Source organism: Rhinoderma darwinii, chromosome 9 (genome assembly GCF_050947455.1).
Source record: "Rhinoderma darwinii isolate aRhiDar2 chromosome 9, aRhiDar2.hap1, whole genome shotgun sequence".
NCBI lineage: Eukaryota > Metazoa > Chordata > Amphibia > Anura > Rhinodermatidae > Rhinoderma > Rhinoderma darwinii.
Window position 1 is genome coordinate 107,151,793 of NC_134695.1, and position 72,089 is coordinate 107,223,881.

The 72,089-nt window shown below is 43.7% G+C and overlaps 1 protein-coding gene across 1 annotated transcript; it reads left to right on the forward strand.

The window, feature by feature from the left end:
* Positions 1-12,305: 12,305 nt before the first annotated feature.
* On the forward strand, positions 12,306-47,003 carry LOC142661315 (solute carrier family 22 member 6-A-like). The gene is made up of 4 exons (XM_075838746.1): positions 12,306-12,439; positions 13,522-13,630; positions 41,539-41,742; positions 46,823-47,003. The coding sequence occupies exons 3-4, from the start codon at positions 41,549-41,551 to the stop codon at positions 46,887-46,889; spliced, it is 261 nt and encodes an 86-aa protein (XP_075694861.1). The 5' UTR covers positions 12,306-12,439; positions 13,522-13,630; positions 41,539-41,548; the 3' UTR covers positions 46,890-47,003.
* The last annotated feature ends 25,086 nt before the right edge of the window (positions 47,004-72,089 follow it).

Genomic DNA, 72,089 nt, shown 5'->3' on the forward strand with positions numbered 1-72,089 from the left:
ACATGGGTGGCTTCTGGCCAGACGGCGGCCGACAGGGTCCGAACGTGCTCAGCTGACACGAAGGGGATACCAAATTGCAAGACAACAGGAGCGGCTGCTCCTTCGAGGTGGAGTCATTTACCGCCGGCTCTGGATGGCGAGAGAGCAACGAGTCGTGTGGCAATTGGTGTTGCCGATCAAAGAAGTAGAGTCAGTCTGCCGGACCCTACATGAGGTCGGAGGACACTTCTGCGCTGTAAAAACGGAGGCCCTGGTCCGAGGTTATTTCTACAGCCCACAACTGAGTGAGACGGTGGAGCGGATATGCAGGACATGCGCCAACTGTGCTATCCACAAAGGACCAGTGCAGACTACCGTGCCGCAGGCCATACACACGGGGGAACCCTTTGAACTGTTAACAATGGATTTCCTTACCGTCCATGAAGTGACCTCCGGACACAAATACGCATTGGTGTGTGTAGATAATTTCTCCAAATATGCGATCGTCATCCCCACCAGGGACCAGACAGCACCCACCACAGCCAAACTAATATGGACTCACGTTATACGGCCCTATGGGTGTCCACAGAGACTGTTAACTGACCAGGGTCCAAACTTCGAATCACAGCTGATTCAAGAGCTGTGTGTGCTACACGGCATACGGAAGTCGCGAACGACGCCCTATCACCCTCAGGGCAACGGGGCGTGTGAACGCTTTAACCGGACTCTGTTGGGGATGCTGAGAACTTTGGGCGACGATCACCAAGAGCGGTGGCCTAATTATGTGGAGGACGTAGTATGGGCATATAATAATATCGTACACAGTACTACTGGATACACTCCTTATCAGCTCATGTTTGGCCGAATGGGACGCCTACCAATAGCCTTACTCATGGAGCAACCTGAAGCAAATTGTGTGCGAACCCCATCTCAGTGGATAGTGGAGCACCAGCGCAGGATTCAGCGAGCTCGAGATCGAGTACAAGCAGCAAGGAGACATGAACAACCCTCGATAACGGCCGAACCCAGCCGGCCCATAGAACCATTCCACCCTGGGGACAGGGTATTGGTCCGCAACAAACAAGCGCAACGAGCCAGTAAGTTGGAACCACGTTGGGAGCGAGTGCCCTATGTCGATATCCGAAGAGCGAGTCCACAACTCTCAGTGTACGAAGTACAGCGAGAAGACGGAAACGGCAGGGTACGGAAACTACACCGAAACTTGCTGAGACCCTGTTCGTTTCCAGCTGAGCAGATGAGGGAACTGACACTGGCTACGGCACCTGACACTACACCCGCTGAACCTAGTGGCGACTGGTGGGTAGTGGTCCCGGTCGCAGATGTCCCATCCTCACCAACAGTTGAAGGGGACCAAGAAGAAGGGACGGTACGTTACCCCCGTCGGGAGAACAGAGGGACCTTACCGTCCCGTTACAGGGATTTTGACTGTAGTGCCGGGGACTGCACTATTTCCTCAAGGGAGATGTGTAATGGGGGTACCAGCCTCCTGCACCCTCATGACATGATAGGGGTCGCAGCCCCCTCGCCTCCCGCGGAGGTTATAAGGGTTCCGGTCCCCACCATCTCCATGAGCCTTAGGTGTCCATTTGTGCTCTCAGCCCCTTCTGGGCCTCGTGTTTTCCCCCGTTTGTGTGACGTCAGGCCGCTTGCAGCAAAGGTAAGGGTGGTATGCCGCGTGGTAGTGAGTAGCTCTCGCTCTGACCCGCGGAGGTGCACGCAGTAATATATCCGCCAGACTCACGCCGTAGCCAAAGGGCGAGGGGCATAGCTTCCACCTTTGGGGATTCCGCAGTGTGAGTGGTAGCACCACAGTGATCCGCGGAGACGGCCCATTTCCTTCTTGAGACCCGCCGGGCCGGGTCAGTGAGCGCCAGGCGCAGCCACCCAAGAGCGGGTGGGACTCCCACGAGGGCGAGTGCCTCAGCTACTGAGAGACTTGATTTGAATACTGTATTGTTGTTATTTGGCCTGTTTGAAATTGTGATTTTCAGTAAACCGTTGATTTGAAAAGAACTGAGTAGTGTTGTGGTGTCCACGTTTAGTCTTACCTAACACATAGTATCTCCAAAACAGATATACAGAAGAGAAAATTTAGCAGTATATATCATGATATAGTATTAATGTTTTCGCTTTCATTCTCTTTTAACAGCAAGCTGAAAAGCAGTGTAGTTTGCTTGTATGCAAATGCAGGTTCTGACACGAATTGACCGCAAACTTTTGAACACAGCTTAACCCTAATCAATAATCACAATTCCCTAAACTTGCATTAACTAATACTGATTTTTTTTTATAGCTGAACTAATTAGAAACTATTGTCTGTGGCGAACGTCCGTGAATAAAAATTTATTTTCTGACTGACGGAAGTAATTTCCATTCCTTCAGAAATGTATTAGACATTCCTCTCTACTGATAATCCTTATAGATATTACTGTAGCGTATAACAGGTATGGCTAAAGTATCGGAAAGCAAATTTTATGGACAGTGTAAAATTGACAAACTTTATTGATGTTTTTGTGTGCTGCAAGTGTTTAGTGTGACTTATTTAAAGTCATGATCTGGACGCTGGTAGACGTCTTGGTCATGGAGTCAATAAACGGCCTAACAATTTGCAGAGTAGTGATTAGATTAGGAAAAAAGATTAGCTACTGCTCATCTTCTCACCCCTTTTCTGAAAAAAAAAGTCAAATATGTGACAATAAGCAAGTATGCAAGGAAAGTTCATGTTACCCCCCCTGGAGACATCTATAGCCATAAGGGACAGGAGGAGGATAACAGCTTCCCCTCATCTCCCTGAAAATTGCCAGCAAGTCCCGCACTTCTCCTACTCCGCATGGACTGAAGTGAGAGCTGCAAGTATATTTAGCTCTTACTTCAACTCATACTACACTGTAGCTAGAGCTGCGATCCAGGGCTCATATGAAAGCTAAGAATCTGCAACCTAACCTGTTAGAGCCGTTAGTAGTGTCACGATCCATGGGTATGTGAACCCACTAGGCCGCTCTGCCGTAGCAGAGAGGCAGCTGACCAACTCACACACTACGCACAAAGTCTATGGTAGGAGTGTAGCACACGGGTACCTGGGATAGTCCGGATGGCAGCAAGAGCTCTGGCATAGATGGGGCTGGAGGTGGTGGGTTGCGCCAGACGTGACAGATGGTATCCAGAAGGACAGGCGACAGCCGAAATGGAGAATTCCAGCAGGCAAGGTACGGCTCAGGTACTACACAGGCTCGGAACAAGGCACAGCACGGGATACAGGATATAGGAGGCAGGACAAGGGAACACTGGGAGCATGAAAACACTAAGGGACCGTTGGCAATACAGACATAGGAAAATGACAGCAACGCTCAGGCAGGGAATGGAGGGGCAGAGACCTTCTAATAGTCCAGGATGGGCAGTGGTTGATTAGGGAATATTAAACATGTGCGCGCTGGCCCTCTAAGGCCAGGACCACACGCACCTTACCAGTGGGAGCAGGACCAGCCGGCTGTGAGTGCTGGCATCTCCTAGGAAGGAGATGCCAGCAGGAAGACAACAAACTGTGGTCGCGGGCATCGCCAGGTAAGGAGCGGCGGCAGTCCGTGACCACAGCCGTGACAGTACACCCCCTTATGCCCCCTCTTCTTAAGTTCGGAGCATAAGAGGAAGTTCCTTATGAGGGTAGGAGCATTGAGGTTCTCTTCTGGCTTCCAGGACCTTTAGTTAGGACCAAACCCTTTCCAGTTCACTAGGTTCTTCCTCCTATTCTCTTATAGTCCAGAATCTCTTTTACCTCAAACACCTCAGACGACCCGCCGGGAGCAACTGCAGACCTAGGAGCTTTACTGAAGCAGTTCAGGACCACAGGCTTAAGGAGGGACACGTGGAATGAGTTGGGGAGTCTGAGAGTGGGAGGCAACCAAAGTTTATAGGATACAGTGTTAATCCGTTGCAGAACTTCGAAAGGACCGAGGAATCTGGGAGCGAATTTGTGGGAGGGCATCTTGAGACTAACGTTTTGTGAGGATAGCCAGACCTTGACTCCAGGAGAGAACTGAGGAGGAACTTTTCTCCTTTTATCAGCATGCTTTTTCATGCGGTCCACTGCATTGAGAATCGCAGACTTAGTCTACTGCCAGATGTGACTAAACGTCTGAAAAGAAGAATTGGCTGCAGGGACCTGAGTCATGGCTGGCACAGGAAGAGGAACTCGACGAAGCTGGCTGTACACGATGTAGATGGAAGACAAGGCAGTAGACTCACTTGTGTGATTATTGTACTAGAACTCCGCCCATGGCAGAAGTTGCACCCAATTGTCGTGTTGGGCAGAAACGAAATGGCGGAGATAGTTCTCCAAAATTTTATTGCTCCTTTCCACTTGACCATTGGACTATAGGTGATAGGCAGAGGAGAAGTCCAGATTTACATCTAACACGTTGCACAGGGTTCTCCAGAACTTGGATGTAAACTTTACTCTCCGGTCCAAGACAATATGCAAGGCAAGACCATGCAGGCGTAAGATGTGTAGAATAAACAAATTTGCCAGGCGAGGGGCAGACGGAAGGCCAGTCAGTGGAACGAAATGTGCCATCTTTGAGGAACGATCCACAACTACCCAGATTGTAGTGCATCCAGCAGATGAAGAAAGGTTAGGGATGAAGTCCATCGCAATATGCTGCCAAGGAGCATCACGGACAGGTAGGGGTAGTAGCAGACCAGCAGGTTTGGAGCGGGTAGATTTGTTTGAGGCACAATTCGTACAAGAAGAGACATAGTCCGCAACATCACCAGGCAGAGTGGGCCACCAATAGTGACGAGCTATCAAATCCTGTGTCTTCCGGACACCAGAGTGCCCAGCTAGTTTATAGAATTTTCTTCCTGTCAGCAAGACGTACAAAAGTCTTTCCAGGTGGAATGTCTCTGATTTGCAGGGGGTTAGCAGCAATAATCCTAGGAGGATCTATGATGTATTGAGGGATCTCCTCAAAGTCATTGGTTTCGAAAGAGCGAGACAGGGCATGTGCCTTTCCATTCTTGTCTGCAGGACGGAAGTGAAGAAAAAACTGAAATTGGGCAAAGAACAACGACCATCTGGCCTGGCATGGATATAACCGTTCAGCCAACTGTAGGTATGTGAGGTTCCTGTGGTCTGTATACATGATAATCGGATGACTAACACCCTCCAGCAAGTGTCTCCACTTCTCTAAGGCCAACTTGACGGCCAGCAATGCCCGATCCCTGATAGAATAGTTGCGTTCAGCTGGTAACAATAATTTTGAGAAGAAGCCACAAGCCGCCAACTTGCCTTTGGAATTCTTTTGGCACAGTAGTGCTCCCACACCTACGGAAGAGGCGTCCACCTCCAGAAAAAATTGCCAAGAAGCATCAGGGTAATGGAGAACAGATGCTGAGGTAAAAGCGCTCTTGAGCTCAGTAAACGCTGATTCTGCCTCCGGAGTCCAGACCTTGGTGTTCACCCCCTTTTTGGTGAGGGCCGAGATTGGGGCTGTCAGAGATGAAAAGTTTGGGATAAACTGCGGATAGAAGTTTGCAAATCCCAGAAGGCATTGTATGGAACGAAGACCCTGAGGTCGTGGCCACTCTAAGACGGATCTCACCTTCTCTGGATCCATCCTGAGACCACTGTCAGACACGATGTAGCCCAGGAAGGGCAAAGAGTCCCTCCTAATACCCATTTGTCGAGTTTAGCATATAGATGGTTCTCCCTTAACCGCAAGCGGACTTGGCGAACGTGCTTCCGATGTGTCAACAAATCAGGTGAGTAAATCAGGATGTTATCCAGATAGACCACCACACAGACATACAGTAGGTCTCGGAAAATGGCATTCACAAATTCCTGGAACACAGCTGGGGCTTTAAATAGTCCAAAAGGCATCATGAGGTATTCATAATGGCTGTCTCGGGTGTTAAATGCCGTTTTCCACTCGGCACCCTTGCGGATACGGATCAAGTCATAAGCTCCGCATAGATCCAACTTTGTGAACACCTTGGCCCCACGAATTCTATCAAAAAGTCCAGAGATGAGTGGTAGGCGGTACTTATTCTTGACCGTAATTTGGTTACATCCCCAGTAGTTGATACATGGGCAAAGAGATCCGTCTTTTTTTTTCACGAAGAAGAATACGGCTCCTGCCGGGGAGGATGACTTCTGGATGAACCCTCTCTCGAGTTTCTCCTTAACATAAGCAGACATGGCTAGAGTCTCTGGCAGGGAGAGAGGATAAACTCTACCTCGAGGTGGTGAGGCATCAGGAAGTAATTCAACAGGGCAGTCATAGATGCGATAGGGGGCAACATCTCTGCCTCCTTCTTACTGAAGACGTCTACAAAACTGGCATATTGTGACTGTAGATTGGAGGCAGTGGAGGCAAAACAGGATGAACCTGTGGGAGGCAGCGGGCAAGGCATTTGAGGCACAATTGAAGGACCTCTACGGAACTCCAGTCGAGCACCGGAGCATGTAGGCAGAGCCAAGGCAGGCCCAGTAGGACAGGATTGATGGCTTTAGGCAGGACGAGGAAGGTGATCTGTTCAGAGTGAAGTACTCAAATTTGTAAGGTCAACGGTTTAGTGATGGACACAATAGGATTGGGCAAGAGTAGTCCATTTACAGAGGCACCAGCCAGTGGTTCCTCCAGAAGAACTGTGGGTAGATGTAGATGATCCACTAAATTCTTCTCTCTGAAATTTGCAGCTGCCCCAGAATCAAGATAGGGAGAGAAGTAATGTGATGTCTCTCCAGAGATGAGTGTTACAGGTATAGATAATTTTGTTGAGGTTTTGATGCTTGGCGTCCACCCCCCCCCCCCTAGAGTTGCCTCTCCAACTAACCCTAGGTGCTGGAGTTTCCTGGCTTCTGTGGACATTGGCACACAAAATAGCCCTTAAGGCCGCAATACAGGTATAAGCCAGAAGAGCATATGCACTGTTTCTCCCGCTCGGACAACTTGACTCTGTCTACCTGCATCGGTTCTTCAGGTAGCGCAAAAGGGAAGGCAATAGTGGTCTCTGGGCCGAGGGTGCCAGTCTGTGAAACCATCTCTCCTGCCAAACCTCCTGAGTGCATTCCTGAATCTTCATGTCGACCCGGGTGGCCAACAAGATGAGGGCATGCAAGGTAGTAGGAAGGTCGCGGGCTGCTAGCTCATCCTTGATGTGAGAGGACAATCCATGCCAAAAGGTCGCCACCAATGCCTCGTTGTCCCATGCCAACTCTGCTGCCAGGGTAAGAAAAGAGATGGCATTCTCTCCGACAGTGGAGCCTTCTTGCTTGAGGGTTAGCGGAGTGGCTGCGGCAGAAGATGTCACTGTCATAGCAAGTGAAACTGTGCATCCGGAACAAACAGGAGGAGTAACGGGCAGTGAAACGGCAGCAGTCTCTGGAGGAGGAACCGGGGGTGGAACAGGGAGTTGATCCAGTCGGACCATGATGGAGTTTACAGCCTCAAGGAGATGATCCTGACATGCCCATAAGTCATGCATATCCGTCTGTATACTCTGAACTGCGGTCTTAGGCTAGCCAGTGGGTTCTATGGCCTGAGCGTACTGTCACGATCCAGGAGTATGTGTACCCACTGGGCAGCTCCGCCGTAGCGGAGAGGCATCTGACCAACTCACAGTCTACGCACAAATTCTATGGTAGGAGTGTAGCACACGGGTACCTGGGATAGTCCGGATGGCGGCAAGGGCTCTGGCACAGATGGGGCTGGAGGCCATGGGCGTAGCTGGGGGGGCAGGTGGGCCAGCGCCACCCCCTCCTGCACCATAATTGTACCTGTGTCTATAGGACACAGGTACAATTAGAAGCAATGATAGGCCGGGTACGTTCCATGCCCGGCCATTCAGCGCCTTTCTACGAGGGAAGCGGCGCGATACTTTGTGCCGCTTGCATCGTTGAAAGGCGCTGATTGACAGGGAAAGTCATTCTGGAGACCTGTGCAGAAGAGAGCAGGTCTCTATTGCCGCCGGATGGCGCGGAAACGGGATTAAGGTGAGTTTTTATAGTTTGTTTTGTTATTGTAATAAAAAAGTGTGTCGCATTATCTACGGGGGTTGGCTTTATCTACAGGGGGCTTTATCTACAAGGGGCTCTATCTACAGGGAGGGGCTATAAACTGGGGTGGGCTATATGTGGAGCACTATATACAGGGATGGGCTATATCTACAGGGGGGGCTATATACAGGGGTGGGCTATCTGTGGAGCACTATATACAGGGGTGGGCTATATCTACAGGGGGGCTATATACAGGGGTGGGCTATCTGTGGAGCACTATACAGGGGTGGGCTATATGTGGAGCACTATATACAAGGGTGGGCTATATCTACAGGGGGGCTATATGAAGGGGGTAGGCTATCTGTGGAGCACTATAGGGGGAGCTATATGTGGGACACTATATACAGGGGTGGGCTATATGGGGGGCACTATCGACAGGGGGCTCTATGGGGGGCACTATCTATAGGGGGCTCTATGGCAGGCACTATCTACAGGGGGCACGGTGTGTGTGTGTGTGTGTGTGTGTGTGTGTGGGACACAGTGAATTGTGCTATTATAATTAGAGGTACAGTGTATGGTGCTATTATAATTAGAGGTGGAGTATATGGCGCAATTATATTTAGGGGCGTAGTGTGTAGTATAATGATAACTTTATCTTTGTTTATAGGTGTAGAAATGTTGGAAAAGTGAGAAGCTGAAGACATCTGAGCTGCAAACTGCAGAAATGGGTTGTTACCGGAAGAAGTCATCATAGAGGTCTAGACCGGATGGTGAAAAAGAACTAGAATCTGAGACGTCACTGGTGAGTCACTTAATGTAAATGTTTATTCTGCCTCTAATCAGTAATGTAGTCACTGAATGATCTGCAGCGAGATGATGGGTGGTATGATTATGATATGATTTCTTTTTTGTGAAACAGCAACTCTCCTTACCATTGTTCAGGCCATGCTGGGAACTGGCAAAACAATTTAGTGCAAACCTATATGGCAGGGGTTGCACTAAATTGAGCTGTATTTGTGCTGGTGTTGTACAGTATATATGTACTGAGCTTGGTTCTGGGGCTGTATTTATGTACTGAGCTCGATTCTGGTGTTGTGTATAGAACTACTATGTTTTTATGCTCGAGTTACATAAATAAAATGTGGAAAAGAAATGACACGTCATTGATTGGTAGAGAAAACAAACATGGCGAGGGGGAAGGAGATGTCTGGAAAGAGGTTGGGGGGGGGGCGCCAAACGGAATCTTTGTCCCGGGTGCTTGAGAACCTAACTACGCCTCTGCTGGAGGTGGTGGGTTGCGCCAACCCTGGCGGATGGTATCCAGAGGGACAGGCAACAGCCGACGTGGAGAATTCCAGCAGGCAAGGTACGGCTCAGGTACTACACAGGCTCGGAACAAGGCACAGCACAGGATATAGGAGGAAGGACAAAGGAACACTGGGAGCAGGAAAACACTAAGGGACCATTTGCAATACAGACATGGGAAAGCTACAATAACGCTCAGGCAGGGAATGGAAGGGCAGAGACCTTCTTATAGTCTAGGATGGGTTGATTATGGAACTTTAAACATGTGCGCGCGCTGGCCCTTTAAGGCCGGGAGCAAGATCGTCTTACCAGCGGGAGCAGGACCAGCTGGCCGCGAGTGCTGGCGTATACTAGGAGGGACACGCCGGCAGAAAGTCAATGGACTGTGGTTGCGGGCGTCGCCAGGTAAGGAATGGCGGTGGTCCGTGACCACGGCCGAGACAAGTAGCAAAGGATGTCCTAGGCTACTTAAGTTCTTTCCTGTCAGGACGTATGGCTTGTGTGCAGCTGCTCAACTAAGGAAACCCATTTCATGAAGCTCCCGACGCCTGTTTGTTGTTGTGCTGTCACCTCCAGATGCAGTAGAGAACTCTGTAGAGAGATGATACTGTAGATACATTTTTAAGCACCACGCACTTCAGCACTCAGCAGTCCAGTTCTCAGAGTTTGCGTGGACCTGCAACATGACCCCATTCACTTGACTGTGGCACCTTCGTTATGCTAATTGGCATGGCTCACAGGGAAGCTTCCACCAATCATGGTATGGTCTATTCTAGCGATATACCATGACATTATATTATGGGAATAATCTTTAAATGTTCAATAACTGTGTAGATAAGCCTAAGCCTCTAGGCAGCCCAGAGGTAAATGGGAAAAAATACATATGAATGACATAGGTAAACATTTTATAGCCATATATGACTTATGGTGTGCTTGATAGCCAGAGTCTAAGATGCTAGACAATCTGTGAATACACGTTGCTGTAAAACCAGTATTGGTGATGGTGCTCTATAAGCCATAACAGAGAGCTGCTACGAGGGACTCTTTCTCTGGAGGACCCATCTCATTTGTACATTACAAGAACAGCCCATTGATTGAGCCCTAATACAGTTGCACATTGCTTCCCGTGGCGAGAACAGCACATTATTAAGGGATTAATAATTAATAAATGACCATGGAAGACTTTGAGAGCAGATGATATGAAAATGACTTTAATAAGTATTATGTAACACACTGCCAGTGCAAATTTATGATCTACTGAAATAAGTTTATTTTAAAGGGTTTGTCCGGTTTCAGCAAATAAATTAAATTTTTTGGACAATTTTCCAACATAATTTTTGCATTAATTTCTCACAGTTTTCAAGATCTCTGCTTGTTATTATTCACTAGGAAACTTCATTGTTTAATTCCAGTGGATAAAATTCTGTCCATGGTCATGTGATGGACACACAGGTGCACGGCTCGTTACAATTAAAGTATGTGTATCAGAGCTGTGTCTTCTAATGTTCCCTGCACATGTGTGTCCATCACATGACCATGGACAGAATTGTATCCACTAAAGTAAACAGTGACTGTTCCTCCTGATAACAACAAGCAGAGATCTTAAAAACCGTGAAGAATTAATACTGAAAGTTTATTGGAAAATTAGGAAAATTGTATAACTGTTAATGATACAAAAAATAACAGTGATTTGCTGAAACCCGACAACCCTTTTAAGTGTGAATAAGAAAATCCTACAAATACTGTTTTGCACAGTCTATATTAATAACAGTCATCTGTAGAAAAAGAGTAAAAGATCTGTATCTCACTACACACAATACTTATTTTTATTTTCTTCTCCAGATGTTGACTCATGAGACTGAGAAAAACTCAACGAAAGCGTCTTCCAAACCAACACCATTTGACCTTTTTCGCACTCCGGCCATGCGAAAAGTGACCATTGGCCTCTCTATGTCATGGTGATAAATCTCATTCCTGTTATGCTGGTCAACACATTCTGTACAATACATGTTTTGCCCTTTATCTAAAGGGGGCCCATTAACTGTTGTTGCATTGGGGACATCTGCTGTCTGTATTCACTCATGATATCGGACATTTTCATTGTAAATAGATTGCCGTTTATCTATGCACCACAGCCAGATATGTGATCTAACATCTGTGTCACTGTTGCCTGAGTTCTGACAATACAGAGGAAACCAAAATAATTCTAAAGTAGCTTCGGGTGTGTACAGAGAAGAACACATTGTCTAACTTAAAATCGGTTTACAATTTGTTTGCAGAACTTACACAGTCATATTTTAAGAGTGTAGGGGGTGAATCCCTTACTTCTAAAGGGAACTTTAGTGTATACATTGTACATTTTTATACATGTCAGATTTATCTGATTTGTGCACTAGCACAAGCGTTGAGCCTGAGTCTGTGGGTTCTGGAGCGTGTTGCCGATGATGGGCAAGAGTCTCCCCGTGTGTGTAGTCGAGTGAGCTGTTGTGTGTGACGGGCAGGAGTACCTAACATGTGCCAGCAAATTAACAAGACAGTCGAAGGTCTAGTAGGCCTGAATTTGCCGGACCATCGGCTGCATCAGGGAGGAGTACCCTTGCCTCCGTCTGAGATTGTGAAAGCCAGCCAGCCAGCCATTAACTGCCAGACTGAGCCGTGTTGTACAAAGAAACGGCGCCTCTCTGTAAGAGAAGTGTTAATATTTCCTGCTGTGGCTGGGTGTGCTAACACTGCCCTAGTAAAGTTCTGTTGCCGCAAAATCTTCTGGTACACTTTCTATCTTCACCGCAACACCCCTGCAGGACTGTAAACCAGCAGGGACCAACTTTACAACACAATTCAACTCTGCAATGTTGTTGATAATGTTGATATTTTCCTTCAATGTCATTTACGCTGTTTCTTTCTCATCTCTGTTTTCTCTTCACAGGTTCTCAAGCAGCTTCTGCTTTTTTGCTCTTGCAATGGATATCCAGCGGTTTGGGTTCAGTTTACATCTTCTACAGGTGATTTTTGGCTGTACGGAGCTCCCCCTTAGAATCCTGAGTACAATTATTGCTGCTTACGTGGGAAGACGATTCACAGTTTCGCTTTTCCTTGTATTGTCCGGAGTGTTCATACTGTGCAGTTTGGCAATTCCCTCTGGTGGGTGTTGATCATTGCATGTAACTGTTATCATTCTGTTCTTGATTTTTATAATACGTTGATTTCTCTGGACATCTTTTTGGGGTTTACTGTGGCAAAAATAATGGTAAGGCTCCAGGACCATAAATGTTAAATTAAAAATAAAGAAACACTATTATGAATCGGTACCCTACACAACCGTTCCATCATTTTTATGGGGATTATCAGGCTGTTAAAAAGATCAAGTAGAAAAAAACTAACTAAAATATTAAATAATAAATATATTAAACTAACTGTATCCCAGGCATTATGTCATGTCCATGCAGCCACATGACATGATAATGGGACCAGATCATCCATAGTCTCTAGTCTGTATGCACAGAAGGGAGAAGGGCAACATTTCTAGGGGGGTATACTAGTAAATAACTAAGTAACTACATTGTTAAATAAATAAATAAATAAATTTAAAAAACTTATATTGATTGATTAATTAATTGATTGATTGATTTAATGAATGAATTAACATAAAAAGGAAGTTCCACCTTTCTTTTCTCCTGGTTATTGAATTTGGGCAGTGTTTAAAATGAAATATCTCAATTTCATACACTCAGTTTTATACACTTTTTATACACTTTTACTGGATTCTTGTACAAAATGACTGCAGTACAGGTTAGGTAGCACTAACACCACGCATTGCTTGCTAATTCATGTTTTGGTTTATGTCCTATAAACAAATAGGGTTGTCTCACTAGGACGTTCCCTTTCCATATACACTACTAGAGCGTTTGGAAGTCATAGAGAGGGGTTTTGAGGGGTCTCCTGCTCAGGACTCTATTGTAAAAGTGCGAATCCCACTGCTGGAAATCTTCAGATATCTATGCAGTACATTTGAGTACTATTTCATTTGAATAGGTGGCATACAACGCAATATTGTGGCTGCACAGGGCTTCCCGTGGCAATAAATATTTGCTAAATTTGAGGAGTTACTGCAGCCAGACTTGCAACGATCGGGTGATTCCCTGTGAATGGGGCTATCTATTAAGGAGGGGTTTTCCCGATGGGACATTTGTTGTATAATTATTTGTATTTATTATGTATTACAGATTTTAAACTGTTGCATTTGTCTGTCACTGTTCTGGCCAAGGGTTTTCTTGGGTCGTCTATTGTCTGCGCTTATCTTTATACTGGTGAACTTTTTCCAACTGTGCTCAGGTAAGCTGTACATGACAAATATATATATGTTTATTTCCAGCTCATACATCAAAACAAGATAATATTTTTTCCAGAAAAGTAAATCCCACAATGGCAGTGAAATAATACCACATATTTTCAGCTATTGAGATATACAGAAAAATGTAACTATCGTGTACTATTATTAAAATGGTTTATAGTGGTAAAACATATATGAAGAATGTGTTATGGCATCCTATAAAATGAGGGCAACTGTGCATCATAAGGCCAATTTCACACAGCAGTATTTAGGTCTGTATTTTGTATCAGTATTTGTAAGCCAAAACCAGAAGCGAGTCTAAACTGCAGAAGCGGTACGAATATTTCCATTATACTTCTCTGTGTAGGTTCCACTCCTAGTTTTGACTTACAAATACTGACGCAAAACACAGAACGGCTGTACCCATGATACAGGCATAGGGGGGGCCACATGACAGGAGAAATAGGAAGGGCAGGAGCCTAGGGAAACTGTTCTGAGGTCAGACGACGCTCTGGTTTGAGCACCAGTCTGACTGGAAGGAGCACACGGAGCAGTTGTGTTACTGTTCGCACCTACACACGGCCTCTCCCGCATCTCCTACCAGTCCCCCGGCATTGCTGATATTAATCAGTTACTCGAGCAGCTACGTTCCGTTGCCGGCGAGCAGGGTTCAGATTGACTTAGAGCCCAGCTCACCGGTCAGGTAAGCGGCCTGGCTGGGCCTAGTTTATCCATGCCCTCGGCTGCGGGTAGGCCCGGGGGAGAGGCGAGGGAGGGGGATACAGCTGGGGGGATCGCAGGACCGCGATCCCCAGGCATAGCGTCTGCAGCGTTCCAGGAGGAGGCGACCTCCGTCAAGATTGAGCTCTGATGCCACACCCAGAGTCCGGCACAGGGTAGGGAGCCCCTCCAGGAAAACTTTAGAACGGGGTTCTGGTCTCTCTCCTTCAGGACCCATACCCCGGTCTAGTATGAATCCCACTTCCTGTCCGCACTCAGCAGTGGTAGGGGAACTAGTCCCTATGAGGGGGGACGCAACCTGGCCCCAGTTCAGTGTCACCCGAATCTGTGGTGGGCCGACCTGGCAATGCTCCGGTCGAGCGGCCCACCTGTTCTCTTGATGGTGGTTCCAGGTCATCCCGCTGGCCACAGTCGGTGGTCGTGCCGGGCAACGGCGGTGGGCAGCGCTCCATAGGCTCGGCGGTGGAGAGACGATGGCCATTTCGGGCTCTGGCTCTGTTTCGGTTCCAACTCGGGCGGAGGGTGGCAGGAGCTGTCCTTTGGGTACAACTTCGGGATTCGTGATGCAAGGTCTGGGGACGATGATGAACTCTGTGATAGGCAACTGAATGATCCTGTTCTTCCGACTGGTGGGATCACAGCTCCTGCCAGCCTCGTGAGTTCTTATACTTTCCTTATTAAATTTCTGCTATTTTCAGGACCCCGGGTTTGGGGGGGTCCCTGGGTGGGGTAGTTAGGGAGTCTGCGGTCAGTAGTGCTGGGCGCGAGGATAGCGACAGTGTTTGCAAATTATTGGGCAGCATATGGGAGTTGCTGCCGCAGTGCGAGCACGCTGGCTTAGCAGGAGGGCCGTCGCCGATTGCTGCATGGGCGGAATTTGCAGGGCCGTCGTTGCCATCCGGGGGGATAGGTTAGTGGCGAGTGAATATATGGTGGGATTAAAAGGATATCGACTTATGACTAAGGGTGATGGCCCCAGTGTGTTTTGGCAGGGAGTTCTTTCCAGGGGGTCGGGGTTACAGGCCAATATGGACAGCATGGGGCAGGAGTACAGTCAGGAGGGACTGTGGGCAGGAAATCAGGCTTGTGTTGGCAATTCAATGAAGGGCAGTGTAAGTTTGGGGCAGGGTGTAAGTTCAAGCACTCCTGCTCTGCCTGTGGAGTTGCATCACACGGCTCATCCTGATCTTTTAAAAAGGGAAAGAGAAAAGGGGGCTGCTCAGATGGCCATGTGGTTGACTCCAGTGAAGCTGGAAGAGATGCTTCCCTATCTAAATAGGTTCCCTGATAAGGTGAAGGCGCGGCTATTAAAGTCAGGTTTTAGTGAAGATTTCCATATTCCTGCCCCTCCTCATGCTGTTCCTTTTTGGCTGCATAATTTAAAGTCCGACCGTGATTTCCCATCTTTGGTAACTGATAGGCTGGGGAAGGAAATGGGTCTTTTTTAGGATGGCGGGCCCATTTGCTCCCCCCTTTTTCCAACTTGGTAGTTTCCCCCCTTTGGGTAGTTCCCAAAAAAGAGCCAAATCAATTTAGGCTCATCTATCACTTGTCTCATTCGAGGGGGCCATCAGTTAATGATGGGATTGATCCAACACTCTGTTCCGTGGTGTATACTTTTTTTGACGCGGCAGTCGATTGGGTACAACGTTATGGGAAGGATGCACTTCTGGCGAAAACTGATGTGGAGTCTGCGTTTCGTTTACTTTCACTACATCCCGAGAGTATTCGTCTGTTGGGTTGTTATTGGAACAGGGCATATTTATGGATAGATGCCTTCCGATGGACTGCTCAATTTCATGCGCCCACTTTGAAGCCTTCAGTTAGTTCCCGGAATGGGTGATTTGTGAGGTGGCTGGTGTTGCCTTGCTCATTCATTACTTGGACGACTTCCCTTACGTTGGTCCGGCGGGGTCCCCTGTTTGCGTTAACCTTTTATTTACAGTGGAATGGGTGGCTAGACGATTCAGTGTTCCGTTGGCACCTGAAAAAACCAAAGGCCCCTGGTCAATTTGGTATTCCTGTGACTTACCATTGATTCTGAGCGAATGTCAGCTTCCCTAGGAGAAATTGGAAGATTTGAAAGTATGGGTGGGTAAGATGTGCAATTTGCGGAAGGTTACATTGTATGATCTGCAATCTCTCCTGGGAAAACTCAATTTTGCATGTCGGATTATGCCCAAGGAAAAGGTTTTTTTGTAGGCTCTTTGCGAGGGCAACGGCAGGAGAATGGATCCTCATCATTTTGTTTGCTTGTCACACGAATATCGTGATGATTTGGTCCGCGTTCCTATGTCAATACAATGGTCGGTCGCTTATCATGTCTCGGGTCGTGGAGAATTTTGACTGGAACTTACTCACGGTCGCGTCTGGGAGTATGGGTTTTGGGGCCTGGTGCAGGGGCCAGTGGTGTGCGGGTCAGTGGACACAGGCCTGGGTAGAGGAAGGTTTGGAGCTTAACCTTGCGTTGTTAGAATTGTTTCCTAATGTGGTGGCAGTGACAATATGGGAGGAACGGTTTAGAAATAAGAAGGTGCGTTTCCTTTGTGACAACATGGAGTGGCGATAGCAATTAATAATGTATCGGCGCCATCTCCTCCCGTTGTCTGTTTGTTGCGGCGTTTAGTCCTGCTTTGCCTGTGCTTAATGGTTGGGTTACTGCTGTTCACGTCCCAGGAGTTAACAACTCAATAGCTGATTCTCTTTCTTGCTTCCAGTGGGATCGGTTCCGGCTCTTGGCCCTGTAATTGGAGGCGATAGGTCTTGCCTGCCCCCCTTCTGTGTGGGATCTTGTCTGCGAAGTGCGAATCGACTGATCTGTTCTTCTTTGGGTCCCAGGATGTGGAGTGCTTACAAGGCTGCGTGGCATGAATGGCATAATTGGCTGAGTGTTTTGGACAGGGTGGATACGAACTGTGACAGGATGGTTGCTTTGCTGGCATTCTTGGGACATGTGTCGGCCGCGGATTGGTCTGTCACAAAGGTTAATCATTTTGTGGCGGCCCTGGCTTTCAGTTGCAAATTGCACAGCCCAGCTGGACATCACAAAAGATTTTCTGGTCGGCCAGGCCCTGAAGGGTTATAGGAGAAGGTAGGGAGTGCCTGATAGCCATCGCCCGGTGTCGTTTGCTTTGTTGGAGCAGTTGGAGTTGGCGGTGGATGTTGTTTGTACTTCGGGTATGAGGCCGTTTTGTTTCGACTGGCTTTTTCGTGACTTTTTTCTCTGTGCGCTTTGAGTAGGTGAGTTAGTGTCCCCTGGCTGATCGTGGCCAGGTGGTTTGAGGACGTGCTGTTGCTGGATGAGAGGGTGGAGATCTGGATACAGCGCTCCAAGAAGGATCAGAAGGGGAGGGGAAGACGGGTGGTGTTAGGGGTGGTACACTGTGAATTGATGTATTTAGTTCATTCCCTCGGGCCTTACCGTAGGGATAACATCAAAACAAGATAATATTTTTTCCACAAACGTAAATCCCACAATGGCAGTGAAATAATACCACATATTTTCAGCTATTGAGATATACAGAAATATTGAACTATTGTGTACTATTATTAAAATGGTTTACAGTGGTAAAACATATATGAAGAACGTGTTATGGCTTCCTATAGAATGAGGACAACTGTGCATCTTAAGGCCACTTTCACACAGCAGTATTTAGGTCTGTATTTTGTATCAGCATTTGTAAGCCAAAACCAGAAGCGAGTCTAAAATGCAGAAGCGGTACGAATCTTTCTATTATACTTCTCTGTGTAGGTTCCACTCCTAGTTTTTGTAACTGCTACGCTGCTTCCGCAACTTCCATTCACAGTATAGTACCTCTCCACACAGTATAATACTGCCATAGTGCCCCCATGCAGAATAATGCCCCTATAGTGCCTCCCCACACAATACAGTGCTTCCATAGCGGCCGCCACATAGAATAATGCCCCTATAGTGCCCCCCACTTAGTATATTGCTTCCATAGTGGGCCCTACACAGTATAATGACCCCTTAGGGGACCGCACACAGTATATTACCCCTATAGCTGCCCCCCCCACACAGTATAATGCCCTGGTCGTTGCCCCACACACAGTATAATGTCACATACAGTTTAATGCCCCATAGCTGCCTCCACACAGGATAATGACCCCATAGCTGCCCCCACACAGTATAATGCCCCACCGCTGTCTCATACAGTATAATGCCCTCATAGTGCCCCCCACATTGTATAATGCTCTATAGTGCTCCCACACAGAATAATGCCCCCATAGCTTACCCCCGCACAGTGTAATGACCCTATATCCTCCCCCACACAGTATAGTGTCCCCATAGCTGCCCCCATACAGTATAATGCCCCTATAGCTGCCCCTATACAGTATAATGCCCCTATAGCTGTAGCCATACAGTATAATACCCCTATAGCTGCCCCATACAGTATTATAGCCCCATAGCTGCTCCCATACAATATAATTGCCCTGTAGCTGACCTCATACATTATAATTCCCCCATACAGTATAATGCCTCATAGCTGCCCCATACAGTATAATGCCCCCATAGCTGCCCCATACAGTATAATGCCCCTTAGTCTCCCTCATACATTATAATGCACGCATAGCTGATTCTACACAGTATAAAATCCCCATATCCCTCATACAGTATTATGCCCCCATACAGTATATTGCCCCCATAGCTGCTTCATACAGTATAATGCCCCCATAGCTGCTCCCATACAGTATAATGCCCCATAGCTTCCCTCATACAGTATAATGCCCCTATGGCTGCCCCATACAGTATAATGCCACTATAGTTGCCCCATACAGTATTATAGCTCCCATAGCTGCTCCCATACAGTATAATTCCCCCATAGCTGCCCTTATAAAGTAAAATGCCCCCATAGAGTATAATGCCCCATATCTGCTCCCTTACAGTAGAATGCCCCCATAGCTTCTTCATACAGAATAATGCCCCCATCGCTGCTTCCATACAATATAATTCCCCTATAGCTGCCCCACACAGTATAATGCCCATATAGCTGCCCCCCATACTACATAGTATATTGCTCTGATAGTAAATAATATAAATAATATAAATACTCACCTATCCCCTGTTCCCACGATAAATGAAGGAGATTTCTCTGCTCCTCTGGTCTGTGCTATGAGTGGCTTGGTGCAGACTGCATTGTGCCTGTCTGTGCCGAGCCGCTAACACCCGACATCACACAGTGAGTGCTGGAGCAGGAAACTGACGGCTCTTTGCTCCAGCATTGGATTCAACTGTATCTGCATCCTGAGGACGCAGATACAGTTGAAACCAGGACATGATACCGCCCGCCCATGTGCCCCACCTTCTAAGTGGGTCCGGGGCCTTCGCCCCCCCCCTGCCACCCTGCTATCACCTAGTTATAATACCAGTAGGATTCAACATGATTTGTTGACTGCTTTTGCTTCCCTCATGCCATTCATCCTAAACAGGCTGAAATCGGTTTGCCTTTTCTACTGATAGGTAGGTCCCATTATAGAGGATGGGATTAATTGCACTATTTCTATTTTTGCAGATGACACCAAGCTATGTAATATAGTTCAGACTATGGAAGATGTTCGTGAATTGCAAGCTGATTTGAACACACTAAGCGTTTGGGCGTCCACTTGGCAAATGAAGTTTAATGTAGATAATTGAAAAGTTATGCACCTGAGTACGAACAACCTGCATGCATCATATGTCCTAGGGGGAGGTACACTGGGGGAGTTACTTGTTGAGAAGGATCTGGGTGTACTTGTAAATCATAAACTAAATAACAGCATCCAATGTCAATCAGCTGCTTCAAAGGCCAGCAAGATATTGTCGTGTATTAAAAGAGGCACAGAGATATAATATTACCACTTTACAAAGCATTAGTGAGGCCTCATCTAGAATATGCAGTTCAGTTCTGGGCTCCAGTTCATAGAAAGGATGCCCTGGAGTTGGAAAAAATACAAAGAAGAGCAACGAAGCTAATTAGGGGCATGGAGAATCTAAGTTATGAGGAAAGATTAAAATAATTCAACCTATTTATCCTTGAAAAAAGATGACTACGTGGGGACATGATTAATTTATATAAATATATTAATGACACATACAAAAAATATGGTGAAATCCTGTTCCATGTAAAACCCCCTCAAAAAACAAGGGGGCACTCCCTCCTTCTGGAAAAAAAAAGGTTCAACCTGCAATGTGAGCACGGCACGACAAAAATTACACTAGAGCAGTACTTGTAATAATCTCGAGAGGTCTGAGAATACCTCTACTCCCAATTTATGAACTAACGAAACCAGGGTTAAAAGATAACTGGGAAGAGGCTTTAAAGGAAAGGTGTCATGATTTTATTTTTATTATATTGCCTTTAATATAATGTAAACAAAATTTTTATTTATTTGTGTTGTCACTTTCTACTTTTTGATGTATTCATACTTTTACTTCTCTATGGGGGCTGCCATTTTTTTTTCATCTCTGTATGTGTCGATTAACGACACATACAGAGATGGAATACGGCAGCTACAATGCATAGGGCACAATGAACTGCAGCCATCCATTGCCTCTGCTATCTGGCTCTGTACTGCGCAGACGCAGGTCAGTCACACAGTAGAGAAGCCGGTTTGTAGGGAGATAGCAGGCGCCACTATGAAGACCAGCTATACTGCAGGTAAGGTGTGTGTCTCTGTCTGTCCCTCTCTCTTTCTCACAGACCCCCGCTCTCATGACCCCCGACGGGCCACCCATGCATTGCATTGCAGACTACAAGCTGACAAAAACGGCCCTTGTATTCTGCTGACGATACCTGCAGTGCAGCCGTGGAGTCTGTCATCCCCTGCCGGTTTATTATCAGTGCAGCCCCTGCTGATAACATATCGTGCTTGTTCTGATCTTCTAAGGGCCGTTGCTTCTTTGTGTTCCTTGTAAAATCCCTGCCAGTGTTGTATGTAGCAGTGCTGACTGTGTGTCAGTTGTAGTAGAGCTGAGTGTGTGTGTCTGTGTAGTAGAGTTGAGTGTGTGCATGTAGTAGTGCTGACTGTGTATGTATGTATGTAGCAGTGCAGACTGTGTGTGTGTGTCAGATGTAGGAGAGCTGAGTGTGTGTGTGTCTGTGTAGTAGAGCTGAGTGTGTATGTAGGAGTGCTGACTGTGTATGTATGTAGCAGTGCTGACTGTGTGTGTGTCAGATGTAGTAGAGCTGAGTGTGTGTCTGTGTAGTAGAGTTGAGTGTGTGTATGTAGCAGTGCTGACTGTGTATGTATGTAGCAGTGCTGACTGTGTGTGTGTGTCAGATGTAGTAGAGCTGAGTGTGTGTGTGTGTGTGTGTGTGTGTATGTGTATATGTGTGTGTGTGTGTCTGTGTAGTAGAGCTGAGTGTGTGTCTGTGTAGTTCTCTTCACTTCACTTTCATCATTCTCAGGGTATGTTCACACGCAGTGTTTTCAGCCGTTCTTTGGGCCGTAAATGTCCCGAAACACGGCTGAAAAATCAGAAGCAAAACGCCTACAAACATCTGCCCATTGGTTTCAATGGGAAATACGGCATTCTGTTCCAACGGGGCGTTTTTTTATGCGCCCGTTTTAAAAAAAAACAACGGCACGTAAAAAGACGCCAGCCAAAAAGAAGTGCATATCACTTCTTGGGACGTTTTTGGAGCTGTTTTTCATTGACTCTATAGAAAAACATCTCCAAAAACGGCTCTAAAAAACGTGAGTTTGATTAAAAAATGGCCGAAAGTCAGGAGCTGTTTTCCCTTTGTTTAGTAAGCGTGTGAACATACCCTTAGCCTTTTAGTGTGTCCTATAGCTTCTGCCAGCTGCAGAATCACACCCAAAATGGCAGCCGCAATTTGAAGACACCTTTTCCTGGCTTGTAGGAGGGGGGGGGTTGAGATTCTCACCCACATTTACGGCAGCTGAGAGTCAGGTTGCGTTGCCTTATTCACCTTGCTGTAATTCTGGGAAGTGCTCCCTCTGGTGGCCAACATAGGAAAGAATGTCAAATTATAATTAAATTTTTTATACTTTCCACCATGTGGAAGAAAAAAAATACAGCAAAAAACATAAAAATATGATAGAAATAAGTAACTTACTTAAAAAAAAAAGATTGATTCGCAACACATTCCCTTTAAAAAACTTTTCCAGAACTCTGATGAATATTCTAATTGAAGATGAAAGTTTTAAAGTTTTATCCTAGATAATAGACAAAAAGAGATTAATGAAACAGTGACAACTTTAGAGGAATACAAAAGTGATCCCAAGTTTGAAGAAAAATTTCAAAACACAATATCACAGATAGATAAAATCGAAAATAAAATTAAAGATAAAAAAAGACGTAAGTATATGAGAGACCAAAAAGATTATAAAATGGGACATATCTATGAATGGGGGAATAAATCAAGTAGACAAAATAAGAGACCAGAACCCAGGCCACCATCAAAACAGCCAAACATAAGCGAGTCAGACATTAGTGACTCCTCAGGGCCAGAAACTGACAAAGAAAGAGAAATTATTAATCCTAGTACTTCTCTACATCAATACAGTAGATCAATGATCGCCAATAATAGTCAATATCAACAGCATTTTTTTTTAAGGGATCGTATGAAGTGGGGCTACAGAGGAGGAAAAACGGGAAGGAAACATTACAGAGGGAGAGGCAGAATGAACAGATAGAAGCTGATCCACATACTAACAGGAGCACAAGCTAAAATTCTCTTCTAAATGAAATTTTTGCTTAACAACTAAATGAAATAAATTTGAAGTAATCAAGGATCTCCATCTCTTTGGACGAAAGCTAGTTTTTGAAATAATACATAACCAAAAAATAGATGATCAGGAGGTCAGGTCACCTCTGCCTACCGAAAAAGAAGAAGATATCATTAGAATCTTGGAAGAATTATTAGTAGAAAATGATAACCAGGATAATAATGATTTAACATTGTCCCCACGAGAAACTCAAAGGATAATTAATAGGTCACTATTGGAGACTGGTCTACAAGCCTATGACAAAAAACACAAATTTGACCCTGGGTAGTCAGCGGGTGCAATATATAGTCAGAGAAGGAATGCCTGCAGGCAAACAAAACCCTATTTCCTGACCACCCAATAGATAATAAGGATAAAGTTAGAGTTTACAACTTTTATTAAGCTACGTGTAGCAAGAACAAACTATACACATAAATTTTAAAAATTTCACTGCCACAGACCGAAGTCAGTTTAACAGCTGGAGATACCCAGCAGAGTATCTGAGAATTGCGGTGTATGCCGAGTGTCGGCAGACAGTCAGTGCAAGGGCACCAGTGCCTCTATTAGTATGTAGACAAAGATCCGACTGAGGCAGGGATTAAAAATCAATACAGCCCCCCCCGACATGTTTCGCTAACTAGTAGCGTCCTCAGGGGTACACGGGGCTAATGGCGGCGCCGCGAGAAAACTGCTCCTCTTATGGGAGTGTGGAATGACGAGAGGTGGGTGTGTGGATGACCGCCAATCCGGCGAAGCTAAACATCGGAAGCAACAGGGGAGAGCGAGCATCCAATAGGAGGCCAGGTAACAAGCAGCCCATAGCAGCCTGTGAACTGCGCAGTAGTATAGACAAAGTGCCGAGATAATTTAAAGACGGCACGCCTGCGCAGTAAAGCGGCTGAGGGACTTAGAGCGGGGCCGAACAGGGCGAGAGCATAGCAAGGCACAGAGGATCGGCGCATGCGCTGTGAGAGCAAGAACGGACTTAGTGCAATGAACAGCTGACAGCCACCATGAATCCCTCGTACCAAGCGTAGGGCTGAGAATATGTCTCACTTGACTGTGATTTGTATATGCACAGGTCTATACAGAGATCTAGTGCAATGCCACATAAAAGGCAAAGTGCCCAAGTGTCCCTCACAGTCCAGATATATAATATATACTCCCTTTAAGAAGGCCAACCGGTAGCAGCTGCTCATCCAAACAGCCACCTCAGGAGTAATCCTGAAAATTAGTAATGAACAATATAAGATGACAAGGAGTACGATAGCATTAACATCCATCTTCATTTATAAATTACAATAGAACAGAAAAAGAGAAAGAGCCGCCAAGCGCATGACATGTATAGTTAGGTCACGTAAGAACAGTGGATCAAAATAGATAAACATATATATAGAAATATATTCATACATAATCATACAGCCCCCTTGTCAGGAGGCCACAATGAAAAAATGGTACCGATAAAGTAGCCAAGAAACCAAGACAATAAAAGCAAATAAAGTACAATACAAATAAATCCATACAGAATCATAAAGGGAAATGCAGAGAAACTCACAGAAATGCACTAAATGTAAAACCCTCGTTAAGTCCCTGAGGGGTCATGGAACCGAGACGGTGAATCCACCGTGCCTCCTCCTGTAGAAGCCTACGGTCCAAATTACCTGCCCTGGGTCCCAACTTAAACTGTGCAATGCCCCAAAATTGGAGCAGCTTCGGATTATCAGGGTGATACCTATGCATATGTCTGGCAAGAGTGGTGTCTTCCTTAACCCCTTAAGGACGCAGCCTAGTTTGGGCCTTAAGGCTCAGAGCCCATTTTTCAAATCTGACATATTTCACTTTATGTGGTAATAACGTCGGAATGCTTAAACCTATCCAAGCGATTCTGAGATTGTTTTCTCGTGACACTTTGGGCTTCATGTTCGTGGTAAAATTTGGTCGATATATTCAGTCTTTATTTGTGAAAAATTGCAAAATTTAGAGAAAATTTACAAAAAATAGCATTTTTCAGAATTTAAATGCATCTGCTTGAAAAACAGACGGTTATACCACCCAAAATAGTTACTAGTTCACATTTCCCATATGTCTACTTTTGATTGGCATCGTTTTTTGAACATTCTTTTATTTTTCTTGGACGTTACAAGGCTTAGAACATAAACAGCAATTTCTCATATTCTTAAGAAAATTTCAAAAGCCTTTTTTTGAAGGTGCCAGTTCAGTTCTGAAGTGGATTTGAGGGGCCTATGTGTTAGAAACCCCCATAAAACACCCCATTTTAAAAACTAGACCCCTCAAAGTATTCAAAACAGCATATAGAAAGTTTTTTAACCCTTCAGGCATTTCACAGGAATTAAAGCAAAGTGGAAATTAAATTTGCAAATTTCATTTTTTCTGCTGAATTTCAATTTTATTCAATTTTTTTTTAGTAACAGAGAAGGTTTTACCAGAGAAACACTACTAAATATGTATTGTCCAGATTCTGCAGTTTTTAGAAATGTCCCACATGTGGCCCTACTGCGCTCGTGGACTAAAACACAAGCCCTAGAAGCAAAGAAGCACCTAGTGCATTTTGAGGCCTCTTTTTTATTAGAATATATTTTAGGCAGCATGCCAGGTTTGAAGAGGCGTTGAGGTATCAAAACAATGGAAACCCACCAGAAGTGACCCCATTTTGGAAATTACACCCCTCAAGGAATTCATTTATGGTTTTTGTTATCATTTTGACCGCACAGTTTTTTCACAGCACCTATTTGAATTGGGCTGTGAAATGAAAAAAATGATATTTTTTCCAATAAAATGTCATTTTTGATCAAATTTTCTTATTTTCACAGGGAACAACATACCCCATTTTGTTGCCCAATTTGTCCTTAGTGCGGCAATACCCCATTTGTGGTGATAAACTGCCGTTTGGGCCCATGGGAGGGCTCAGACGGAAAGGAGCGCTATGTGTTTGTTGGAGTCCAGATTTTGCTGGATTGGTTTTCGGGTGCCATGTTGCATTTGCAGAGCCCCAGAGGTATCAAAGCAATGGAAACCCACCAGAAGTGACCCCATTTTGGAAACTACACCCCTCAAGGAATTCATTTATGGTTTTTGTTATCATTTTGACCGCACAGTTTTTTCACAGCACCTATTTGAATTGGGCTGTGAAATGAAAAAAATGATATTTTTTCCAATAAGATGTCATTTTTGATCAAAATTTCTTATTTTCACAAGGAACAACATACCCCATTTTGTTGCCCAATTTGTCCTTAGTGCGGCAATACCCCATTTGTGGTGATAAACTGCCCTTTGGGCCCATGGGAGGGCTCAGAAGGAAAGGACCACCATTTGGCCTACTGGAGCTTTTCTGGTGCTAAGTCATGTGTGCAGAAGCCCCTGAGGTACCAGTACAGTTGAAACCCCCGAGAAGTGACCCCATTTTAAAAACTACACCCCTTAAGACATTCATCTAGAGGTGTAGTGAGCATTTTGACCCCACAGGTACTGTGTAAAAGATAATGCGCAGCAGATGGTGCAGTGTGAGATTTGCAATTTTATATATGTATATGCCATTTCAGTGTCCAATATAGTGTGCCCAGCATGCGCCACCGGAGATATACACCCCTTAAATTGTAATGTGGGTTCTCCTGGGTACGACAATACCCTACATGTGGCTGTTATCAGCTGCCTGGGCATACGGCAGGGCTCAGAAGGGAAAGATGAGGGGGGTAAGCTGTGCGGAGTGCATCAGGGTAAATTGAAAATCAAGGGATGTATGATACATTTTAAAACAATCTTTTATACAGAGCCCTGGTTTTTCGGGACACGTGTCACATTGGTATATTGTGTTCTTCCTTATCCCCCTCTTATAGCAGACTCTGCACCTCTTTTGACTCTTCCCCTTTCCACCGGTTTGGGGACCTTCTCCTGGAAAGTGTTGCCCTGGTACGATGCGCCCCCCCCTTCCTGGTCCCTAAAGATTAGATCTTGAAATTCCAGGAAAGTTCCCCTCTGGCCTGCACATCGACGTAGCACATACGCATTGTACAAAGCCATCTGTATGATGTGCCCGGCCAGCTTCTTATACCTCACCGCATGGCGCTGTAGGGCTTCAGGACTTGATTTGACAAGTCCATCCCTCCCATGTACCTATTGTAGTCCAGGATGCAGTCTGGTTTGGGGGTGGCCTTTCCTTCATATATCCTAAATCTGTAGGTATACCCTGATGCACTCTCGCAGCTTATACATCTTCACGCCATACCTTGCCCTCTTACCTGGCAGGTACTGGCGGAATTGAACCCTCCCTTTAAAATGTACCAGGGACTCATCAATAGAAAAACACTTCTCGGGGGTGTATGCTTGGGAAAACCGGGCACTGGAACGGTCTAATAGGGGTCTCCGTTTATACAAACGGTCAAAACTGGGGTCATCTCGGAGTGGGCACGGCTCATTATCAGTATAATGTAAGAAGCGAAGTATTGCCTCATTTATTTATTTTTTTAGGTTCCAGTTCATTTCTGAAGTTGCTTTGAGGGGCCCATATATTAGAAACCCCTATCAAACACCCCATTTTAGAAACTAGACCCCTCAAAGTATTCACAACAGCATTTAGAAAGTTTATGAACCCTTTAGGTGTTTCACAGAAATTTAGAGCAAAGTAGAGGTGACATTTACTCTTTTTATACCATTTTTTTTATAACACAAAAGGATTTATCAGAGAAACGCAACTCAATACTTATTGCCCAGATTCTGCAGTTTAGAGAAATATCCCACATGTGGCCCTCGGGCGGTAATGGACTGAAGCACCGGCCTCCGAAGCAAAGGAGCACCTAGCGGATTTTGAGCCCTCTTTTTTATTAGGCACCATGTCCGGTTTGAAGAGGTCTTGTGGTGCCAAAACATTGGAAACCCCCCAAAAGTGACCCCAATTTGGAAACTAGACCCCTTGAGGAATCCATTGTAGTTTTCATGGGGTGCATGCGGCTTTTTGATCAGTTTTTATTCCATTTTTAGGTGGCGTGGTGACTAATAAACAGCAATTCTACTATTGTTTTTGTATACTTTTTTTTTTACAGCGTTCACCGTGCGCTATAAATGATATATTAACTTTATTCGGCGGGGCGATACGATCACGGCGATACCAGATGTTTATAGTTTTTTTTTATGTCTTATGGCGTTTGCACAATAAAATACGTTTTGTAAACAATCATTCACTTTTTGTGTTACCTTATTCTAAGAGCCATAACGTTTTTATTTTTCAATCAATAAAGCCGTGCGAGGACTTATTTTTTGCGTAACGAACTGTATTTTCCATCAGTACCATTTTTAGGTACATGCGACTTTTTGATCTCTTTTTATTCCATTTTTTGGGAGGTGAAGTGACCAAACAATTGTGATTGTGGTACGGTTTATTAATATTTTTTTTTACGGCGTTCACCGTGCGGGATAAATAACAAAATAATTTTGTAGTTCAGGCCGTTACGGACGCGGCGATACCAATTATGTATAGTTTATTTGTTTGTTTATATATTTTTATTAATAATAAAGGCCTGATAAGGGAAAAAGTGGGACTTTTACTTTTATTACTTTTAAAACTTTTATTTTCTTATTTTTACACATCTTTTTTTAACTTTTTTTTTACTTTATTACTTTGTCCCACTAGGGGACATGAGGGCAGGAGGCCCTGATCGCTATTCTAATACACTGCACTACATGCGTAGTGCAGTGTATTAGAACTGTCAGCTACTCACTGACAGCAAGCATAGTGGGTCCTGACGTTGTCAGGACCCACTAGGCTTCCGTCTATGGCATAGCCGGACGCCATTGTTTGGTGTCCGGTTGCCATAGTCACCATCGCCGGCCGCTATCGCGTAGCAGGCCGGCGATGGCAGCTTAACCCCTAAAAAGCCGCGATCTCTATAGAACGCGGCTTTTAAGGGGTTAATCAGCGGGGACACAGCGATCGGTCCCCGCTGTAGGAGCTGTGACAGCTGCTGAACAAGACAGCAGCGTCACAGCTCCTGTATGTGTCGGGAGGACGGCCGAAACGGCCGTTACTCCCGAGACGTACTATTACGGCATGGAGCGCGAACGATACAGCTGCCATGACGTAATAGTACGTCAAGGAGCGGGAAGGGGTTAAGGTTGATGGTACTAAGATGTCTGGACACCCTTCTCCTCAATTCCTGCAGAGTTTTGCCCACATAAAGTTTAGGGCAAGGACATCTAGCCAGATAAACAACTCCACCACTCTGACAGTTGAGAAATTGTTTAATGTCATAGGACCTGCCGTCAAGAGGATTGGTAAAACTCTTAACTCTAGGCATCAGTGGGCAGAAGGAACACCTGCCACAGGGATGAAAACCCGTGACAGGTGATTTCAGCCAGGTGGATGGGGCCCGTGAGGGGGTTGATGAAAAATGGCTATGCACTAGAAGATCACGTAGATTTTTTCCCCTACGGTAGGTAATGGCGGGGTTGGCAGGGATTGCCTCTTTTAGGTCAGGGTCAGCAGTAAGAATAGACCAATGCTTCTTCAGTACTCCAACGACTTGGGAGGAGCAGACATCGAACGTGCCAATACAGCGGATGGCACCAGAAGTCGCTGACAGTGCAGACCTAGCGCCACCATCGGAAAGTAGGTCAGATCTAAGAGACGCCCTAGCCCTGGCATAAGCCCTATGTAACCACTTTTTCGGGTAACCTCTTACCAAAAATTTTTGGTAGAGACCATCACACTCCCTCTGAAAAGATAGCTCATCAGAGCAGTTTCGTCTGGCCCGCAGGTATTGGCCAATGGGTATCCCTCTTTTAAGGGCAGGAGGATGATGACTGTCCCAATGCAGAAAGCTATTGGTAGCTGTAGCTTTACAAAATATGTCAGTTTGGACACCACCACCAGGGTCCAGAGAGGTCTTAAGATCAAGGAAATTGATCATATGATCGTTAATTTCATAAGTAAATCTCATGCCAATGGAATTATTGTTGAGACATAGACATGAAGACATAATCCGAAGCTGCTCCAATTTTGGGGCATTGCACAGTTTAAGTTGGGACCCAGGGCAGGTAATTTGGACCGTAGGCTTCTACAGGAGGAGGCACGGTGGATTCACCGTCTCGGTTCCATGACCCCTCAGGGACTTAACGAGGGTTTTACATTTAGTGCATTTCTGTGAGTTTCTCTGCGTTTCCCTTTATGATTCTGTATGGATTTATTTGTATTGTACTTTATTTGCTTTTATTGTCTTGGTTTCTTGGCTACTTTATCGGTACCATTTTTTCATTGTGGCCTCCTGACAAGGGGGCTGTATGATTATGTATGAATATATTTCTATATATATGTTTATCTATTTTGATCCACTGTTCTTACGTGACCTAACTATACATGTCTGCGCTTGGCGGCTCTTTCTCTTTTTCTGTTCTATTGTAATTTATAAATGAAGATGGATGTTAATGCTATCGTACTCCTTGTCATCTTATATTGTTCATTACTAATTTTCAGGATTACTCCTGAGGTGGCTGTTTGGATGAGCAGCTGCTACCGGTTGGCCTTCTTAAAGGGAGTATATATTATATATCTGGACTGTGAGGGACACTTGGGCACTTTGCCTTTTATGTGGCATTGCACTAGATCTCTGTATAGACCTGTGCATATACAAATCACAGTCAAGTGAGACATATTCTCAGCCCTACGCTTGGTACGAGGGATTCATGGTGGCTGTCAGCTGTTCGTTGCACTAAGTCCGTTCTTGCTCTCACAGCGCATGCGCCGATCCTCTGTGCCTTGCTATGCTCTCGCCCTGTTCGGCCCCGCTCTAAGTCCCTCAGCCGCTTTACTGCGCAGGCGTGCCGTCTTTAAATTATCTCGGCACTTTGTCTATACTACTGCGCAGTTCACAGGCTGCTATGGGCTGCTTGTTACCTGGCCTCCTATTGGATGCTCGCTCTCCCCTGTTGCTTCCGATGTTTAGCTTCGCCGGATTGGCGGTCATCCACACACCCACCTCTCGTCATTCCACACTCCCATAAGAGGAGCAGTTTTCTCGCGGCGCCGCCATTAGCCCCGTGTACCCCTGAGGACGCTACTAGTTAGCGAAACATGTCGGGGGGGGCTGTATTGATTTTTAATCCCTGCCTCAGCTGGATCTTTGTCTACATACTAATAGAGGCACTGGTGCCCTTGCACTGACTGTCTGCCGACACTCGGCATACACCGCAATTCTCAGATACTCTGCTGGGTATCTCCAGCTGTTAAACTGACTTCGGTCTGTGGCAGTGAAATTTTTAAAATTTATGTGTATAGTTTGTTCTTGCTACACGTAGCTTAATAAAAGTTGTAAACTCTAACTTTATCCTTATTATCTATTGGGTGGTCAGGAAATAGGGTTTTGTTTGCCTGCAGGCATTCCTTCTCTGGTCTACAAGCCTCTCTCCTTAGTGAAGAAGAACAAGAAGTCATCGATACCTTGGAAGACTTGAGAGCAGAAAGTGATAATCAAGATCTTAATGAGAAGATACTGGTCACAACAAAAACTGAGAAGACAACAGTTTCAAAATTAAAGGCAAAATCTAAAACTTGTCCTCAAGTAAAAATCTTTTTGGATTTGGTAACAAAAGATATACTTGAATTACCATCAATATTCTAAGAGATAACATCAGTCAAGAAGAAAGAGAGGCCTTAAGGGAATTAAAGAACATGTATGATGTAATATTCAAACGCTCAGATAAGGGCGGTAACACAGTTATCTGGCCGAAAGATATGTAAGTAGCAGAGGCAAAGAGACAACTACATGATAAGTCATGTTACAAGTCCCTATGGGGAGACCCAACCAACCAATTCCTCAAGGAGTATGAAAAACTCATTGTGGATGGACTTAAATATGTTGCTATCACCAGAAATGAAGGAGCATATCTGACTGTCAGGCATCCAAGGACAGCCACATTTTACATGCTTCCTAAAGTACATAAAAACGTCACCTCACCACCGGGTAGACCAATTGTCTCTGGCCTTGGCTGCCTGACAGAAAAATTTAGCAAATACCATGTCTTTAACCTTCCATTGTATACTAGAGATACGATGCAAATATTGAAAGAACTAGAATGGGCGAATATAGACGATGATTACATTTTTGGTACTTGTGATGTAGAGAGTCTTTACACAAGTATTAAACATGACTCAGGATGTAAGGCTGTACAATCTTTTCTCTCACAAGATGCAGATCGAAGACCGAATAGAACCAGTTTTATTCTGAGAGCCTTATAATTCGTGCTTTCACTAAACTATTTTGTTTTACATTTTTTTCTCTAGACACAAGGCGCGACTATGTGTCCGGCTTGTGCACCCACCTATGCGAATCTGTTTTTGGGATGGTGGGAGCAACATATTGTATTTGCAGAGGAGTTTCAACAGTACCTTGAGTGCCTGACCATATGGAGGCGGTAGATTGATGATATCATCTTCATATGGAAAGGCTCTGAGAACAAGTTGCTTGAATTCTATGGAAAATGAAATGAAATCTCTATTAACATCAAGCTCACTATGAACTATAGCAAAAAGGAAATTCCATTTCTGGACATTAAGATCTTGGCTGACAGTAAAAACTAGATCCACACAGATATCTATAGAAAAGAGACAGCTACTAATAGCATTCTAGATGCTAGGAGTGCCCATCTCCAGAGTACTGTCTCCTGAAAGGAGAATTTCTACGCGCGGCTCAACTTTTGAACATTTTAAAGTTGGTGCATAAAAACGTCTTTTAGATCGCAACTATTCAGGTTGCATAATAAAAAGAGCGTATAACCAAGCACTGCGCACTGATCGTCAAAAGTCCTGACAGTTAAAGAAAAACACAGGACAACACAATTCGATTTATTACCACCTACCATGACCAGTGGAAAGAAATGAATCAAATCATTAATCGCCACTGGGGAATTTTATTGACAGATAAGATTCTGAAAAAGCATTTAAAGGAGAAAGCGTAATCTAGCTATAGAAAGGGCACTACTATTGGCAGTCAGATCGTTAGGAGTCATTTTTGTAAAGATGGTAACAGGAGAAGAAATAACTACGCAGGGTTTTTCCCATGCGGTCTTTGTACCGCCTGTAAACTACTGATAAAAAATTAATCCTTTGAGGAAAGCTCAGGGAAAACTTACCACATAAAAGAACATATCACATGTACCACAATAGGTGTGATTTACGTGTTACAGTGCTCATGCGGAATGTACTATATTGGTGAGAAAAGCCGGGAATTGAGAGTCGGAATACGAGAACACATGAATAACATTAAAAACTATGATAAAATGGTATTGGAATCAAAACGAAGTGGAAAAATATTCCAACCTTCTCCTGTTGCCAAACATTTCAAAGTGAAGCACAATTCGAATCTGAGAGATCTCAAAGGTTGGGCGATCTGTCACTTAATCAACCTATTGATTCTGAAGGGTAAAAATATTACTCTAGCCATACTTTATTTTAATTCGTATACTCTGCAATATTTTAGACATATTTAATAAAAGTTAATTTTTAGCGTTATACCAACTTTCCAAACCCCATTTCTCTTTCCCTTTACACTTTGTATCAATCCACCCGGTATAACAGCTTATACCAAAAGTAATTCAAGTATTACTAGCATATCTATCTCAGTTGAGCCTGAGCCTTTCGAAGCGTCGGTATGTTACAAAAGTGCACCCTTGTCTTTCCCTCTGGTCACGGATGAAAATGCAGAGGAGCATGTAGCAGCGTTTCTCAGTTGTTTTTTGGATAAAAGGATTTTTTGTTAAACATTCTCATTACTTTTGAGTCGCACCTCATATACAACCTCCACCAAATGAAAGTGCAATGAGGACAAGGCAATTGTACTATTTAGTCCATAAATCACTCTTAGATACAGTAATGCCTGCTAGTGATGATCCTGAATGAGATCATATAGATGTACTGCTAAATAATGTACATTCTCCTCTCATACACAAGAACAGCTTTTACTGTTAATGAAAGTCTGACCTGTCTTATTGTGGAAGGATTATAGCTTTACCATTAGGGCCATAAAACCTAGGTCCAGACTAAAATAATTTTTGATGCTTAGCAATATTTTAATATTTTAATGTAAAATTTTAATGTCAAATGTTTAACCCCTACATTGTTAGGCTATGTCTATATCTACGTTAGAGGCTCGATAAGAAGTCTCCGTCACAGATTCTGTAGTTTTTGCCGAACAAAAAATGCAGCACTATTTTGTCTGACAAAGCTATGGACACCATGATGGAAAACTAACGGAACTCATTAAAGTCATATTGTTCTGTCAGGCACTGTTGATCTCCGTCCTGCAACGTAACGTTCCGTTTTTCTAGTTATTCTATTCCTATGACGGAACAGAATAAAAGGCAAACCTAGCATAAATGTGAACATAACCTTACTGGATGCTCAACTTATTCCCAAAGGATTTCCTCTTACTTAAGACCAGTGGTATTAAACCAGCCGCATATAGTCAGTGTTTGCCCGCCGATGGGCTGCTCACAGTAACTTCCTGTCAGCAGAGTACAAAGTAGCGCAGGAGTACAGCGAGTTAAGTATTAATTTTTTGGCTAGAACGGTTATGGGGGCACTGTGGTTGGATTTTGTAGGGCAGTGTGGCTTGACCTTATGGTTGCAATAAATTCTTATATATAAGACAGTGCCCCATACTGTAATTTACAGGAATATTAGAAGTCACTGAGGAGTTTATTAGCCACAGGCCGAGTTCTTTAATACGGGTAAAAGAAGTCTGAGATTACTTCTAATATTCTTAATCATTTATAGTATGGGGTACGTTATTTCTTATAATAGACACCTCAGCTACTGCAAAACCTCTATTTGTAGAGTGAGGGGAGCTTCCTGACCCCCCTTAATTAATCCAAACACAGGTTCTACAGCATCTAAAGGGTGTATTATGATGTTCTGCAGTAGCTGTGGAACAGAATTACTGTATATAATACACACTGCAGCTGTAGAAGAAACTCTTATAAAGACAGAGGGCACACATGGAACTTCCTGCAAAAGCGATCTGTGACCGACTGCTTTATCAAGAATTGATAATAATACAAATATTATGTACAGAAATTTTATGGGCCAGTTTGTGGAAGACCCGACTAGAGGTGAAGCTCTGTTGGATCTGGTCATTTCTAATAATGCAGAGCTTGTTGGGAATGTCAATGTTCGTGAAAACCTCGGTAACAGTGATCACAATATAGTTATATTTTACTTACACTGTAAAAAACAAACACAGGCTGGGAGGGCAAAAACATTTAATTTTAAGAAAGCCAATTTCCCCAGGATGAGGGCTGTGATTCAGGAGATAGACTGGGAAGAACTAATGTCAAATAAAGGTACAAATGATAAGAGGGAGATCTTAAAATCTACTTTGTATAATTACAGTGAAAAATGTATACATATAGGTAAAAAGTATAAACGACTAAAATGAAACCCCACATAGCTTACACCTTCTGTAAAAAGTGCAATATATGACATAAAAAATGGCATTTGAAAAATACAAATCTGAGGGTACAGCTGTAGCCTTTGTAAAATATAAAGAGCATAATAAAATCCGTAAAAAAGTAATAAAATCAGCAAAAATACAAAATGAAAGGCAGGTGGCCAAGGATAGTAAAACAAATCCCCAAAAATTCATTACATACGTAAATGAAAAAAAGCCAAGGTCTAAACATGTAGGATCCCTGAATAGTGGTAATGGGGAGTTAGTCACAGGGGATCAAGAGAAGGCAGAGTTACTAAATGGGTTCTTTAGCTCTGTATATACAACAGAAGAGCAGCTGATGTAGCCAGTGCTGTTAATATATCGATTAATATAGTTAATTGGATGAATGTAGATATGGTCCAAGCTAAGTTAAATAAAATAAATGTGCACAAGGCCCCGGGACCAGATGGGTTACACCCTAGAATTCTTAACTCATTAATGACCGCCCACTGTCTTTTGGCGGCAGGCGGTGCAGGTCCCCAGCCTACAACGACGTCTTTTGGCGTCGCTGTAGGTCAGGCTGATGAGCGCTCGTTTGAGCGTTCATCCTCTAGGCAGGAGTTGTAACTAACAGCTCCTGATCCTAGAGAAGCCTCCTGAACACAGCTGGGGTCGGAAAACATTCGGACCCCAGCCTTTTAACCCTTTGATTGCCGTGGTCCATGACCGCGGCATAATCAAAGGGAATTTCCCTATTTGATCACATCACCGGGATTCCGGTGATGCGATCAAACACCAGGGAATACCTCTCCAGTCATCCCTGGGGACCTACAAAGGACCCCAGGGCTGTCTGTTCCATTTGCTTGCTGTTCGGGCATGTGCTGCCCTAACAGTAGCCTGTGTCATAGTGACACAGTGTAATGTAATAGCATACAGGAGTCATAAATAAAGTTATCCCTTAACCCCTTAGTGACCACTAATACGCCTTTTTACGTCGGTCACTAATGGGCTTTAGGCTAGGCTGACGCCTTTTCACGTCAGCCTAGTCTAAGTCCTGCACGGGTCTCCCGTGCAGGCAGGAGCCGGGGCTCTGCTGTCTGATGACAGCTGAGCTCCTGCTCCAACGCCCGCGATCGAAGTTTACTTCGATCGCGGCCGTTTAACCCGTTAAATGCCGCCGTCAATAGCGACCGCGGCATTTAACTTTGTTTACAGAGGGAGTGCGCTCCCTCTGTCACCCATCGGCGGCCCGCGAATGAAATCGCGGGTCTCCGATGGGGTGTCATGGCAGCCGGGGGCTTGATAAAAGCCCCCAGGTCTGCCCTGGACATATTCCTGTTAGGACGCGCCGGAGGCACGTCCTAACAGATTGCCTGTCAGATTTACACTGACAGGCAATAATGCTCTGGTATACGAAGTATACCAGAGCATTATAGCAGCGATCGGAACATCGCACAGTAAAGTCCCCTAGTGGGACTAATAAAATAAGTCATCAAAGTGAAATAAAGATTATTAATAAAAAGTACAGTAAAAAAATAAATAAAACCATTTTTTTCCATAAAAAGTGGTTTTATTTATTAAAAGTGTAAAAAAAAAAAAAAAGTACACATATGTGGTATCGCCGCGACCGTAATGACTCCATTAATAAAGTTAATATGTAATTTAAACCGGAAAGTGAACACCGTAAAAAAAAAACGCAAAAAACCATGGCGAAATTGCAATTTTTTTCCATTGCCCCCCAAAAAAGTCATAATAAAAATGAATCAATAAGTCCCATGCACCCCAAAACAGTACCATTCAAAACTACGTCTTGTCCCGCAGAAAACAAGCCCAAAAAATCACTACATTGATGGAAAAATAAAAAAATTACGGCTCTTGGAAAGCGACGATGCAAAAACAAATAATTTTAGTTCAAAAGTGTTTTTATTGTGCAAAAGTCGTAAAACATAAAAAAACCTCTACATATGTGGTATCGCCGTAATCGTACCGACCCATAGAATAAAGGTAACATGTTATTTACGTCGCATAGTGAACGGCGTCAATTTAAAAACGCATAGAACAATGGCGGAATTTCAGTTTTTTTTTTATAATCCCCCCAAAAGGGTTAATAAAAGTTAATATAAAAATTATATGTACCCAAAAATGGTGCTATTAAAAAGCACAACTAATCCCGCAAAAAACAAGTCCTCATACAGCATTGTAGACGAAAAAATAAAAACGTTATAGCTCTTTGAATGCGACTATAGAAAAACGAATAAAATAGTTTGGTCATTAGGGCCTAAAATGGGCTGGTCACTAAGGGGTTAATGGAATTTAAAAAAAAGTAACAAAAAAAATAAATAAATAAATAAAGTCCCAAAAAAAGGCATTATTTTGCATAAAATATATTTTATTGCCCCTATACTAAATAAAAACAAAAAACCTACACATATTAGGTATCTACATGACCGTAATAATCTGTAGAATTAATCGAATGGATTATTTAGCGTGATACATGAACGGGATAAATCATAAAGAAGAAAAACAATGGCAAGAATAGCTTTTTCCTATATTCACGCCTTAAAAAAAAATACAATTTCTCTCGCATAAAACAAGGCCTCATACAGCCACATCAATGAAAAAATATAATTGTTATGGTTGCTGAAAGGCAGAGAGGCAAAAACAGAAAAATGTAGCTGGTCATTAAGGTCTTTTCAGGCACGGTCATTAAGGGGTTAAAGAACTTAGTTTAGTTATTTCTTTCCCTCTCCACATAATATTGAGAGATTCTCTAATGACTGGTATAGTGCCAAGGGACTGGCACAGGGCAAATGTGGTGCCTATTTTCAAAAAGGGCTCTAGGTCTTCCCCAGGTAATTATAGACCAGTAAGCTTAACATCCATCGTGGGGAAAATGTTTGAGGGGCTATTGAGGGACTATATACAGGATTATGTGACAAAAAAATTGTATTATTAGTGACAGCCAGCACGGTTTTACTAAGGACAGAAGTTGTCAAACTAACCTAATCTGTTTTTATGAAGAGGTGAGCAGAAGCCTAGACAGAGGGGCCGCTGTGGATATAGTGTTTTTGGACTTTGAAAAGGCATTTGGCACTGTTCCCTCATAGGCGTCTAATGGGTAAATTAAGGACAATAGGTTTAGAAAGTATAGGTTGTAATTGGATTAAGAATTGGCTCAAGGACCATATCCAGAGAGTTGTGGTCAATGATTCCTTCTCTGAATGGTCCCCGGTTATAAGTGGTGTACCCCAGGGTTCCCTGCTGGGACCACTATTATTCAACTTATTTATTAATGATATAGAGGATGGGATTAATAGCACTATTTCTATATTTGGAGATGACACCAAGCTATGTAGTATTGTCCAGTCTGTGGAAGATGTTCGTAAATTGCAAACTGATTTGGTCACACATTATTTAGGCATCCACTTGGAAAATGAGGTTTAATGTAGATAAATGTAAAGTTATGCACCTGGGTACCAACAACTTGCAGGCATCATATGTTCTAGGGGGGTCTACACTGGGGGAGTCACTTGTTCACCCTGGGTGTACTTGTAGATCATAAACTAAATAACAGCATGCAATGTCAATCAGCTGCTTCTAAGACCAGCATGATATTGTCGTGTATTAAAAGAGGCATGGACTCGGGGGACAGGGATATAATATTACCACTTTACAAAGCATTAGTGAGGCCTCATCTAGAATATGCAGTTCAGTTCTGGGCTCCAGTTCATAGAAAGGATGCCCTGGAGTTGGAAAAAATACAAAGAAGAGCAACGAAGCTAATAAGGGGCAAGGAGAATCTAAGTTATGAAAGATTAAAAGAATTAAACCTATTTAGCCTTGAAATGAGACGACTAAGGGGGGACATGATTAACTAGGATAAATATATCAATGGCCCATACAAAAAAATTGGTGAAATCTTGTTCCATGTAAAACCCCCTCAAAAAACAAGGGGGCACTCCCTCTGTCTGGAGAAAAAAAAGGTTCAACCTGCAGAGGCGACAAGCCTTCTTTACTGTGAGAACTGTGAATCTATGGAATAGTCACCGCAGGAGCAGTCACAGCAGGGACAGTAGATGGCTTTAAAAAAGGGTTAGATAATTTCCTAGAACAAAACAATATTAGCTCCTATGTGTAGAATTTTTGTTTCAGACCCTTCCCTTTTCCCATCCCTTGGTTGAACTTGATGGACATGTGTCTTTTTTCAACCGTACTAACTCTTAACTATGTAACCTACACAGAAATACAGTATAATGGAAAAATTTGCACCTCTTCCATGCATTGGACCCACTCCTAGTTTTGGCTACCAAATACTGATGCAAAATATTGACCAAATACTGATTAAAATACTGCCGTGTGAACGTGTCCTTATTCACTCAAATGTGATATTTCAGCCCTGACCCATGGCTGGATTTCCTCTCTATCCCTTCCAAAGGTACAGGATTATCTAACCTCACCATCAGGCAACAATCAGACGACCCTTATGTAGACTTCCCTTTTGTAATTAGAGTCAGGATAAAGCCGCACAGATTATGTATTCTGACATTCAAGATATTATCATTGAACCAAAGGAAATTAGTTTTCTTCAGGATTTTGGAGACTATTTAGTTCATGTGTAACCAGATACCTTTACTGTATATTCATGTGTTATGTGGCAATTAGAAAAGGAATAATATCATAAAATAATATCACTGCAGTTTAAAGTATAATTTTTTTTTCAATTTCAGTACATGTAGGGTTATATGTAACTAGATCATGTCTGCGCTGACCTTGTAAATGTATTTTTAGCGCCATTTTCTTGGCACTAGTGGGGTTCTCATTGATAACACATTGGCGCACATTTACTAATGCTGTCTAAGGCTGGTTTCCCACAGTGCAGATTTGCTGCAGATTTTGCATGCGTGTTTTAAGCCAAAACGGAACGGAAACAGAAGAGATTTATAAAGAAAGGGCTTATAGGTCTGCTCCCCTGGATCCAATTCTGGTTTTTGCTTACAAAATGCTGGCAAAATCTGCAGCAAGTCTGCACTGTGGGAACCAGCCTAAGGTTATGTTCACACGCTAGCTGTCATTTACGTGTGAAAAGACAGACTGTTTTCAAGAGAAAACAGCTGCCTCGTTTCACACGTAAATGCTCCTCCTTGCATTTTGCGAGCCGTCTGAGACGCTCGTAAATCTTGAGCTGTGCTTCATTGAGTTCAATGAAGAACAGCTCAAATTACGTGGCAAAGAAGTGCCCTGCACTTCTTTGCCGAGGCAGTCCATTTACGCGTCGTCGTTTGACAGCTGTCAAACGACGACGCGTAAATTACAGGTTGTCTGCACAGTACGTCGGCAAACCCATTCAAATGAATGGGCAGATGTTTGCCGACGTATTGTAGCCCTATTTTCAGGCGTAAAACGAGGCATAATACGCCTCGTTTACTTCTGAAAATAGGTCGTGTGAACCCAGCCTAATAGTTAGGCAGTGTAAATTTAGACCAGGCAATCACAAAATGTGCCAAATTTATCACAGTGGTGCATACTGCATGATCATTTTGGTGCATATTGCATGACCTGTTAGACACTTTTCTCTTCCTTATACCACTTTGATTTGGCTTATTTTGCAACTGAATTTTGTGCCAGTTTCTTGGCAAATTTTTGGTGCATTTTAGGTAAACATTGGCACATCTTAATCCATGCCTATTTTCAGCTAAGCCGCACCCCTTAGGAACCACTTTTAAAAAGTGCTTAGTGAAATGCAAACATCAAGTACAGCCAAGCTGGCATTTGTTTAGTGCAGAAAAAGTTATGTACTGAAACTAATATAAAAACTATAAAATAATGATTTATCAAGAGGATTTGCTATGGCAACCAATCAGATTACTTTTCAGAGACCTCTTGGAAAATTACAGCAGCCACAGAATTGTATGTTATAGTCATTTCTTTTAAAAAACAAAATTTTTTTAAATAAATGTTTGACATATGTGAACAAATACCTCTCAAGTGATATCTTCTCTTTGCAGACAAACTGGAATGGGATTCACTAACATGATGATGAGATTAGGTGCCGTAGTTGCACCCCTAGCGATGATGACCAAGGTGTATGCACCATTTCTACCCCTAGTCATTTTTGGAGTGGTACCTATTCTTTGTGGATTACCTATTTTATGGCTGCCGGAAACGCTAAATAGCCAACTGCTGGACACAGTGGAGGAGGTAGAAGCCAGGTGAGTACAAGACTAGAACAAAATTACCAACAGTAGGCGTTTATAAACAATACTTATCCTTCCCTACAAATTCTGGATGAAAAAAAAATATCTATACCAATAACTGTTGCAAAATTGGGATAGCATATACCATGTGTCTTATCAATACACTTAAATGCTATGTACACCTTTGAATTTTTTTCAAATAAAAAGGTCAATCAGTGTGATTGGTGCAACTTCTTAATTAGTTTTGAGGGTATGTTCACGCAGTGCTTTCAGGCTTAATTCTGGCATTTTACGCCTCGAAAAACGCCCCTAATACGCCTACAAACATCTGCCCATTGCCTGCAATGGGTTTTACGATGTTCTGTTCTCACGAGCCTTTATTTTCCGTGTCGCTGTCAAAATACGGCCGTAAAATGACAGATCGTCAAAAGAAGTGCAGGACACTTCTTGGGACGTTTATGGAGGCGTTTTTCATTGACTCCATTGAAAAACAGCTCCAAAACGGGTGTAAAAAACGGCGCAAAAAACACGAGTTGTTAAAAAACAGCTCCGTATTGTCAGACGTTTTTGCTCACTGCGTGTGACCATACCCTTATTAAAAAATATTTTTACTTTTTGAGATACAGCTGCTCCGTATCCTGTATACAGAGCATCTGTATCTTTCATGAAGAACTGAATCCATCAGTGTCAGTGAGTCCTGCGTTTCTCTAACATGCAGGATCCTCCTGTAATCTACCACATCTAAGTTATGAACTTAGATGTGATGGATAACAGGTGGATCCTGCATGTCAGAGACACACAGCATCCGCTATCACTGAACCAGAGGCGTAGCTAGCAGGGGGTGGTGGCCCCCGGGCCTACTGAGATGATGGGGCCCAGGGCCGGCTCCCCAGCGGTGGCATGTTCCGGGTGTCAACTGTATCTGCGTCTTCAGGATGCAGATACAGTTGAATCCAATGCTGGAGCATGGAGCCATCAGCTCCCTGCTCCAGCATTCACTGTGTAACGCTGGCCATAAGCGGCTCAGTGCCACCAGGAACGATGCAGTGACGTCATCGCGCCTGTCTGTGCTGAGCCACACACTGCACAGACCTCGGGAGCAGAGGGATCTCCTCCACTTGTCGTGGGAACACGGTTAGGTGAGTATTTTTATTTTTTTATTAGGCACTACAAGGGTATCATATTGCATGAGGGCAGCTATGGGTGAATTATTCTTTATGGGAGTATTATACTGCCTGTAGGGGAATTATACTGGCTGTGGGGGAATTGTACTGAATATGGGGAGCAGCTATGGGGGCATTATACTGTGTGTGGGGAACTGTAGGGGCATTATACTGTATGGGGCACCTTTGGTGGCTTTATTCCGTGTGGGGGGGGGGCAGCTATAAAGGCATTATACAGTGTGGGGACAGCTATATGGAATTATACTCTGTGTGGGGCAGCTATAGGGGCATTATACTGTGTGTGGGCAGCTATAGAGGCATTATCCTGTATGGGGCAGCTATAGGGGCATTATACTGTGTGGGGACAGATATTCTGGCATTATACTCTGGGGAGGTACTATAGGGGCATTATACTGTGTGGGGGCCACTATGGGGCATTATGCTTTGTGGGGGCCACTATGGTGGCATTATACTGTGTGTGCAGCTATGGGGGCATTATACTGTGACAGCGTTATTCTGTGTGGGGCAGTTATGGGGGCATTATACTGTGTGTGGAGACCACTATGGTTGCATTATACTGTCTGGGGGCATTATACTGTGTGGGAGGCACTATAGGGGCATTATACTGTGTGGGAGGCACTATAGGGGCATTATACTGTGTAAGGGGCCACTATAGAGGCATTATGCTGTGTGGGGAGGCACTATAGGGGCATTATACTGTGTAGGGGCAGCTATGGCGTCATTATACTGTGTGGGGGCCAATATAGAGGCATTATACCTTGTGGGAAGGTACTATAGGGGCATTATACTGTGTGGGGAGGCATTATACTGTGACTGGAAGCTACGTAAACAGCGTAGCAGTTACGTAAACAATGTAACTTGCTATGCTACACTGTTTTCGTAACACCCTTTCACTTTGCTAGTTTACAGAAACAGACTAGCACAGCAAATGACGCTGTTTACGTAAGTCTGACCTTGCCGGATGCTCCTCTGCAGTTGTAAACATGCGTTGGGGAAGCCCACTGGGTTGGGACCCACTCAGATGTTTTATGCCCCCCCCTCCCCTGTGCTAAACCCCTAGCAATGGCTCTGCACTGAACCGGTCAGTCCACCGGACCTGACAGGAATAGGATTTAGCGCTAGATGCAGCTGCTCTGTATAGAAAATACAGAGCAGCTGTATCTTAAAAGTAAAAATAATTTTTAATAAAAACGAATTATAAAGTTGCACCAATCACACTTTTTAAAAAAAAAAAAAAAAAAAAAGAAAAGAAAATGCCTTTCAAATGTTTACATAACCTTTTATGCTACTGTAATGAGACAATGGCACTTACAGGCATCTAAGGGTAGTTAGAATGGTGGGTGCAGGGCGCCAGCTGTACAACTTCTCGAAAGTCACCTAGACTTCTGTGAAAGCAGTATGGAAAGAGCTTTTGGAGTATGCTCCTCTCCAACTACCCTGAGGCCAGGATCACACACAGTTTTTATGCAGTTTCGGCTCAGGATTTTTTAGCCAAACACAGAAGTGAATACAAATGGAAGGATATACATCTTTTATTTATACCTTCTCTTACTTTTGGATCCAGTTCTGCCTTTGGCTAAAAAAAAGTGATCCAAAAACTGAACTAAAAACCGCATCAAAACTGTGTGTGTGATCTTGGCCATAGACATATTATAGCTGCTTGTATCTAAAGTGCCACTGTCTCATGACAGTGGAACTTTAAACTACATGTGATACAGGGATATTGTGAAAGAAGAAATAAGGAGGCAGTTTTACACAGCATATACCTCTTCAAACTGTTCTCTCTGCAATGGAAACCATGCAAGCTCATTCATATGCTATGCCTTGCCCTTCAGCTGGTACCCTGCAAAAAAAACATGGAAGGGGCCGGGAGAAGATGAACTCCGGTCTTCTCTACCAGGTTTCTACATGATTGGTTGTAGCAGAAACTTGCACAATGAAAAAAAAAAATGTTTTTCCTTTATTTCTTTTCATCTTCTAGGTTTACTGTCCTTGTTAGAAAATAGCTTTAACCCCTTCCCCCTGCCTGCATTCTGGGCCCCTAATGACCAAGCCATTTTTTACGTTTTTCCATTGTCACATTCGAAGAGCTCTAACTTTTTTATTTTTGCGTCCACATAGCTGTATAAGGTCTTGTTTTTTGCGGGACAAGTTGTACTTTTTAATAGCACCATTTTGGGGTACATATAATTTATTCATTAACTTTTATTAACTTTTTTTTGGGGGGGATAGAAGGAAACCTGAAATTTCACCACTCTTTTTTTTTGCGCCCTAAATCTACGCCATTTACCGTGTGGTATAAATAACACAATAACTTTATTCAACGGGTTGTTACGATTGCAAAGATACCAAATTTGTATAGATTTTGTATGTTTTACTATTTACACAGTAAAAACACTTTTTTTTCAAAATTATTTGTTCTTGCGTCTCCATATTTGAAGAGCCGTCACTATTTTATTGTTCCGCCGATGCAGTTGTATGAGGGCTTTTTTTTGCGGGACGACTTGTCGTTTTTATTGGTACCATTTGAGAGTAGATGCGACTTTTTGATCACTTTTTATAACATTTTTTTTTAAGTCAGGATTAACAGAAAACAGCAATTTTCCCATTTTTTTAAATTTTATTTTTTACGGCGTTCACCGTGCGGGTTAAATTATGTAAGGCTGGGTTCACACGACCTATTTTCAGACGTAAACGAGGCGTATTATGCCTCGTTTTACGTCTGAAAATAGGGCTACAATACGTCGGCAAACATCTGCCCATTCATTTTAATGGGTTTGCCGACGTACTGTGCAGACGACCTGTCATTTACGCGTCGTCGTTTGACAGCTGTCAAACGACGACGCGTAAAAATACAGCCTCGTCAAAAGAAGTGCAGGACACTTATATACATTATATGCAGGACACTTCTTTCAGACGTAATTTGAGCCGTTCTTCATTGAACTCAATGAAGCACAGCTCAAAATTTACGGCTGTCAGAGAAGCCTCGCAAAATGCGAGGAGGAGCATTTACGACTGAAACTAGGCAGCTGTTTTCTCCTGAAAACAGTCTGTCATTTCAGACCTAAAAGCCTCTCATCGTGTGCACATACCCTTATAGTTGGAAGGTCCTTCTTAAGTAGTTTTCCTTTGATTGGGCAGACCTGGAAAACTAATTATCACAGGTGTCTGAGATTGATTACAATGATCAAAAGAGCCCTAAGACACAATACCATCCATGAGTTTCTTTGAAAAACTAATAATTCAATGTTTATGACACTTAAATCCAATGTGCATAATAATTTGGAACACGGTGTACACATGATTGATAAAAAACAAACACCAACCTACTCCCAGACAATTCTCTGATAATACTTATAGTTACAGTGTACCATCCTGATAAAGATATCACATATATTTGGTATCACCGCGTTCGCAACGACCCAACTATAAAACTATAATATTATTTTTCCCGCACGAAGAACACTGCTAAAAAAATAAGTAAAAAAACAATGCTAGAATCACTATTTTTTTTGGTCATCACCCCTCTCAAAATATACAATAAAAAGTGATCAAAAAGTCGCATGTATGCCAAAATAGTACCAATAAAAACTACAACCTGTCCCACAAAAAACAAGCCCTTGCACAGCTTTTTTGACTAAAAAATAAATAAGTTATGGCTCTCAGAATATGGTGACAGAGTTTTGTTTTTTTATATATAAATAAGTGATTTTATTGCGCAAACGCTGCAAAACATAAAAAAGCGATATACATATGGTATCGCCGTAATCGTACCGACCCGCAGAGTAAAGTAAAGTAAAATGGTAATTTAGACTTCCGGTTCCGGCGCTGGTATGTGAAGACGCGTGTAACATCGCTCCCGCTCCTCCAGACCTAACAAAGCTGTTTGCTCTTACAAATCTCTCCTCAAGATACACTGGTGGAGAAGACCTAACATCTAAACGAGTGGCGTTACCTATATGGAGCGTTACTTGCTGAGGAGCAGCAGAAAACCGGATTTGGAAGACATGGGGGACGACGCTATGGAGGAACAGCCGCCCAAGATGGCGCCGTTAGAGGAGAGACGGGACAGCGTTGACTTGCCGACTCAGCCTCCTCCCGCGCAACTTCATATCTTGCAAGAAACTTTGGATTACAAATTATTGGCTAAAGCAGTGGCCGACCTTATAGTTCCGGATCTGTCCAGCACTCTGGTATCGACGGTGCAATCCACCTTAAACCGCTTACAAGAGAGCATTACCCAGCATGAGGGCCGCATAAACGAAGCTGAACAGAGGATTTCAAATGCTGAGGACGAGTTGATTACGGTGGTGTCCCAGACAAGTGATCTGCATCAGACCGTTAAACAGCTTTACGACCGCATTGAAGACCTTGAAAATCGGTCCCGCCGGAACAACTTGAGACTGGTCGGTTTGGCCCCACCCCCCACCCAAACCACCTGCCTCTGACCATAATGTTGGCAATACTGAGCGGCCCCGACAAGTCATAATGCGATACTTGTGGATAAGGAAGACATCCTTCATGCTTACCGTACCCGAAAGGAACCACTTACCTTTCAAGGTGCACGTATACTCCTCTTCGGAGATTACTCAGCAGACGTGACAAGACAACGACGAGCTTTCAGTGCCACGTGCTCTTTGCTGTTTCGGAAGAACATTTGATTTAAACTCCTGTATCCTGCCATCCTTCGCATTAAACACCCAGATGGAACTTTCCAGACGTTCAGAGATCCGGCGGCAGCGGACCGATTCCTAGCTTCTGAATCTTCGCCTACTACATCGGTGATCTCGGAGGCAGGGACATCCATCTCCTCACCTAGACGCAGGCCACCCTTGTCAGCCCAGTCGACGCGAAGCTCTTCTTCTTTGACCGAAGCAACGGGGACCCCAGGTAGTCCGAAGGCACAGCGTACTACACATCGAGGACGTCAAAGTGGATCGCGACTGCCAGACTGAGGACTGTACCACAACACTCGGACTTACTTGAGTATACCTAGTTAATTGTCAATATGGGTTACACTGCTGTGGGAGGGAAGGGTATGAGTCTGGTCCGCCAAAAAAAAAATAAAAAAAAAATCAGGTCTTGGGGTTTTGCCTTCTGAGATCGTTCCCCCTTGTTCTTAATCGTACAATAGGGAGGGGAGTAGATGTGTAACGTTAAGTACCAGAATAATGGGAGTCCTAGACATATATTGTTGGATATACTTGTTACTTGTTCCTATGCACTGTTGCACTTTGTTCAATGTGCCTTTTACTGTATTAGTTCCTATTGGAATCCACTGTTGCACTCTTAGACTGCAGTTACTCACTCGGGAGGTATATTTTAGCTGTCACCATCTTGGCCCCTCAATAGGGATTCGCGCCCGCGTATTAATGACCTATCCAGTTGCTCATATTTATAGTACACCTGTGACATGAAAATCGTAACTTGGAATGTTAAAGGGCTTAGGTCCCCAGCCAAACGTATGATGGTCTTGCGCCATTTGAAAAGACTTCGGGCAGATGTCGCCCTACTGCAGGAGACCCATCTCCTTAAAGAAGATTTCCCGCGCATGCTTAAATTATGGGTTGGGGAGGTGTATGGATCCCCTGCAGTGGAGCGGAAAGCAGGGGTTTTAGTACTGATTCGTAAGGCATTTCCTCATACGGTCACTGATGTAGTTACAGATGACGAGGGCAGGATGATACACCTCCAACTCAACAGTCCTCAGGGTACGATGAGGTTATATAATGTGTATGTTCCGAATAGCTCACAGAAACCCTTTTATAATAAGTTTCATGCCACCCTACTCCTTGATTCATCTACGGAAATAGTGGTGGGAGGGGACTTCAATGGGGTAGTGTCGCAGCAGGAGGATAGATCGTCCAGGCCAGCTACAGATCTGACGATCTCTGTCGCGGGCTCTAATTTGGCGGGTCTTTTGTCGGTTGCATCATTGATTGATGGTAGGAGACATGTTCATCCTGGTGACCGGGAGTATACTCCTTTTTCTCATCCCCACTCTTCTTGGTCGCGTATTGACTATGTATTACTTAGTCGTGCATTAATTCCCAAGGTCAAAGAGATCTCAATTACAGACCTAGTTATTTCAGATCACGCACCTGTCTTAATAGACCTGCTTGATACTCATCCTAAGGGAGACGCTTATTTGTGGCGCTTTCCATCCTTTTTGGCCAAGGATGAAAGTTTCCTGACGCTTCTGAAGGGTTGGTGGCTTGAATACGGGGCTACGAATGAGCAACATGTATCTGATCCTCAGCTATTTTGGAACACGGCAAAAGCAGTTTTGAGGGGACGCATTATAGCACATGTTAGTAAACTTAAAAAAGTGGTACGGTCACAATACGAGAAAACTAGTGCAGCGTTGAGACAGGCATATACCGAATTTTTAGTAAAGCAGACCCCACTCTCTAAAGCCTTATGGATATCAGCCAGGGGAGATTTTGATATATGGGCTGAGCGTCGGGAAGATTTTATTAGGACCCAACAGGAAGTAAGCTATAGACGTTTTGGAGATAAACCTGGGAAACTGTTAGCAAACCTGGCTAGGGGAAAGAGACCTTTTCATTGTATCCAACGCCTGAGATCCCCGGGAGGCAATGTTACAGAAGACCCAAAGTCCATTAACACATCACTGGGGAATTATTATGCTTCGCTGTACCGGGACGACCCGGGGGAGCTGCCGGAGGGCGAGACCTTTTTGCAAAACCTCTCTTTACCTCAAATTTCTGAGGAACAATTAAACGCGCTTAACGCGCCGATAACCGCGGAGGAGGTGCGAAGTGTAATTATGGCCTTGCCCTCGGGCAAGTCTCCTGGGCCTGATGGATACCCAGGTGAATTTTATAAGGCTCTGGGGACACAAGTGGCGCCCATCTTGACTAGCCTGTTTAATAACGTATTGTCAGGACAGGATCGGGCTTTCCAAACTAATCTAGCCTATATCAAGCTAATACCTAAAGAGGGTCGAGATCTTGAATGTCCCTCCTCTTACCGGCCGATTTCGCTGATCGACCAGGACCTCAAGATATTGGCTAAGCTCATGGCCAACCGTTTGGCTTTGATTTTGCCCTCACTGATAGGCCCATCGCAGGTGGGTTTTGTAAAGGGCCGTTCAGCTGTAACGAACATCCGAAGAGTTTTATTGGCAATGGATAAGGTTGGAGATGGCCGAGGGGGAGAACCGCCTGCCCTGATCACCCTAGATGCAGAACAAGCATTTGACAATTTGAGATGGGGGTGGTTGGGTCAGGTGCTGGATGCCATGGGTTTTCAGGGGGCTTTTAGACGATTTCTGAGAGTTCTTTACACACAACCTAAAGCTAGTGTACACACGCCTGGATTTATCTCCCCGTCCTTTACTTTGCTAAAGGGGACGAGGCAGGGATGTCCGTTGTCCCCTTTACTATTTGATCTGGCTTTAGAGCCCTTGGTCCGGTCCCTGGATACAGACCGGACCTTTCAAGGTATTTCGATTGGGGGGGCGACTCTGAGGCTGGCTCTTTTTGCGGATGATATCCTCTTATTTATGGCTCACCCGGATACAGAGCTGCCCAAAGTACTGGATGTCATATCAGATTTTGGCGTTTTTTCGGGATTCAAACTGAATGTGTCAAAATGTGAGGCTTTGTTTCCGGGCACGACAGATCAACGGGGTGGGTTACCCACTCAGTTGCACAATATTCCAGTGGCCAAACGATCCATCAAATACTTGGGGATACATATTGGGCGCACAGCCGACTCCCTTTATCGTTTGAACTATCTTCCCTTATTTACGAAGATCTTACATGACTTGAAAAGGTGGCATGGTTTACCACTCTCTCTATTGGGTAGGAATCACCTTCTTAAGATGATGAGCTTCTCGAAGCTATTGTACCCTTTACAAACCCTGCCACTTCTTTTAAAGCATACAGATGTCTCAAGACTACAGTCGGCTTTTGGTCACTTTCTATGGAAAGGGAGGAGGCCTCGAATCCGTATAGACAAGCTCATGGCCACTAAGGAGAGGGGGGGTATTAACTTACCTAATATACGAGGGTACAACTTGGCCTGTCTAGCAAGACATGTTATAGACTGGGTGGCGTCTACCAGTTATCATTCAGATCACACGCTTGAATCACATTCGTCCCTATCAGCCATGCCTGGGTACATAAAGCAATCGGTGATCTGTAGAGATACTTTCATGACGTGGAGGGCGATGAGACGGAGTTATGGTTTATCTTTCCGAGTTTCCAAATATCTTCCCCTATGGAATCATCCGGAATTCGCTCAAGGAAGACAGAGTAGTCTTTTTGCAGAATGGAGGGCGAGGGGCATTTTACGGGTGGAACATCTACTCCATGACACGGATCCGAGATGGCTTACGGGTCAAGAATTAATAGACAAATTTGGGTTGAGACCTTTCCAAAGTATCCAATATGCTCAGGTCCAGCATTTCTTTAGGAATGCGCTAAGGGAGGTGGGTCGAGAGGTGATCGCAAATAAAATGGATAAAGCAATTTTTCAACATACGGGAATGCTGTCTGTATCACAAAACTACTGCAAAATTAGGGACAGTTTGATTGTTACCCCGCCGGAACAAATTTTTATAAAATGGGAAGAACAATTAGGAGACGGGGACCTCAGGGACAAAATTCTGATAGGATGGGGTTCAGTTCGGAAACATGTGATGAGAGAGGTGTGGAGAGATACTCAGTTTCGCATAATGCACAGGGCAATCTTAGGTTTTAATATACCACCGAGCAATGCTATGCCTGACCGCCTGGTGGCCTGTCCTAAATGTCATGTCCAAAAAACAGATCTGTTCCATCGTTTATGGCAGTGCTCGGCAATTCAGCCCTTGTGGTCTCAGGTCCATGACATGATGGATACACTATGGGATTTGGCCCTGCCAATGTCGCATGTCCTTTTCCTTTTCCACTATTGGGAGGAGGAGACGGATGGTGGCAGAGCGGAAGGGAGACACCTGCCCCAACTGTTTCACCTGATCTGTTTGGTAGTTAAACGACTACTGCTACAACAATGGTTGGTATCAACAATACCAACTATGCAAAATGTAGTGAACCAACTAAAGCAGTGTCTACACATAGAACGATTAGATGCGGAACGTATGAAAACCAAACGCACTAAAAGATTTTTCATAAAATGGAAGGCATTCATGATACGGCATTTATCTGAATCGGAACTTAAACAGGCGGTGTCTTCCTTCACGCTCACCAAATGGTACTTATTGGAAGTCTTAAAGGGTACGCTGGGTCGTCTGCATTTGCGGGACAGCTGAATTTCTTACCAAACTAAACTTAGAATTTTCTCTTCCCGAGAAGGTGGGAGGGGTTTGTTTCCCCTTTTTCCTCAGTACTGCTTTATGAATATTCTTATTTAAAAAAAAAAAAAAAATCTTTGATACAAACTAATGTGCAATTTCTTTATTTGTTATATTACACTTTGCGGTAATACTGTTTAATATGTTTGAGCCTGCGTGCTCTTATTTGTTGTGTGGTTTTGTATAACTTGCAGAAAATAAAAATAAACATTTAAAAAAAATGGTAATTTATAGCCCAGGGTGAACACCGTAAAAAAAAAGAATGAAAAACATTGTCAGAATTGATGTTTTTTTGGTCACCTTGCTTGCCAAAAAATGGAATAAAAAGTGATCAAAAAAATCACATGTACCCCAAAATGGTACCAATGAAAAGTACAGATAGTCCCGCAACAAATAAGCCCTCACACAGCTCCGGTGGTGAAAAAATAAAAAAGTTCTGGCTCTCAGAATATGGCGATGCAAAATGTGCAGTGTTCAAAAAGTGGATAAGATCGTGCACCATTTATCAGTGCGACACCGGCCACATATCTGCGGTTTATTATTTATTTACCCCATTATTATACCCTCTTATTATACCCTGATGTACCCCGCACAGATAACATATGCCCCCACATTATAAACTGAAATACCAGCAAAACGCCAAACGGAACTATTACCAAGCAAAATCTGCGCTCCAAAAGCCAAATGCCACTCCCCCCCTTCTGAGCCCTACAGCGTGCCCAAACAGCAGTTTACGTCCACAGATATGGCATCGCCATACCCGGGAGAACCCGCTTAATATTTTATGAGGTATTTGTCTTCAGTGGCACAAACTGGGCATAACATGTAGTGCACTAAAAAGGCATATCAGTGGAAAATTGCAATTTTCACTCTGCATCATCCGCTGCGCACCACGACTTAATAGCATGCCGTGATGTGGGGGGTGATTATGGAGCGGGCTCTCGCACTGAGCCTGTGCCATATGCTGCGGGTGTCAGCTGTATATTACAGCTGACACCCGGGACTAACGGACAGGAACAGCAATCGCGCTGTTACAGGAGCCTGTAAAAATGACAATATACTGCAATACATTAGTATTGCAGTGTATTGTACCAGCTATCTACTGATTGCTGGTTTAACACCTTAACGCTCAGCGACGTACTATTCCATCATGCTGACTGCACCGATCGCGCTCAGTGACGGAACAGTACGTCGCGGGAGTAACGGCCATTTCGGCCGTCTCCCCGACACATACAGAAGCTGTGACAGCTGCTGTCTTGTACAGTGGTTGCCGCAGCTCCTATAGCGGGGACTGATCGCTGTGTCCCTACTGATTAACCCCTTAAAAGCCGCGTTCAATAGCGATCGCAGCTTTTTAGGGGTTAAGCTACCATCGCCGGCCTGCTACACGATAGCAGCCGGCGATGGTGACTATGGCAACCGGACACCTAACAATGGCGTACGGCTATGCCATCGACGGAAGCCTAGTGGGTCCTGACAAAGTCAGGACCCACTATGCTTGCTCTCAGTGAGTAGCTGAAAGCTCTAATACACTGCACTACGCATGTAGTGCAGTGTATTAGAATAGCGATCAGGGCCTCCTGCCCCCAAGTCCCCTAGTCGGACAAAGTAATAAAGTGAAAAAAAAGTTACAAAAAATTGTGGAAAAATAGGAAAATAAAGGTATTAAAAGTAATAAAAGTAAAAATCCCCCTTTTTCCCTTATCTGTCCTTTATTATTAATAAAAATATATAAATAAATAAATTAACTATACATAATTGGCATCGCCGCGTCCGTAACGGCCTGAACTACAAAATTATTTCATTATTAATCCCGCACGGTGAACGCCATAAAAGAAAATAATATTAAACCGTACCAGAATTACAATTGTTTGGTCACTTCACCTCCCAAAAAATGGAATAAAAAGAGATCAAAAAGTCGCATGTACCTAAAAATGGTACTGATCGAAACTACAGTTCGTTATGCAAAAAACAAGTCCTCGCACGACTTTCTTGATGGAAAAATAAAAAAGTTATGGCTCTTAGAATAAGGTAACACAAAAAGTAAATGATTTTTTACAAAAAGTATTTTTGTGCAAACGCCATAAAACATAAAAAAAACTATAAACATATGGTATCGCCGTAATCGTATCGCCCCGCAGAATAAAGTGAATGTGTCATTTATAGCGCACGGTGAATGCTGTAAAAAAGAAACAATAGTAGAATTGCTGTTTTTTAGTCACCACGCCACTTAAAAATAGAATAAAAACTGATCAAAAAGTTGCATGCACCCCATGAAAACTACAATGAATTCCTCAAGGGGTCAGATTCCAAAATGGGGTCACTTTTGGGGGGTTCCACTGTTTTGGCACCACAAGACCTCTTCAAACCGGATATGGTGCCTAATAAAAAGGAGGCCTCAAAATCCACTAGGTGCTCCTTTGCTTCGGAGGCCGGTGCTTCAGTCCATTACCACACTAGCGCCACATGTGGGATATTTCTCAAAACTGCAGAATAAAAAAAAAAAATATGTAAATTTCACCTCTACTTTGCTCTAAATTCCAGTGAAACACCTAAAGGGTTCATAAACTTTCTAAATGCTGTTGTGAATACTTTGAGGGGTCTAGTTTCTAAAATGGGGTTTTTCATAGGAGTTTCTAATATATAGGCCCCTCAAAGCAACTTCAGAACTGAACTGAAACCTAAAAAAAAAAAAATTAGGCAATATTTAGCTTCTTACATTATACTGATAATGAGCAGCGTCCACCCGAGATGACCCCAGTTTTGACCGTTTGTATAATAGGAGACCCCTATTAGACCGTTTCAGTGCCCGGTTTTCCCAAGCATAAACCCCCAAGAATTATATTTCTATTGATGAGTCCTTGGTACATTTTAAAGGGAGGCTTCAATTCCGCCAGTACCTGCCGGGTAAGAGGGCAAGGTATGGCGTGAAGATGTATAAGCTGTGCGAGAGTGCATCAGGGTATACCTACAGATTTAGGATATATGAAGGGAAGGACACAAATATTCAGCCCCCAGAATGCCCCCCCCCCCCTTACTGGGAGTTAATGCAAAAATTGTGTGGGATTTGGTTCACCCCCTGCTGGACCAGGGTCACCACCTCTACCTGGATCATTTTTATACCAGCGTCCCACTCTTCAACTGCCTCGCTTCCAGAAGTACTGCGGCATGCGGCACTGCTAAAAGAAATCTGAGAGGCCTCCCTAAGACTCTGCTTGGGCAAACAAGAAGGGGTGAGAGCAGGGCACTTTCTAGCAGCAATATATTGTGTGTCAAGTACAAGGAAAAGAGAGATGTCCTTGTATTGACAACAATACATGGCCACACCAGTACCCATGTACCAGTAAGAGGTACCAGTACAGAGACCCCCAATCCAGACTGCATCCTGGACTACAATAGGTACATGGGAGGGGTGAACTTGTCAGATCAAGACCTGAAGCCCTACAGCGCCATGCGGTGTGGTATAAGAAGCTGGCCGTGCCCATCATACAGATCGCATTGTACAATGCGTACGTGCTATGTCGATGTACAGGCCAGACGGGAACTTTCCTGGAATTTCAAGAGGTGGTTATCAAGAAACTAATTTTTAAGGACCAAGAAGGGGGGCACCCAGTACTTCTGGAAGCGAGGCCACACGCATCGTACCAGGGAAACACTTTCCAGGAGAAGTTCCCCAAGAAGGGAAAAAGTCAAAAGAGGTGCAAAGTCTGCTATAAGAGGGGGATAAGGGAGGACACAATATATCAATGTGACACGTGTCCCGAAAAAATAAGGCTCTGTATGAAAGAGTGTTTTCAAATGTATCATACATCCCTTGATTTTTAATCTACCCCAGTTTTACTTACCCTGATGCACTCCGCACAGCTTATCCCCCCTCGTCTTTCCCTTCTGAGCCCTGCTGCGTGCCCAGGACGCTGAAAACAGCCACATTGAGGGTATTGCCATACCTGTAAGAACCCACATTACAGTTTATGGGGTGTATGTCTTCGGTCAAAAAGCTCACTACACCTCTAGATGAATGCCTTAAGGGGTGAAGTTTTTAAAATGGGGTCACTTCTTGGGGGTTTTAACTGTACTGGTACCTCAGGGGCTTCTGCATACATGACTTCGCACAAGAAAATCCCCAGGAGGTCAAATGGTGGTCCTTTCCTTCTGAGCTCTCCCATGGGCCCAAACGGCAGTTTATCACCACAAATGGGGTATTGCTGCACTCAAGACAAATTGGGAAACAAAATGGAGTATTTTATTTCTTGTGAAAATAAGAAATTTTGAGCTAAAACTACATATTATTGGAAAAATGTTTTTATTTTTTTTCAATTCCCAGTCCAATTCAAATAAGTTCTGTGAAGAAACTATGGGGTCTAAATGGTCACATTACCCATCAATTAATTCCTTGAGGGGTGTAGTTTCCAAAATAGGGTCACGTCTGGTGGGTTTCCATTGCTTTGAAACCTCTGGGGCTCTGCAAATGCGACATGGCACCCGAAAACCAATCCAGCAAAATCTGCACTCCAAAGAACACACAGCGCTCCTTCCCTTCTGAGGCCTTCCATGGGCCCAAACGGCAGTTTATCGCCACAAATGGGGTATTGCTGCACTCAGGACAAATTGGGCAACAAATTGGGGTATTTTGTTACATAGTTAGTACGGCTGAAAAAAGACACATGTCAATCAAGTTCAACCAAGGGACGGGAAAAGGGAAGGAAAAAAATTCTACACATAGGAGCTAATACTTTTTTGTTCTAGGAAATTATCTAACCCTTTTTTAAAGCTATCTACTGTCCCTGCTGTGACCAGCTCCTGTGATAGGCTATTCCATAGATTCACAGTTCTTACAGTAAAGAAGGCTTGTCGCCTCTGCAGGGTGAACCTTTTTTTCTACCGACGGAGGGAGTGCACCCTTGTTTTTTGATGGGGTTTTACGTGGAACAGGATTTCACCATATTTTTTGTATGTGCAATTAATATATTTATATAAATTAATCATGTCCCCCCTTAGTCGTCTTTTTTCAAGGCTAAATAGGTTGAATTATTTTAATCTTTCCTCATAACTTAGAATCTCCATGCCCCTAATTAGCTTTGTTGCCCTTCTTTGTATTTTTTCCAACTCCAGGGCATCCTTTCTATGAACTGGAGCCCAGAACTGAACTGCATATTCTAGATGAGGCCTCACTAATGCTTTGTAAAGTGGCAATATTACATCCCTGTCCCGCGAGCCCATGCCTCTTTTAATACACGACAATATCCTGCTGGCCTTTGAAGCAGCTGATTGACACTGCATGCTGTTTTTTAGTTTATGATTTACAAGTACACCCAGATCCTTCTCAACAAGTGACTCCCCCAGTGTAGCTCCCCATTGGACATATGATGCATGAAGGTTGTTGGTACCCAGATGCATAACTTTACATTTATCTACATTAAACTTCATTTGCCAACTGGATGCCCAAACACTTAGTTTGTTTAAATCTGCTTGCAATTCACGAACATCTTCCATAGACTGAACTATATTACATAGCTTGGTGTCATCTGCAAAAATAGAAATAGTGCTATTAATCCCATCCTCTATATCATTAATAAATAAGTTGAATAATAGTGGTCCCAGCACTGAACCCTGGGGTACACCACTTATTACCGGGGACCATCAGAGTAGGAAACATTGACCACAACTCTCTGAATACAGTCCTTGAGCCAATTCTCAATCCAATTACAAACTATATTTTCTAAACCTATAGTCCTTAATTTACCCATTAGGCGTCTCTGGGGGACAGTGTCAAATGCCTTTGCAAAGTCCAAAAACACTATATCCACAGGAGCCCCTCTGTCTAGGCTTCTGCTCACCTCTTCATAAAAACAGATTAGGTTAGTTTGACAAATTCTGTCCTTAGTAAAACCGTTCTGGCTGTCACTAATAATACTATTTTTTGTCACATAATCCTGTATATAGTCCCTCAATAGCCCCTCAAACATTTTCCCCACGATGGATGTTAAAGAGACTCTGTCACCACATTATAAGTGCCCTATCTCCTACATAAGGAGATGGGCGCTGTAATGTAGGTGACAGTAATGCTTTTTATTTAAAAAACCGATCTTTTTTCACAAAGTTAGGAGCGATTTAAGTTTATGCTAATGAGCTTTCTTAATGCCCAAGTGGGCGTACTTTTACTTTCGACCAAGTGGGCGTTGTACAGAGGAGTGCATGACGCTGACCAATCGGCATCATGCACTCCTCTCCATTCATTTACACTGCACTAGCGATATAGTTATATCACTATGTGCAGCCTCATACACAAACCCTAACATTACTACAGTGTCCTGATAATGAATACACATGACCATCCAGCCTGGACGTCATATGTACTCAGAATCCTGACACTTCTGACTCTTTTTTGTGAGATTCCAGCAACGGATACGAAATCTCGCGAGATCACTGAGCTAAACGAGATTTGGTTTCACTTGCCGGAATCTCACAAAAAAAGATTCAGAAGTGTCAGGATTCCGAGTACACATGACGTCCAGGCTGGATTTTATGTGTATTCATTATCAGGACACTGTAGTAATGTTAGGGCTTGTGTATGAGGCTGCACATAGTGATATAACTATATCGCTAGTGCAGTGTAAATGAATGGAGAGGAGTGCATGATGCCGATTGGTCAGCGTCATGCACTCCTCTGTACAACGCCCACTTGGTCGAAAGTAAAAGTACGCCCACTTGGGCACTAAGAAAGCTCATTAGCATAAACTTAAATCGCTCCTAACTTTGTAAAAAAAGATCGTTTTTTTAAATAAAAAGCATTACTGTCACCTACATTACAGCGCCCATCTCCTTATGTAGGAGACAGGGCACTTATAATGTGGTGACAGAGCCTCTTTAAGCTTACTGGTCTATAATTACCCGGGGAAGACTTAGAGCCCTTTTTGAAAATAGGCACCACATTTGCCCTGCGCCAGTCCCTTGGCACTATTCCAGTCACTACAGATTCTCTGAATATTATGAAAAGGGTGACAGAAATAACTGAACTAAGCTCTTTAAGAATTCTAGGGTGTAACCCATCTGGTCCCGGGGCCTTGTGCACATTTATTTTATTTAATTTAGCTTGGACCATATCTACATTCATCCAATTCAGTATATCAACTGATATATTAACAGCACTGGCACCGGCTACATCAGCTGCTCTTTCTTCTGTTGTATATACAGAGCTAAAGAACACATTTAGTAACTCTGCCTTCTCTTGATCCATAGTTACATAGTTACATAGTTAGTACGGCTGAAAAAAGACACATGTCCATCAAGTCCAACCAAGGGAAGGGAAAAGGGAAGGAAAAATTTCTACACATAGGAGCTAATATTTTTTTGTTCTAGGAAATTATCTAACCCTTTTTTAAAGCCATCTACTGTCCCTGCTGTGACCAGCTCCTGCGGTAGGCTATTCCATAAATTCACCGTTCTTACTGTAAAGAAGCCTTGTCGCCTCTGCAGCTTGAACCTTTTTTTCTCCAGACGGAGGGAGTGCCCCCTTGTTTTTTGAGGGGGTTTTACAAGGAACAGGATATCACCATATTTTTTGTATGTGCCATTAATATATTTATATAAGTTAATCATGTCCCCCCTTAGTCGTCTTTTTTCAAGGCTAAATAGGTTTAATTCTTTCAATCTTTCCTCATAACTTAAATTCTCCATGCCCCTTATTAGCTTCGTTGCTCTTCTTTGTATTTTTTCCAACTCCAGGGCATCCTTTCTATGAACTGGAGCCCAGAACTGAACTGCATATTCTAGATGGGGCCTCACTAATGCTTTGTAAAGTGGTAATATTACATCTCTGTCCCGCGAGTCCATGCCTCTTTTAATACACGACAATATCTTGCTGGCCTTTGAAGCAGCTGATTGACACTGCATGCTGTTATTGAGTTTATGATTTACAAGAACACCCAGATCCTTCTCAACAAGTGAATCCGCCAGTGTAGCTCCCCCTAGGACATATGATGCATGCAGGTTGTTGGTACCCAGATGCATAACTTTACATTTATCTACATTAAACTTCATTTGCCAAGTGGACGCCCAAACACTTAGTTTGTTTAAATCTGCCTGCAATTCACAAACATCTTCCATAGTCTGAACTATATTACATAGCTTGGTGTCATCTGCAAAAATAGAAATAGTGCTATTAATCCCTTCCTCTATATCATTAATAAATAAGTTGAATAATAGTGGTCCCAGCACTGAACCCTGGGGTACACCACTTATAACCGGGGACCATTCAGAGAAGGAATCATTGACCACAACCCTCTGGATACGGTCCTTGAGCCAATTCTCAATCCAATTACAAACTATATTTTCTAAACCTATAGTCCGTAATTTACCCATTAGGCGTCTATGGGGGACAGTGTCAAATGCCTTTGCAAAGTCCAAAAACACTAAATCCCCTGTGACCAACTCCCCATTACCACTATCTAGGGGTCCTACATGTTCAGACCTTGGCTTTTTAGCATTTATATGCTTGAAGAATTTTTTGGGATTTGTTTTACTATCCTTGGCCACCTGCCTTTCGTTTTGTATTTTTGCTAATTTTATTACATTTTTACAGATTTTATTAAGCTCTTTATATTTTACAAAGGCTGCAGATGTACCCTCAGATTTGTATTTTTTAAATGCCCTATTTTTGTCATGTATTGAACCTTTCACAGAAGGTGTAAGCCATGTGGGATTTAATTTTAGTCGTTTTTACTTGTTACGTATAGGAATAAATTTTGCACTATAATTACCCAAAGTAGATTTGAAAATCTCCCATTTATCATTTGTCCCATTATTTGACATTAGTTCTTCCCAGTCTATATCCTGAATTGCAGCCCTCATCCTGGGGACATTGGCTTTCTTAAAATTAAATGTTTTTGCCCTCCCAGCCTGAGTTTGTTTTTTACAGTATAGGTAAAATGTAACTACAGCATATTGTGATCACTGTTACTAAGGTTTTCACGAACATTGACATTCCCAACAAGCTCTGCATTATTAGAAATGACCAGATCCAACAGAGCTTCACCTCTAGTCGGGTCTTCCACAAACTGGCCCATAAAATTTTCCTGCAACAGGTTGAGGAAATGTCTCCCCTTTGCAGTTGAAGCCGAACCATGACACCAATTAATATCCCGGAAATTAAAATCTCCCATTATCACTACAGTACCCGCCTGTGCAGCCCGCTCGATCTGTTTATATAGCTGACCTTCCATCTCCTCAGTTATATTGGGGGGTCTATAGACTACACCAAAAGTAATTTTTTCAGTGTTTACCGCCCTTTCTAGTTCCACCCACAAGGTTTCAACCTCCTCACAGTATTCACCCACTATTGTGTCTTTCACACTCGCCTTCATATCACTTCTCATATACAGACATACACCACCGCCTTTCCTATTTGTCCTGTCTTTCCTAAACAGTGTAAAACCCTGTAGATTTACAGCCCAGTCATGTGAAGAGTCCAGCCATGTTTCAGCAACACCAACTATATTTATATTTTCTTCCAGTACCAAGGCCTCCAGCTCCCCCATTTTGCTTGCTAGACTTCTGCCATTTGTGAACATACACTTTAACTTGCCTGTCAGTTTTTCACTTTTATTATCAGAATTGTGATTTGACATTATTTGGGCATTTTTAGTTACACTGCTGTTTTGTAAAAAAAGGATCTCCTTATCCTGTTGTCTAGTCCTCTCCCCACATTCTGTTTCTCCCCCCACCAATATAGTCTGACCCCTCTCTAACCTGACTACCCCTTTTTTTTCTACATTGACCTCCCTCCTCAGCCCTAGTTTAAATACTCCGCCACCCCAGCTAGAATTCTCTCCCCCAGCACAGCGGACCCCCTTCTATTTAGGTGCAAATCATCTTCAGAATACAGTTTGTACCCCAATGAAAAGTCAGCCCAGTGCTCTAGGAACCCAAAGACTTCTCCTCTACACCAAGACTTAAACCATGCATTTAACTCCCTGAGCTCTCGCTGTCTTTCCTGTGATGCGCATGGCACAGGCAGTATTCCTGAGAATACAACCTTGGAGGTCCTTCCCTTCAGCTTGTAGCCTAGTTCTTTAAAATTATTCTTAAGGCTCCTCCACCTACCATTTATTCTGTCGTTGGTACCGACATGGACCACAACAGCTGGATTATCATCAGCCCCTCCCAGCAATTTGTCCACCCGTTCCACCACATGCCGAACCCTGGCACCAGGGAGACAGCAAACCATTCGGTTGAGGTGGTCTTGGCGACAAATTATTCTATCCGTCTTCCTGATTATAGAATCCCCTACGACTATCAATTGTCTTGCCTTACCTGCATTACCATCCCGCCGACTACTAGCTGGACTGTTCTCCCGGCTGTTAGGGAGATCAGTATCCACCAGGGCTGCCATTTCTGAGACTGACACCCTCGCATCATCACCCAACTTAGCAATTTTGCTTGGAATGTCAGAAACAGGATTGGCCTTCCTTTTCTTGGACCCCTTTCTACTGCCCCTAACTAGATCAACCCAGCTACTTGCCTGATCCTGCTCACCCATGTCTTCACCCTCCAGGTCTAACCCACTAACTGCATTCTCCGTCAGCAGCATGCTTCGCTCAAGATTGTCTATCGCCCTCAGTGTTGCATTTTGCTCCTCCAGATCTCTAATGCGAGCTTCCAGGTGACCAACATGCTCACATCTGCCACAGAGGTAGTCACCCTGGAACTCCGGCTCCAGTCGTGCATACATATGGCAAACTGTGCTCTGAAGAAAACCTCCAATCTTGCTGGTCATTATCCCAGTTACAAAAAAAACAGCGAACAGTTGTTAATGCAAAAAGAAAAGAAGAGTACTTACTGGGGCTTTAACTCCTCTTTTTAACTCTGGTTTTTGTAACTCCACTTGATATGCAAACCATTTGTTTTACAAGCCCACAGAGCAGTGTAAATAAGAAATTTTGATGAAAAATGACATCTTATTGGAAAAAATTTCATTTTTTTAATTTTACAGCCCAATTCAAATACGTGCTGTTTAAAAACTGTGGGGTTAAAATGGTAACAACAACCATAAATTAATTCCTTGAGGGGTGTAGTTTCCGAAATAGGGTCACTTCTGGTGGGTTTCCATTGCTTTGATACCTCTGGGGCTCTGCAAATGCGACATGGCACCTGAAAACCAATCCAGCAAAATCTGCACTCCAAAGAACACGCAGCACTCTTTCCTTCTGAGGCCTTCCATGGGCCCAAACTGCAGTTTATCTCCACAAATGGGGTATTGCTGCACTCAGGAGAAATTGGGCAACAAATTGGGGTATTTTCTTCCCTGTGAAAATAAGACGTTTTGATGAAAAATGACATCTTATTGGAAAAAATGTCATTTTTTTTAATTTCACAGCCCAATTAAAATACATGCTGTTTAAAAACTGTGGGGTCAAAATGGTAAGAACAACCATAAATTAATTCCTTGAGGGGTGTAGTTTCTGAAATGGGGTCACTTTTGGGGGATTCCTACTGTTTTGGCACCTCAACACCTCTTCAAACCTGGCATGCTGCCTAAAATATATTCTTATAAAAAAAGAGGCCTCAAAATGTACTAGGTCCTTCTTTGCTTCTGGGGCTTGTGTTTTAGTTCCACGAGCGCACTAGAGCCACATGTGGGACATTTCTAAAAACTGCAGAATCTGGACAATACATATTTAGTAGTGTTTCTCTGGTAAAACCTTATGTGTTACAGAAAATTTTTTAATACAATTGAAATTCAGCAAGAAAAATGAAATTTGCAAATTTCAACTCTACTTTGCTTTAATTCCTGTGAAATGCCTAAAGGGTTAAATAAACTTTCTAAATGCTATTTTGAATACTTTGAGGGGTCTAGTTTTCAAAATGGGGTGTTTTATGTGGGTTTCTAATACATAGGCCCCTCAAAGCCACTTCGGAACCGAACAGGTACCTTAAAAAAAAAAGGCTTTTTACATTTTCTTAAAAATATGAGAAATTGCTGTTTATGTTCTAAGCCTTGCAACGTCCAAGACAAATAAAAGAATGTTCAAAAAACGATGCCAAACTAAAGTAGACATATGTGAAATGTGAACTAGTAACTATTTTGGGTGGTATAACCATCTGTTTTACAAGCAGATGCATTTAAATTCTGAAAAATGCTATTTTTTATAAATGTTCTCTAAATTTTGCAATTTTTCACCAATAAACACTGAATATATCGTCCAAATTTCACCACTAACATAAAGCCCAATGCGTCACGATCACGGAATCGCTTGGATAGGTTTAAGCATTCCGACGTTATTACCGCATAAAGTGAAATATGTCAGATTTGAAAAATGGGCTTTGAGCCTTAAGGCCCAAACTATTCTGTGTCCTTAAGGGGTTAAGTCCCCTAAGGGGACTAATAAAATGTGTAAAAACATAAGTAAATTATTATTAGTGAAATTTTTTTTATAAATATTTTAAGTCCAAAAAAAAAACCTTTTCACATTTTCTCTAAAGTAATGTAAAAAATAAATAAAAAAATACACAAAATTGGTATCACTGTGTCTGTAAAAGTCCAAACTATTACAATGTACCATTATTTAACTCGCACGGTGAACGCCGTGAAAAATAAAGATGTAAAAAATGTAATAAAAAGTGCTCAAAGGGTTGTGTGTACCAAAAAATGGTACCAATAAAAACTTCAGCTCGTTCCACAAAAAATAAGCCCTCACACCACTCTATTGACGGAAAATAAAAAAGTTATGGCTCTTGGAAAGTGAGGAGGGAAAACGAAAAAGAAAAAGCAAAAATGTATCAGTCTGGAAAGGCTTAATTACTTTCTAATGAAAAAACATTTATGACCACATATGGGGTATTGCCGTACTCGAGGATAATTGCTTTACAAATGTTGGGCGGCTTTTTCCTCTTTTATCATTTGTGAAATTTAAAAAAAATCAACATTTTAGTGGGAATAATATTGATATTAATTTTCACGGCCCAATTCTAATAAATTCTGCAAAAGACCTGTGGGGGTCTAAATGTTCACTATACCCCTAGATAGATTCCTTAAGTGGTGGAGTTTCCCAAATGGGGTTACTGTTGTGTGGTTTCCACTGTTTTGGTCTCTCAGGGGCTTTGCAAATTCTACATAGCAGCCGAAAACCATTTCAGCTAAAAGCCAAATAGCCCTAAAGGGTTAAAACACTTTCTAAATGCTGTTTTGAATAATGGGGTTATTTATGGGGACTTTCTATTATATAAGGCCCTCAAAGTCACTTCAGAACTGAACTGGTCCCTGAAAAAATAGCATTTTGACATTTTCTTGAAAATATGAGAAATTGCTGCTAAAGTTCTAAGCCGTGTAATGTCCTAGAAAAATAAAACAATGTTCAAAAAACGATCCAAACATAAAGGAGACATATGCGAAATGTAAACTAGTAAGGATATGTTCACAATCAGTGTTTTCAGGCGTAATTCGGGCGTTTTGCGCCTCGAATTACACCTGAAAAAAACGGCTCCATTAAGCCTACAAAAATGTGCCCATTGCTTGCAATGGGATTTACGATGTTCTGTTCCCACGAGCCTTTATTTTACGCGTCGCTGAAAAATACGGCACTTAAAATGACTCTATAAAATGCCCGAATTACGTCTGAAACCACTGCGTGTGAACATACCCTTTCAATCGGTTCCGGACCAGGTAATTCTGAGCCTTTAGGACCAGACACTTAGCCATGTTTAGCACGCGTTAGTTAAACGGCTATAACTTTTTTATTTCTTGGTCTAGCGACGTGATTTTTTTTAATCATTTTTATACACATCCTTTTTGCAGATTTAGAATTTCTAGGCTTAAAATTTGAAAATAATAGCAAAAAAATATCCTTTTTTATGTGTCAGCTAATTTTTTCTGGTAATAATATAGTTTTACCCTAAAATAGACCTTTTATTTGTGATCGCCACTATCTTCTGTAAATTTTGATGTATTATATGTCTATATTAGGGTAATTGGTTCAGGACTAGTGTTGCGACAATGATTGGTGTGAGGAACATTTTTTTTTGGGTGGGTATTTTATGTGTATTTATTATTTAGTTGCACTTTATTATACTTACATTTTTTAATTATTATGGTCTCTCCCTCAAAGTCAGAAAAGACCTTTGGGGGACTTTTATTTTTTCTTTTACACCTTATTTACACCTTGTTTTTCCACTTATTTTTCCCTTATCTTTCCACTGTAACTGGGCTGCACAGCAGCCCCAGTTACAGGGGAAATTAGCCCTCTTAAAGTGACTATTGTCACTAATAGGGCTGTGCTGGTTAGACCCAGCAGCAGCCTGCCACTAACAGCATCCCAACCCGACCAGTCACATGATCACCAGGACCCCAACCTCTGGACGTTTATATACTGCCGGCGGACGGGAACCGGTTAAAATTGACTAGGCAATGGTCAGCACAGCAGACACAGTATTGGGAATAGCAGGGACATAACTAGAGTCCTATGATCCCCAGGGGCAATATTGCACCTGTACCACCCCACCCCCCCACAAACACATATACACGCTGGTGCATGGGCCCCTGTGGTGATGCTAGTTTCAAAGACACATAAGTACATAGGTATAAGACTATTTTCTATGTATGATAATATACCTCTTAATTATAGTCATAAAGTTACCAAATAATATCACTATCCACTATACAAGTAACAAGTATTACCATAGTGTTACTGGGAAAAAAACAGTATACCAAGGTAATATTACCAAAGATACCACTATACCAGAGACAAATAATACCACCACACCACGATCACATATTACCACTACATAGAGACTGAATAATACCTCCACACCAGGACCACATATTTCCACAACATACTGACTGAATAATACCACCATACTGTTACTGAATAATACCTCCACACCATGATCACATACTACCACCACATACTGACTGAATAATACCAACATATTGTTACGGAATAATACCTGCAAACCATGATCACATATTACCACAACAGTGACTGAATAATACTACCATACTGTTACTGAATAATACCTCCACACCATGACCACATATTACCACCAAATAGTGACTCAATATTACCTCCACACTGTTAATGAATAATTCAGCCACACCATGACCACATATTAGAGAAGTGTTTGACGCTGATTGGTCAATGATTGGTCAGCGTCATACACTTCTCTCCACAACGCCCACTTGGCTATATAGTAAAACATGCCCGCTTGTCCATTGAGAAACTCATTAGCATAAAGCTAATATAGGTCATAAATAAAAAGCACTGCTGTAATCTACATTACAGTGCCGATCACATCATGTACAATATAGGGCACGTATAATGTGGTGATAGAGCCTCTTTAAGCTGTTGAAGCGAATGACGCAGGAAAAAAAGCTCCAAACGAGCGCCGCAGGTATTTTCTGCCTCCTATTAATTTCAATTGGAGGTCAGAGGCGGAAACCACTTGAAGCCCATCAGCCCCCCCCCCACTCACAGTAAAATGATCATCAGCTCCCCACTCATAGTAAAATGACCATCAGCCCACCACTCACAGTAAAATGACCATCAGCCCCCCACTCACAGATTCCCCCTGTAGGTAGCGCCACACAGCCCCTTGTGGGTAGCGTCACACAGCCCCCTTGTGGGTAGCGCCACACAGCCCCCTTGTGGGTAGCGCCACACAGCCCCCTTGTGGGTAGCGCCACACAGCCCCTTGTAGGTAGCACCACACAGCCCCCCTGTGGGTAGGGCAAGACAGCCCCCTTGTAGGTAGCGCCAGACAGCCCCCTTGTAGATAGCGCCACACAGCCCCCTTGTAGATAGCGCCACGCAGTCCCCTGTAGGGAGTGCCACAGAGCCCCCTGGTAGGAAGTGCCGAACAGCACCCTACTAGGGAGTGCCGCACAGCGCCATGGTATGGAGTGCCGCACAGTCCCCTGGTAGGGAGTGCCACAAAGACCCCTGGTAGGGAGTGCCACACAGCCCACAGCCCCCTGGTAGGGAGTGCCACACAGCCCCCTGGTTGGTAGTGCCCCACAGCCCGCTGGTTGGTAGTGCCCCCCAGCCCCCTGGTTGGAAGTGCCACACAGCCCCCTGGTTGGTAGAGCCACATAGCCCACAGCCCTCTGGTAGGTAGTGCCACACTGCCCACAGCCCCCTTGTAGGTAATGCAAGGACTACGAAATTACCATGATAGCTGGCGGACAATAGACAATCAAAAAAGGACAACTGTGCAGGAGCACACAAAATACCCAGCTTTCCCAGCTATCAAATAAATGTGTGGAAATAAACTAAGATATAACTTTTATTTAGTCGAGCTAAAGGATTAATCCTTTTAGCTAGATTAAATAAAAATTATATCTTAGTTTATTTCCACACATTTATTTGATGTCCTTTTTTTGTAGGTATTGCCACACAGCCCACAGCCGCCCTGTAGATAGCAACCCCCCCCCCACCCCTTCCAGTATAGTTAGCGCCTCTGTAGCTCCCTGAAGGAGCGGAATCCCTGTGTGGCCGGGGATTCCGCTCCTGGAGTGCTGCTTGATGCCTCTGTCCATATATTGACAGTGACATCAGGGAAAACTCCTGAAGCGGAATCCCCGGTCACAGTGTTGCAGACGCTATGGCCGTCGATTCCACTCTAGGAGAAGCTCCTGTCGTCTGTGTCCATGACGTCATTGGCTTCTCCTGGAGTGGAATCCCCGTCATAGCCTCTGCAACGCTGTGACCGGGGATTCCGCTTCAGAAGATTCCCCTGATGTCTCTGTCCATATATGGACAGAAACATCAAGCAGCGCTCCAGGAGCGGAATCCCCGGCCACACGGGGATTCCGCTCTTTTAGGGAGCTACAGTGCCGCTAGTAGATAGCAGAGCAGGGAGATAACTCCCTGCTCTGCTATAGTGCCGTTGCTATCGCTATAGCAGCCGCAGCAGCTGCTAGCGGCGCCACCGCCCTCATGCCCGGTGTCACCGCTAGCAGCCGCTGGTAGTTGCAACGGCGCGGGGATACACACACCCGCTGGCGCCCCTTTTGCAGTGTGGCGGCTGGCGCCCTCTGCGACCGCACTGGTAGAACATAGCTAAGGCCGGCCATGCCTGTAATGTCCATTGATATCACATAATAATATCCTGGACATGCTGGGAGTTGTTGTTCTTATACCTCCTAATTTATTCCTTCCCCAGGAGTAAACACACTTTCTCTCTGTGATGGTCACTTTACTAGAGGGGCAGATGGTCATTTTATGGGGGGGAGGGGACTGAGGCTGATGGTGGCTTTACTGGAGGGGGCTGATGGTCATTTTACTGGGGGGAGGGACTGAGGCTGATGGTCACTTTACTGGGGGGCTAAGGCTGATTGTCACTTTACTGGAGGGGGCTTATGGTCTCTTTACTGAGGGGTCATTATACTGTGAGTGGGGGGCTGATGGTCATTACTGTGAGTGGAGGGCTGATGGTCATTTTACTGTGAGTGGGGGCTGATGGTCATTTTACTGTGAGTGGGGGCTGATGGTCATTTTACTGTGAGTGGGGGCTGATGGTCATTTTACGGTGAGTGGGGTGTTGATGGTCATTTTACTGTGAGTGGGGGGCTGATGGTCATTACTGTGAGTGGGTGGCTGATGATCATTTTACTGTGAGTGGAGGGCTGATGGTCATTTTACTGTGAGTGGGGGCTGATGGTCATTTTACTGTGAGTGGGGGCTGATGGTCATTTTACGGTGAGTGGGGTGTTGATGGTCATTTTACTGTGAGTGGGGGGCTGATGGTCATTACTGTGAGTGGGTGGCTGATGATCATTTTACTGTGAGTGGGGGACTGATGGTCATTTTACTGTGAGTGGGGGGCTGAAGGTCATTTTACTGTGAGTTGGGGCTGATGGTCATTTTACTGTGCATTGGGGACTGATGGTCATTTTACTGTGAGTGGGGGGCTGAGGGTCTTCAAGTGGTTTCCACCTCTGACCTCCCATTGAAATTAATAGGAGGCAGAAAAAACCTGCGGCGCTCATAATGGTGCTTTTTTGTCTGCGGTTTTTGCATTCGCTTCAACGGCTTAAAAAACACAGTGCAAAAAACATAGCAAAAAAAAAAGTCGAACAAAGCTGTCAATTCAAAATCTGCCTCAAACTTCCTAAAGGAATTTTGAGGCAGATTTTTAGTTTCTGCCTTACAAAAAAACGTTGTGTGAACATACCCTAAGAGTGTAGTGGTTGCTTTTAGAAATTTTTTGTCGTTTTGTAAACAATTTTTGGTAGGGGTGCCCTGAGAATTTTTTTTTTTCCTGGGGTGCCTCGAGCCTGAAAAGTTTGGGAAACTCTGGTGTAATGTAATGTATTTCAATTGTATCCTCGTCCTTAGGAAGCGGATACAATTGAAAGCGCTGGTGAGGCCGTGACACAATCAGCCATTAAAAATGGAAACACAGCCCAGAATAAAAATGGAACGGACGTAAAATGGCCATGAAAAACTGACCAAAATGGCCAAGACCTGGACCCTGTCATATGAATAGAAGCGTTGTGGGGAACGGACAGCAGAGCAGGATGGCACCTCACCAGGTCAGGCATGTATAAATGTACTGTGTAATGGAATGTACTTCAAATTGTATCCGCGTCCTTAGGAAGCAGACACAATTGAAAGCGCTGATGAAGCGCAAGGGAACCATCAGTTCCCTTCCTCATCATTCGGCGCTTTTCTTGTGGTGCAGGCGGCACGATGACATCATCACGCCGCCTGCCGTTGTTCCTCTGGAGCATGCCTGATCAGAAAATACCAGGCCTGTATCAACGGAAACGTTATTGGTGACACCAAGAGAGGGGTCTAGTTCTGACTCAGGGATGGTTTCAGCCAGGAAAGCCTACATCTCGTCTCGGTTTAGATCCTGCTCATTCAAAAGCTGCCAATAGAAGGATCTGATAACCTTCAAGATCCCTGATTTGGATCTCATCAGGGAGCCTGTACTGTCTACCAGTCCTGTTACCATCTCACGATTCACTGACATCTTGCAGTTCCTGTAGGGGTCGGGTGAGCGGTACCTCCCAAAATCCCGTTCAAGAACCATAGATGTGTGCCTATCATATTGGCATCTTCTGAGCAGAGTTTTCACCCCGGTGATTTCCTCCTGGCTACCCCCGGTTGGGCTAAATGCTCGAGTTTCCTCCTCATGTCCTGATACAGACAATACCTGCTCATGGACCTAAGGCAGGAGAACCCACGGAAAAACTCAGACACCTGCTCTTTGAATACCTCCCACCACTCAGACTTAGTACCACCTAGATCCAATAAGGGTACCTGGCTCTGAAGAAAGTCCTCGAAGGCCTGTCTTATCTCTGCTTCTTCCAGGAGAGTAGAATTCTATGTCCATAAACCTCTTCCCATCTGGAGGGACTCTGCAATATTCAAAGAAAATATAATAATACAGTGTTCGGAGAATTCCACCTCAACGACGGATACTACCGAAGAAATGGCTTCCTCCTTTAAAAAAAGGACCTGCAACTTCCTCTGTGATAGGTGAACCCTGAGTGGCCTGGGGTATGCTGAATGTGGATATCCTCCAGGCGAGCCTCACTGACTATTCTATTCAACGCAGTACCATCATAGGCCATTCTTTCTCCAGAACCTCCTCTGTCTCGGCTAACGACAGTATTAAAGTCCCCTCTGAAGATGACTTGTCGGCCGGTAAAAAAAGGAAGTTCTTAATCCTCATAAAGAGACATTTCTGATCCCACTTAGTCTGGGGATCGTAGATATTAATCAGCCTCAATTCTTGGCCCTCCATGAGAACATCTAAGATCAAGCACCGCCCCATTTCTAACTCGATCACCCGCCGACATGTTACCGCTGCGGTAAAAAGTACCACCACCCAGCTATATGGCTCAGCCGCAATAG

Coding starts and splice junctions, on each gene's coding strand:
- LOC142661315 (XM_075838746.1), top strand. CDS start 41,549: ATGGGATTCACTAACATGATGATGAGATTAGGTGCCGTAGTTGCACCC. Junction 41,743..46,822: donor GTGGAGGAGGTAGAAGCCAG/GTGAGTACAAGA, acceptor TCTCTCCTCAAG/ATACACTGGTGGAGAAGACC.